Source organism: Liolophura sinensis, unplaced genomic scaffold, assembly GCF_032854445.1.
Source record: "Liolophura sinensis isolate JHLJ2023 unplaced genomic scaffold, CUHK_Ljap_v2 scaffold_15, whole genome shotgun sequence".
Taxonomy (NCBI): Eukaryota; Metazoa; Mollusca; class Polyplacophora; order Chitonida; family Chitonidae; genus Liolophura; species Liolophura sinensis.
The window spans coordinates 737,228-809,316 of NW_027017954.1; the positions used below are offsets into that span (position 1 = coordinate 737,228).

Consider the following 72,089-nt stretch of genomic DNA (forward strand, 5'->3'; position numbering starts at 1 on the left):
TAAGGCACTATCAGGGAGTGAGAAAAGCGGTACAGATAGCCTCCTACAGAAACAGGCCCGAATAAGATTTCTCGTCAAGACTTTCTGTTCCTTTCTTTAGATCCAACGACAATGTTGAGTAATAAACATAGTAACAGACAGACATCCCACAGATATATACGTACTGCATTTTATACCTAATTCTGCTTAAGTCATGGTGCTAAGGTCTGTTTAAATTGCTACTATTTATGCATTTACACGAACAGTCAGAATAAAAGCCCTGACTGAGACAAATTGACAAGACGCTGTTTTTCATTAGTTACGTGTAAGCATTTGCCAACTATCACACTGTCGTCGGTGCTGTGATTTTACTCTCTATTCAACACGTCTTAATTATATAATTATAGTTATGTTCTTACATGTTAAATATATCAACAAAAGTGAAGTAGCATGTTGAAATCCAATTACTTTTTTACAGGACAGTAATTTTCTTCAAGCGCTGCTTGGTTTGGTTTGTCCCAACGTCAATAAGTCATTGTTATTGTGTAATATTTCAAACTGTTCCGTCTGGGTAAAACAGCTGCACGTCATTCTATGACTTTCGCAGAATGTGTGGATGGTCGATGGGAAGAACATTGTCAAAAGAGCTGAGGCTATTGTTGGGCCGATAAACGGGATAAAGTCACTAGGGATGTCCTCTAACTGACGGAAACCCAAGATGCGATGCTGGCTTCATGCGCAACAAGTGTTGGACAGGTAAGTGCGTAGAATTCAGTATGACAGAAAGGAATCCAAGATGTGATGCTGGCTGCGTGTGTAGCATGTACAGGATATGTAAGTGTGTAGGATTTGTACAATAGAGATAAAACACAAGAAGCTGCATGGGTAACATGTAAGGGATAGGCAGGTATGTAAGATTCAGTACAAGAGAGAGGCAAGCCAATATGTGATACTAGCTACATGTGTAACAGGTGCAGGACAGGTAAGTGTGTAGGATTTGGTACAATATAAAGGGATACATTATCCTGAAATACAGGACCTCCAAATGCGTTAATTAATGTGAAAGACAGCACATGACTAAATGTATTTGGGAGATGCATTAGGTTTTTGGCTGAGACAGTTAGCACATCCTTTAAGTGATTGGATGTTGAGTTTACAGCTTTACGCTCCAATATGTCTCAAGGGGTATACTTACCAAGTGGTGAAGTCCAAATCTTTTTTGCCTTGTACATGCTCTTGTGTCAAAGTACAACATATAAATGTCACTTTTTGTTTGTTAACAGATCGCCTATTCTTTGACACAGGAGACAACTTATAATAATGTTTCTTTTTCCCTTCTGTTTGCATCAAGCCTATGAAGCAGGTACTTACGGCCCAGACTGTAACGAGACCTGTGGATCGTGTGCACGTGGACCAAACAGCTGTAACACTACATCCGGGCACTGTCCTGGTAATCCCAGATACACACCAGGATTTTCTGGTTTGAACTGTCAATGGGAGTCAAAAATATTTTACATGCTTCTTTCTTGCATGTAACCAGATTTATTTATCGTTTATATGTATTATTGTTTAAAAATTCTTAAGGAGACTGGTGTTTTTGTTTTTTTCGAAATGGATCTTCATTGTTTACACTTCATTCTTTACGTGGGGTAAGTATGGACTGTGCGTTATATGGCGCGCGGAGTGATGTACAAGTAGTTCCGGTTGAGTCTTATTATACCAACACCTCTGTGAGAGTGACTGGCCATATGTACACAAGGAATATCAGTGTATCTCATTACTGTCGTGATAATACACACTTCTGCGTACCTGTGTATCCAGCGGCCGGTTGTTTAAAAGTGCAGTAAAAGTTAAACCAGGCATAAATGTTAATACTGATCTTGGCCCAATACAAAACTAAATGCACAGTAACCCTGACTAAAGTTAACACCGGGCTTAACTGCTATTATATACTTTTGAACAACTGGGCCCAGAACTTATGTGTGGTCCCCGTCTTACCAACATGTGTCCTAGACTTACACGTTTCTGTCATATTGCTATTAATTAACAGCTGTATTAATATCAATCAAAGCTAATTAAGTCCAGACAAAACAGAGAGAGAATCTTTAACACCATTCTTGTGATACGTCTACTGCATGTTAGAGCAATTATGACGTAGTGTACATTATAGCTGTTACCTGTGTCAAAGGATTGGTTTCATTGATCAGTGTTTTAACAACGTGCTCAAGAATTTTCTCACGTATATGAGCGGAGGAAGCCGGAGTAACCCAGACCTTTGTCAGAAGATTTGCAAACCAGACTTAAAAAGCCGCGGTGGATGTATGTATCGTAATGACATCACCTGGCAATTAGCCATGGCCGTGTTTAACCTAGACATGTTAATTTCACTATTTCTTGTTTATATTTTATTTTGATTTTCAACGCAATCAGATAGTGTTAAAGTTTATTCACGCATGACAGAGAGTTCAATACTTGACAGCCATAAATTTCTTGAAAAGTTTACCAAAATTCTTTATTTTGGAAAGAGAAAAGCGTGTGCATGAAAAAAAAGTGGGAAGGGGACATTTTTCTCCACCGTTTGGGAGATGAAAGCTTTGTTGAAAGTATGACTACTCTAGAAACAAAACAAGTGTTAGAGAATTAGGAATAATTACGAAAATAAGGCCAAAACAAAAACTCCTGGATGTGAGTTAAAAATGTGAGTTCTCAGAGCTCATGTGTGCTGTGATTGTACATATATCTAGTGCTGCAGGGTATGTTTTTGAGAAAGTCTTTGTGATTATTGTAAAACCAAGCTCTTACATGTCATGAGTAGAGGGTTTAATGCATGTCCTATACATATAACCCTATGTAATAAATCCGCGAATTTCGATACTAAACAACTTTTTGAGCACGGTGTTAAGCAGCAACTTATGAATGAACTAATGCCTTACACAATGTATGCAGGGTCCAAGTACCTGGTGAGCCCTGTGGGGATAGGCTGTTGACATAATCACAGACCAGCAGTGTGTACCGCGTGTAATCCCAACTAAAACTACAGCTCTCCGTTTTTTTTCTGGGGAAGGGCTAATTCCCCGACGGGAGGAGCTGGTTATATCTGGCTCCCAGCCATTTGTGCTATGACTTTTGGAGATTTGATTGATATTTTCTCATTTTCAAACCATCAGGGAACTATCTAAATGTAGCCAAAGGCCTTCACAATAATTAGGGTATTATTATTGTACTGTTGTAACACACCGTGGCAAATGTTTTCAGATTTCTAGCAAATAGCTCAATAACGTCTCAAAAGTGAAAGATTTGAATAGTAAACATGGACTTAAATGAGAGCATCGAGTCTAACTTTATGTCAAAATGGGACTAAAACGTACTGAATGTATTTCATTTTTTAATATTTTCTTTATACAAGATCATACTAATATTGCAATCGCGGCACTTGAACTACCATGAGACGTATAGATGAAATAAGCTGTTGATGCGTCCGTCTCATGTTAATTCAATAGGCAACTTATACCGCTTAGTGGCTATTTGGTGCGCATGCGTTCTAGGCATGGCCCGCGATTGCTGCATATGTATTTTATTCAAATATATGTATTGAACATATTCAAGCGTCTTCGTGTTCCTTGTGTAAGACCTATCGCTTATCTCAGAGTGAAAAAAGCCATTTGTTTCTCATCTTCACTCTCCGAGCTCTGGCAGCAACCTGTGAATGGACGTGGGTTTTCACCGGGCTCTGCCCGGTTGCCACCCACCATAATGCTGGCCGCCGTCGTATAAGTGAAATATTGTTGATTACGGTGTAAAATACCAATCAAATAAATAAATAAATAAATCTCCAGTATTGGTACACGTACAAAAGTAATATACGCATATAAACAAAAACTTGCAGGGCTCCTGTATTCCTATCACTTGAGAAAAGACAACTCTGTCTAGAGAACCTCCAACATGGACCTAATATTATTAATAATATAATAATATTATTATAAACACATTTGACAGACGAAAATATAAGAGGAGAGAACATAACTACTTATGTTTGGCCTTTCAGGTTATTATGATTATGTTTGTCCTAATTATCAGTAAAAACAATTGTCGTGGTCTGCCAGACAGTTTTATATTTGTAAGGTCTGTGAACGTTCTTTTCCTAAAATGTTGTGTTATTCTGTTTTGACAGCATGTTCCCCTGGCACATGGGGACAAAACTGCAAACTTACTTGTAGTCTGAACTGTCTTAATGGTCCAACCGGATGTGACGGCAGCAGTGGGGCATGTGTTGGAGGTTGTACAGATAGACATAAAGGCAGATTTTGTACACGTAAGCATCAGTTCACATGAATTCTCTTTTAGTGTCAGTTTGGGAAACATCTGATGACCAATACATTGAAAAGATTTTCTATGAATATAAATACACTCTTTTTGTGACATTTCAACTGAAAGTAGAACGTCGCCAATAATTTTATGTCGAAAGGTAATTCCTAAGGCTTAGTGATTATACACACAAGAGTATGTTAATGTTATTAATATCTCAAAGATCAGCATTTCCTGCCGATTACGCTTCATTTATAGGCTGTTTCGGTTTTAGTCCTCCAACAGATAATTGTCTGCATGTGGAAGGCAGGATAACAACAATCCATTGCATATTTTCTTGCTTACGTGACTTACCACGCAGCTCAAAGTCAGTCCCACCTTAAATTTCTAACATATTGCGCCAAAGTTGCACCGCACTAGGGAATACCCCCACACGTCTCACTTTAATAGCATATGTCTGTCAATGTCAAAGTGTACGCATTGTCCCACATCGCCATTGTGTATCGATTTTGTTCACAAAATGGACATTTCCGTGCTGCTGAAATGTTCAACGTCAAAATAATACATTGCTCACCAAAAAACTAATTACGATGTAGGACAATAAAATCAGCAATATCAGCTTTGTTTAAATGTGTATTTTATCGTTTGTAGCCGTCAACTATAACTACACAGGAGTGGTTATAGGCTGTGTGGCTGTGGCTGTGGTGGTCGCTGTGGTAATCGTCGTTATTGTACTGATGTACACGTAAGTGATGCCAACTTAAAATAGGACCATGAATGTTTATTCCACGGTATAGGATTTAGATATACATGTAATATTTTATGTACGTGGTAATCGTCGTGGGATACAGAATAATGTGCAATTTAAATCCTAACACATTTACATGTACTCGGAAAATGTGACGAAATAAGCGAGGAAATCGATATGAGAGATAAGAATATTGCAACATGCTGCTGTAATAATTTTCAGTTTGTCTGGTTTATATTTTGTGCTAATGTAACAGGTCTAGCGTATGATTAATTCCCCCTTGGTAAGTTTTCTGTAAAAGGAGGTAGGAATTGTATACCCAGCAATCCCTGCACCGTCATCGGCATGACGATTCACTGACCAGCAGGTAAATTGAACTTTCTTTGTAATGTATATTATTTTAGAAGCTTAGTAAACTTGTATGACCGTTTTAGTTATGCAAGGATGTTTTAACGATGTTTCGAGTGCAATCGCTCGACTGTAACTGTGAACGTGCGAGTTGTAAATGCCAAAAGTTTATACGTAGCCGAGTGTCGCTATGTAACGGTAATTGAGCACTCAGTAACACAACGCCTTGGTTCTTACGGCGCAACATATTTTGTCTAGTTAGTATTTGTGAAAAACAGAAACGCCTAAGCGAGTATTTGCTTTTACTGTTAGTTATTAGTAGAGAGTTATGAGAGATTAAATAGCATTTCAGAAATGTGTTTGAATATTTTTTGTATTCTTAGATGCATACGGATGTTTTAGACAAATGCATGTTACGAGCCCTACATTCAGTAAATATGGGTATTATATGTAGATCCAAAATGAAAGGTCCGACGAAGTTAAATGTTTCACTCTTGGTAATTAATGGAGTGGTGATTACACAACTAGTCATTCGCTACTAGCTTTATTCTGTGTCTGTACACTGAAAATATTTTGTTCACTGTAAAAAAATATAAGATGCCTATCAGTTTGTTTGAGTGGGAACCGGTCTATAATTAAGTGGCAATACAGGAACAATGTATAGCACTGACAGGTTTAAATACTCGTGCTGTAATTGTTACACGTCTATATATGTCCATGGCCATAGCATATACAGTCATTATCAAGTTACCCGTGTGGTTGCGGTCATAATAACCCTTCACCATGGTACATGACTATTAAGTTAGTGTTGATATATGGTATAAGTGTATTCTAGGACAGTATATAGGTACAGGATATTTGGGTGTAAGCCTATGTTATGTATGGTAAATACATGGAAGGTTTATAGTATGTATTGTTATTGTCGTTTCAGGTCAGGGTGACCTCCCCTGGTTTTTTTCCTCTCACCGGTGTTTCTCAGAACCGAATAAACTGTTACAACTGTGTGGCGGAATTTGGCGTTTTGGTTGAAATTCTTTCTGCAACAAACATGGCCGACCTCACACTGGTGTCAGAAGTGGGATTAGGCAGAAAGAAAACAAACAAAGGCAAAGTTAAGTTCAGTAAGTCAAAAGCTGAGATACGAGAAAACCAGGGTAGAGGGAAAGACAGAACTGTCCCTATGGCCAACACGGAAACAGACGAGGTCAGGGAACTGCGCAGGGAGATGGAACAATTGCGTGTGACTTTGGCCGCTGCTGTCAAAGAGTCAGGTGCTACACAGACTGCATTGCCTGAAACTAGACTTGTCCTGCCCCCACCCGTTAAATTACCAATTTACAGTGGTAAAGAGGATCCTGCTTCCTGGATTGAGCGAGCGAAGCGAACTCTGTCAACACAACATTTAGATGGCCAGGATGGTGTCCAGTTTCTCAAAGACTATCTTCAAGAAACCGCTGAAGATGAAATTCGTCACAGAGACCCCCAGTCGCCATATGATTTGTTTGACATTCTTAAAAGTGTGTTTGGTCGCCGCGCTTCAAGGCCACAGCAGATGAGGGAGTTTTATAACAGAACTCAGTTGGCAACAGAGACAATTACTCAGTACTCTCATGCACTTGTGTCAATGATGGAAAAAATGGACCTTGACTCAACCGAAAGTGAAGAACGGCTTAAGGAACAGTTTGTGGAGGGTATCAGAAACCAGGCCGTTCAGAGATTCTTAAAGCGACGTACACGCGATAATCGTCATCTTGGGTTCTTGGAACTGAGGCAACTTGCTTTGGAGGAATGTGAAGAATCACAGACTGGTAAAGTGCATATTAAGGAAGTGTCTGCTGAACAGGACTCGGTAAAAGTTGATGAAACCCCCACATGGGGAAGAGAGTTAATTGATTTGACCAAACAAATGTTGAAAATCCATGCTAATATGTTTCAGTCGCAAACCCAAAACGGTACCAAGTGGCCATGTTAATCAACCATTGAATGCTGCTGTTAGTAATGATACACAGAATTATGCATGTTTTTACTGTCACAAAGTAGGTCACTTTAAGGCTGATTGTCGTAAACGGAAGCGTGATTTAGAAAGGCGTGCAGCTAAAAGTAATGGTAACCCTGAAAGTGGTGCAACTCAGCATTCATTGTCTGGTTCACAAAGCTTATGACGCCACATAGTAGGCACCTGTCCTGAAGTTGATGCAGTTATTGGTGGACAGCGCGTGTCTTGTTTGGTTGACACAGGTTCACAAGTAACCACAGTAACAGAAGGTTTCTATGACAAATATCTGAGTAACCAACCCATTGACCATTTGTTAAATTTAAAGCTTACAGCTGCAAACGGTATTGACTTGCCATATATAGGGTATATGGTCACAAGTGTGAAAATTTGTGAGACAGTTGTAAATGACGTTGGTGTACTGGTACTTAAAGATAAACCTGGGTCTGATTCTGTTAATGTTAAAAGACCAGGCATAATTGGTATGAATGTTTTGTGCCATGTTCCTGCATTTCAGAATATTCCAGTGCAGTCAGTCTCCGCTGAGCAGCCAAAAGTGCACAAATCTAAAATTGTTCGAACACCAGATAATCAGGAAGTATTAATCCCTGCATGTTCTATCGCGCGGATTAAATGTAATGGCGTTCCGCCAAGACAGTTCACTCTTATTGAACCGTTAAATCAAGCTCCTGCAGGAGGCAAGTTAATGGTAGCTCCTACATTATCTAATGGACATGTTGAACTCTTAAATGTGACTGATGTGGACATTTGGTTACCACCTAGAACAATGTTGGGTAGAACACAGGACTGTGAGGTGGCAGAAGTAGTCAACTTGTCAGCCGGTGTTGATGAAATTGTGGTGGAGACAGCTGTTGACTGCAGTCCCAGTGGTGTTACCCCAGACCTGTCTGACTTTGATGGAACGCCTGAAGAGCTCAGTAAGGCATACCAGTTATTTGAAGACTATAAGGATGTGTTTTCTCCAGGACTAGGCATGACGCAAACTATAAAGCACCGCATTCACACTACCGATGAAATTCCGGTAAATGTGCCTTATAGGAGAATACCACCTCATCAGGTTGCAGAGGTTAAGTCTCACTTGCAGGATCTTCTCAATCAGGGAATAATACGACATAGCACATCCAGGTATGGAGCTCCCCCGGTATTAGTCAAAAAGAAGAGTGGGAAATTGCGTCTATGTATTGATTACCGGCGGCTCAACAGCAAGACCGTTCGAGATGTTTATCCCATCCCAAGAATGGAAGAATCGTTGGATGTTATGTGTGGTGCCCGATATTTTTCGACCATGGACTTAAGATCGGCATACAACCAGATCAAGGTTGAAGAAAGTGACCGTCATAAGACAGCATTTGTCACACCATTTGGACATTACGAGTACAACCGTATGCCATTCGGGCTTGTAAATGCGCCATTTTCGTTCCAACGTTTGATGACGCATGTGTTTCATGGGGACTTAATGGAACATTTGATCGTGTATCTAGACGACATCATCATCTGGTCGAGTGATATTTCCGAACATTTCGAACGACTGGAGTCCGTTTTTCAAAAGCTTCGAAAACATGGGCTTAAGGCTGACCTTGAAAAGTGTTCGTTCTTCAAACATGAAGTTAACTTTCTGGGACATATCGTGTCTAGAAGTGGTGTCTCAACCGATCCGGACAAGATTGAGGCCGTGACAAACTGGCCTACTCCGGAAACACTACAGCAGTTAAGGTCGTTCCTTGGCTTTGCATCATATTATCGAAGGTTCGTTCAAAGGTTTGCCTCCATCGCTTCCCCGTTGTATGATGTCATCGGAAAGTGTGGCGAATCGAAACATAAACGACACCGGAAACTTCAGAAAGACTGTCTGATCAAACATCTTTGGTCAGAAGACTGTCAGAAAGCGTTTCAGCTGCTGAAGGATAAGCTCACGAGTTCGCCTGTACTCACATTTCCTGACTTCACAAGACCTTTTGTGTTGGAAACTGATGCCAGTAATCGTGGCATCGGAGCTGTGCTAAGCCAGGAACAGGATGGTGAACTGAAAGTAGTGGCATATGCATCTAGGGGCCTCCGTCGTCCTGAGAGACAGTCTGGGTATTCAAGCCAAAAAATTGAGCTGTTAGCGCTTAAGTGGGCTGTATGCGACAAATTCCGGCCTTATCTTACAGGAGGGAAGTTTGTCGTATATACGGATAACAACCCGCTTACGTATCTCCTCTCCAAACCGAAAGTGCCAGCATTAGAGCAACGCTGGGTTAATGAGTTGTCTGGATTCAATTTTGAGTTTCGTTTCCGGTCTGGAAAATCGAACATCGCAGCGGATGCTCTTTCAAGACTCCCTGGACATGCCCTAGACCCCGATAACGTAGAACACTTAGCAAGTACGATACTGAGGAATCATGTTATCCCTGATGAATTGCGGGAAGCTGCATTGGGGAGCATATGTGTACAAATCAACAGCATTGACCCTGCTGACACCGGGTTAGCATCAGATAGTGCTACTGAACTTCCAAGATGGAACAGGGAGAATATGGTTGAATATCAGTCTAACGACCCAGCGATCGGAAGGCTAAAGCACTACTTGAAGTTGGATCGTCGTCCCACCCCTTCAGAGCGGTGTAAAGAGTCGAAACAAACTCTGCTACTACTGAAGCAGTGGGAGCGCCTTGAGATTCGTGACAGTGTGTTGTATCGCCAGGTGAAGGGGAACAATGGAATTAGAAGTGCTAAGGTGCTCTTACCCATGTGCTTACAGGAAAAGGTGATGCATGACCTTCACGATGCTGCTGGACATCAGGGTGCAGATCGCCTAGAACTTCTGATTCGTGAACGTTGTTGGTTCCCAGAAATCTCTAAACGTGTTCAAGACTACATCAGAGGCTGTGAGAGATGCGTAAGAGGCAAAGGTCCTTATCTCCCACCTAAGACGTCATTGGGACGGCTGGTTGCTACTAAGCCACTGGAAGTGGTCTCCATCGACTTCACCATTTTGGAAAAGGCGAGTAATGGTATGGAGAACGTGTTAGTGGTAACTGACTGGTTCACAAAATTTACCATCGCGATTGGAACCCGCGATCAGAAGGCTTCAACCGTAGCCAAGGCTTTAGTGCGTGAGTGGTTTACACGCTATGGTGTCCCTCAACGTCTTCACTCTGATCAAGGACGGAATTTTGAAGGGCAAGTAATCTCAGAACTGTGTAAACTTTATGGAATCACAAAAAGTAGGACTACCCCTTACCACCCGGAGGGGAACGGGCAAACCGAGAGATATAATAGGACCCTCCACAATTTATTGTCGACCTTGCCAGAAAAACAGAAGAGGTTGTGGCCAAAGCACCTTCAGGAGTTGTGTTTTGCTTACAACGCAACACCACATGCAAGTACAGGGTACAGCCCCTTCTACCTGCTATTTGGGTTTGAAGCACGTTTTCCCGTCGATCAGTTGCTTGGAGTGCACGACTTGGATAGTTGCAGTAATGACAATGATTCATGGGTCTCCTTACATCAAGCCCGCTTGTGGCAAGCCCGGCAGCACGTCCAGCAACAGCTTGAGACCAAGTATTTGGCAAGAAAACAGCGACATGAAAGGAAAGGTGTGAAACCTCCCATCCAGGCTGGTACACTGGTGTACGTTCGTCAACATCTTCCAGGAAGACGGAAGATCACAGATAAATTTGGACCGGAAGTGTATAAGGTTTTAGATGAACATAACGATGTTTATACACTGGAACTGGCAGATGGCAGTGGTGACATCAAACGGACTGGCCGTAAGGAAATAACACCAGTTGAGCTTTCCAGATGTCCCGTATCATCTGAAGTGGATTCATCTAACCGACCATCAGAACTCAATGATGAGTTGGATACTCCTGAGAACTACAGTTGTGACAGGCCTAGGTACATTCTAATGCAGCCGGTGCCCCAAAAGGCGGCTCGCCCGACAGATCAGTGTAGCTCGACAGTGTCAGGTGATTCACCCAGTGAACTAAGGAGAAGTAGGCGCACCACTGCAGGAACTCACTCGAATGTTAACCATTTGCCGCGTACAGTATTAGGTCAGTAGTATTAGCTCATGGAGATGTAAATTAGTTTCCGCAGAATAGCGTCTTATATGTTGTATTACTAGTATATCATGAGGACATGATAGAGTTTCAAGGGGAGGCATGTAACAGGTCTAGCGTATGATTAATTCCCCCTTGGTAAGTTTTCTGTAAAAGGAGGTAGGAATTGTATACCCAGCAATCCCTGCACCGTCATCGGCATGACGATTCACTGACCAGCAGGTAAATTGAACTTTCTTTGTAATGTATATTATTTTAGAAGCTTAGTAAACTTGTATGACCGTTTTAGTTATGCAAGGATGTTTTAACGATGTTTCGAGTGCAATCGCTCGACTGTAACTGTGAACGTGCGAGTTGTAAATGCCAAAAGTTTATACGTAGCCGAGTGTCGCTATGTAACGGTAATTGAGCACTCAGTAACACAACGCCTTGGTTCTTACGGCGCAACATATTTTGTCTAGTTAGTATTTGTGAAAAACAGAAACGCCTAAGCGAGTATTTGCTTTTACTGTTAGTTATTAGTAGAGAGTTATGAGAGATTAAATAGCATTTCAGAAATGTGTTTGAATATTTTTTGTATTCTTAGATGCATACGGATGTTTTAGACAAATGCATGTTACGAGCCCTACATTCAGTAAATATGGGTATTATATGTAGATCCAAAATGAAAGGTCCGACGAAGTTAAATGTTTCACTCTTGGTAATTAATGGAGTGGTGATTACACAACTAGTCATTCGCTACTAGCTTTATTCTGTGTCTGTACACTGAAAATATTTTGTTCACTGTAAAAAAATATAAGATGCCTATCAGTTTGTTTGAGTGGGAACCGGTCTATAATTAAGTGGCAATACAGGAACAATGTATAGCACTGACAGGTTTAAATACTCGTGCTGTAATTGTTACACGTCTATATATGTCCATGGCCATAGCATATACAGTCATTATCAAGTTACCCGTGTGGTTGCGGTCATAATAACCCTTCACCATGGTACATGACTATTAAGTTAGTGTTGATATATGGTATAAGTGTATTCTAGGACAGTATATAGGTACAGGATATTTGGGTGTAAGCCTATGTTATGTATGGTAAATACATGGAAGGTTTATAGTATGTATTGTTATTGTCGTTTCAGGTCAGGGTGACCTCCCCTGGTTTTTTTCCTCTCACCGGTGTTTCTCAGAACCGAATAAACTGTTACAACTGTGTGGCGGAATTTGGCGTTTTGGTTGAAATTCTTTCTGCAACAAACATGGCCGACCTCACACTAAGTTAGCTTATCTTTGCTGAAAGTATTTAGGTGACCATAGACTGCATTATTTCTGCAGGAGAAGATGCCATGTTAAAACGTCAGGAAGGACCTCCGGTCCCTTCAGATCCAGTCCACGTCCAGAATCAGGAGAGTTCTAATCAAGGGAGAGAAGCGCGGATTTCAACTCTAGTGGACAGCAACCCGTATGAGAACGTTTATGAGAATGAATACGACAAAATACTATTTTCGTGTAATGACCCCGAGGACAGTCACACAGTTCTTACTCAACTGCATGGCCTTGGTTAAAAAAGACAAGTTGTGAACATATCGATAGTTCAAATCAGATAATTCACTCAAAAAAAAAAAAATTACACTTTCTTTTCACATTGCAAAGGCTCAAAGGCCCAATGTTTCTTTTAGTTTGGCGCTCAGTCAGGGCGATGTTCGTTGACACAAGCGTCGTGTTTCAGCAGCCCTTCTCATCCTCGTCCTGCAGGGGTGTAAGCATTTGGCCTAGCTGGCTGTACCGATCTCAGGGAATTTAGCTCACATAGCGGGATCTGCTGATTGATAACAGACAATTTCATTCAAATTTGGGTAGATATTTTCGAAAAAAATCTCACTTTATTCAGGAAAAATAATTCAAAGTCACAATGGCTTTTCCAACCAGTGACTGCCCCGAGGCGGTTTCCTTGCCAGCTCACCCTGACAAGACAAGTTATTGCAGTATCCTGCCCAACATGTACGCATTGTGACCGGCAGTTCTCTGGTTCCCTGCTCTTAAATGTTTGGTTCTAAATGCATCAGTTTTATACTTAAACTAACGGCAAAATCCAATGTATTGCACCGATATCTGTCTATCCACTATAAGAAGCCACTTTGACAATCTAGAGGTAATAGGTTTTTTTTAAGTGACAGCAAATTATCACGTGACGCTTTCAGGGCTAGTTCACAAGGGCTTGAACAACATGGCTACTTGGAGTGAAGTGTCCGTCAGTGCCTCATCCCCAATACTGAAATTCATGTTCTCAGCTTTCAAAACTTTACACATTTTTTTTACATATTTTTTGATGAAAAACTGTGTCCTATATATTTTTTTCTATGTATATGTAGTGGCAGACTTGGTGTTCAATTTAATTATACAGAACAACATAATGGGATTCATGTACCAAAATGTCCTAAAAGTTGACTTGATAATTATAATAACCGTATCAAATTTAAATTCCAACCTTCTGGGCAAAATTATACATACACAGAAAATATCTCACTAAAACGAAGAAGATCGCTGATCAGCGCTAGCTGGCGGAGATGCTCTGTTGCCACATAGATGGTTGCTGTGCAGTTTAAATACTTTCTAATGTCGTGACTAAATCACATTGTCCAGTTAAAAGAATCGAAGAACTTTATCTTAGCTTTTACCTTATTCCAAATGGAACGTGATGCTACTAGTATGTGAGAGTTACATAGTATGAATGAATTGATATCTGCAATCTTGTGCAGCGTTGTCAGTTTCATGACCTCCAGTGTATTGAAGAATTAATAAAGTTGGACTTCTTGTATGTGGTTTAGGGTGACTTGGAGTAGTAATTATCGAAGCATGGATTTAAACCCTTTGTATTCGTCATCTGTTCAAGTCGCTTAAGTCCCACTTACCAAGCCTTCGTAACAGAATTAAGAGATGGTGTCGGAGACTATCTGTTACATTTCCAATATTGTATGATCCTGTGCATAGAATACTTACATGTTGATATATTTCATTTGTATTTGTAACTACACTGCATGTAAGATATGCTTTTGTTTAACACAGTGGACAGATCTAAATGCGTGAGGTTACTACAGTGCATTTTCATCAGTTAACTGTTCCGTGGTATAGACCCTGATTGTCAAATCGGTCTTCGAATGGTAATTTTCCGGCTAAACCCACAACATTTCCGCAAAATATTGCAAAATTCTAACGAGTCTATAGTACCATGAGTAGGTCTAATGTTAATGTAAAAAGTTTACAGCATTAGATAGCCATATTATTTAACTAAAGTACATATTTATACAATATATGTACACACACCTCATGATTCCTCGTCGTCATATGACTAAATTATTTTTAAAGTAAGCATCTACGAAAATTTAAGAACTATAGAATACATTTTATACATATTTGTTACTTTTAAACAAAGCTGGATGCTTTTGTTGACAAAGGCTTTTTAGTACCTTCAAGTTTTCTTCAAATATTAATTTTAATACTTTTTTATTTACTTTTGTATCATGTGTTATTATTCCTGCATAAACCATGATTCTGCTGGTGGACTAAGTGTCCCCAAGGCCATGTTTTTGTTATCAGGTAAAATGTTTACCTAATTCTGCCCATTAGAGTAAAGCCATGGTGCTGGGCAGGTGAGGGGGGCATTTACATGAACAGTTAGAATAACACCCGAGCGTATTTCAACCGTTTCATGTTACTATTTGCCAATTATCACAAAGTGGCAGTCGCCATTCAGTGGCAGTCACCACCCTTCTGATAGTGACAAAATACAGTTTATTTATATATTTATTTTAATGGTGTTTTCGCCGTGCGCCAGAATCTTTTATATATAGTTAAAGGAAACTCGACACTGCACGTGGGACTAACATGCATGTATAATACAAAAGGTATTAAATATCGACTACAATGGATTTTATGTTTATTGGGGGTATAGAGGAAAAACCCGCTGTGCAAGATGTATGAGTCCGCGTAATTTAATTTGGGGAATAAAACACTATTTTCTAAGTCAGAGCAACCGCATTGGTGAAAGGTTCCCAAGTAATTATACAGCGGAAACAATAATGACTCGGCAACGCATGCCCCGCAACTCTCATCGGCTGATGTCATTTTTTTTCATCTTATGTTGCCTGGAAAATAGTTGTTTTCATGGCACCCCAAATACTTCAGAGGTCTACATCAGTCGACGAGGTCCCAGTTCTCGAAGTTTCAGGTCCCAGGCGCTCATCTAGCGTTTCACCTTGGCTGGCGTCAATGACAGTTGGATAATTCCGATGAATTATGAGCGGATGAGCGGATGTGGGTCGCACAATTATACATTTATTGATTTGTTTATTGCTTAACGCCATATTCCAGAGGTTTTCACTTATACGATGGCGTTTACTTTTGCTGGTGGAGAAATTTGATGTGCTTGCGGAAAACTGTTAACCTGTAGTAAGTTACTGAAGAAATTTTCTACGTGTAACGTACAGATCTACCGCATCACTTATTGTCACGAAAGCCTCATTGTCAACGACGATGGCGGAATGTACAAATCCAATGTCCAAATCAATTTGTGAACTCCAGCGTTGTGTGTCCTGGTGATTTAATCGCAATTTCCTTAATCTCTCTCTATCCATTGCCAACAATCTGCGGATAACAATGTGATTTTCTGTTGGGTTTCGGCTCACCATAATGCTGATCGCCGTCTTATAAGTGAAATATTCTTAAGTATGGCGTGAGACACCCATCAAATAAACCTCTCCATACACATAATCTTCACACAGAGCGTTTGACACATTCCAAGAATAGTTTACACACATGTAGTGTTTAACTTGAAAACAGTGCCAGAGAACCTGGATGCTCAGTTCATATTTCCTTACGAAAGAACTCTAGTTACCGCTGTAACAACCTGTCACGTTGATTTACTTACTGGACTGATGTTTTAAGCCTTACTCAAAAATATATTTCGCTTATACGACGGAGGCCAGCATTATGATGGTAGGAAATCGGGCTGGATCTATGAGTATAGGACGGAATCATACAAAGAGAAGCGGTCAACAGTTTTCATTGATGCAGGAAAGACTCAAGGTATGTTTTAGGTGACTGAGTGAAATCAGTATTCAAATCGCGTGCCATGTTAAAATATCAGTTGTGGATAACAAAATATTTATCTCGATTGCTCTTCGATTGCACCTGTTCATGCATCCAACATGGAGATATATTTCAACACAATGAATATATAGCCCCTGGCACAGGGTTTAGCAGAATTAGATACTGACATGAAAAACACACGAGAGATGCTGGACACTCTGTCCATATTTACTTACAAGAGAATTATACTCATTGTAAAACTTAAGACATTTGGAGTGAAGGCGTTTGCTGGAATAACCTTAACTCACAAGTTTTTGCAGTAATAACGTGTGACGTTGATTGAAATCGTCACACAACGCGCAGGATCTACTAAATGCTACAAGGCGTGATATGTACACGCCATGTGCAGGATCCTTGGGTATATTGCTGTCCAAGAAAGGATAATTTATATTGTCGAAATTGAAACTATTCTTCTTGTCGTTAAGTCTGCGAGAGAGGAAACCGTTTTGGTCTGTGTACAAACATAAGTCCAGATAAGATGTACCAAATGGAGAGCCTATGGTTTTCTTTCAATCAGTTTTATTAAACATCCAAACAATTAGGAATGAAATTCCATCAATTAAATCTGTGTGAGGAATTGTAGTAAAGAGAGTAAAGAAATCCCATGTAGAGATATCCTTATACTGTACGTGTATTTTAGCGTCTAGTTCTTCAGTCAGATTTTGGAGATTTTAAGGATCCACGTACAGTTAACAGAACTATTTTCAATTTGCACAACAGTACTTTTTTTCCAAAATGACTGTACTTCTTGTAGTGCCTTCGTTAGCAGAGTAAAATCTATCGGAAACCGACCGAAACTCACGACCAACTGCAGGCTGCTGACAGACCTTCCCATGTGGAGCCCGAGAGGAACTCTCAGCGAACGCCTTGGTGACAGGCTGCTGAGACACTGCGGCGCGCTGGCGTGATAACCACTTAGGCCACGGACCGGCCCGGATAGCACAGTTGGTAGAGCGTCCGCTTCGGGACAGGTAGATCCAGGATCAATCCTTGGTCGAGTCACACCTAAGACTTTAAAAGAGGAAGTTGTAACTTCCTCGCTTGGCGTTCAGCATGAAGGGGATAGTGCAACGACTGGTTGACCCGTATCAGTATAATGGCCCCGGCGGGGCGGCTTACTTGCCTTCGGTAAGTCGTCTCAGTGATGCAGCACTAAATAAAAGAGTGGTGGAAATCCGTCCTGCAACAAGGAGGCACATTACACGTGCATGCACCCTAATGATTCCTTCGTCGTCATATGACTGAAAAATTGTTGAGTACGACGTTAAACCCCAAGCACTCACTCACTCACTCACTTAGGCCACGGAGGCCCCAATTGTCACAGTGAGTTCCATTTAATGTAACAATGAGCTTGTCTATGGATTCATATGCCTTAACATGTACAGTGCTACTTCCTTGTTTTTAATTCAACCTCTACGTTTTTCTAGCGCTACACTTGAATATAGTATCCCTACACAGAGCAGTACATGTAACATGTCGCTTATTTCCTTCGAAGTATTGGTTCTACGCATAGCTACTCAAGCGAGAAATTATACAAACACATTTTAAGTCTCCAAAATTATGAGATATCCGACCAGTGCACAAAGTATAAATAATTCGTTCGTTGTTGAATTGAAACATGGCTACAGTGCACGTGTTAACATTTTTACTTCCTTCTTATATCGATCATTAGAAATTATTTTCCATTTGAGCGTTACTGCGTGTTAATTTGACGAGTTCACATTTTTCATGTTCATTCGCTATCCCCGCTACTTATAGAATCCGCAATCGCAGATTTATTTCATTCATCACTCAAAATAACAGTTCACTCATTTAACAGCGGTAAAATATAAAGGTAAAAGAAAGCGCAGTGTAAAACACCATTGTGTTTGTAAATGCTGTACTGTATGTGTTCTTACAATACACCATTAGTGATTAGAAGTCAGATAGAAATGGGAACGCATTTCATGTATACTTTGACTATTAGCACGCTCAAAAACCGTACTATGAATGTAGCAGTGACGGTTTCAGTGCTCTCATATGTTGGAAATCACTGGAAACTATATTCACGCCGTCTTCTTCCTCGTTGGAATATGCTGTAAGTCTATAGTATAATGGTGTTCATGTAGAACGACACAATGAATGGCGAGGTAAGTAGAAACACACCCATCACCCTTCTGCTGACACAATGATTTCTTTCAAGTCATTCTTTGCACGCCATATTTTTGGTACTTCTTATCATCGTTCCGTCTGTAAGGATAGACTACTGCTAGTACAGAAAAAACTGGTGACCCGTGGAGACCAGTGTCAGTCTGTCGCGTTAGTTCACCTCGTCTGTACCCTATATAACTAGGCACACGACTTCACACTGACCTTAAATACCTGGACGCCTAAGACTTGTCGGATGCTTAGTAGGTGTTACTGTGAAACTCCCTGGTACCAATAATGTTCTTGACCACATGTACCATCGTGTATGTGCTCATCAGTGATATCTCATCCGGTATGTACCCATTCTCTTGTTTCGTTGTTTCTGTTAGTATGCTACAGCAAATAATGGAATGTACATATGTCTATCTGATGGATATACTTAATGCGCATCAAATCACACACACGTTGTCTCCATACTGAAGAAAACGTTACTTCAGCCTGTTGTATGGTTACAAATTGGTTTACAACACCAACATTTCAGTGAAAGGGACATGCGCAGTTGTTAAGCCATTCCACAAAAGAATTTGATTTATTTATTTAATTGGTGTTTTACGCCGTCGTCAAGAATATTTCAATGAAAAAACGGATAAGTAGATAGCGCTTCTTTTTCCATTTTTCTTGAATATAGGTAGAAAGATAACAAGAGTATGATTATGTGGTAGTACGTGATAGCTATGTCGGGATCCGGGATGGTTCCATCAATGGTAAGCTGCCATGTATGTGTTTGCGAGTGCTGATTGGAAGCAAGAAAATATATGAGCTGGACTACGAAATACCTATAACATAGTGTGAGATATACTCCGAGTTCAGATGCTGATTTTTGGAATGAGAAAACAATATTTTGGTGACTTCTCTTACGGCAAACCATCTCGCACTCGGAGATGAACCCTAAGATTTTCTTTAAATATTAGAATGTTTAAAAAAGCCATGTTTCGTAATCTCTTTGCGTTTTTGTATATAAACATTTTCAGTTAGTTTTAGATCATTATTATAGTTCAGGTAGAAAGTATTACTTACATTAGATATTAGATATTATCGACAGGTTAATACACGTGTCATCCTTGGCGATGATGTAGCCGGCCGCCACTACCCCTCCGCTCCCCCACCACCACATATGTTACTTTAGCCCTTCTCTTGCCCTAACTATGGAACCTCATACCCTATCAACATTTAGGTAAGAGAAACGAAACATAAAAATAATGTTTTTATATGATCTTAACGCGGGGAATTCCTGGTTTAAAACCCAATAGATTGTCTTTACCATGTGCCAAGTAATTATTTATAAGGTATATATGTTTTGACTGGAATTGTTTAGAATCTGTGATTCGAAAGAGACATCCACATACCAGCCGTGAACCTAGGGACTGTTTAATCAGGTTTTGTATTGAACTGGACAAAGAATACAAAGATTTACTCAAAACAAATGGCGAATACTTAAATGCAGCAAATGTTGATGGTAGGCATAATACGATGACTATGGGTTTAGTATCTAACACCAGATGACATTCATTAATACAACTTGACTAGTCTTCTGTGCATTGAGAAGGCATCAGAAAACACAACATATTTTGTAGTAATATAACTTCGGGGATATTGGGAACGAAAACCCATGTATAGTGGTGTGAGGATGCTCACTCTCATAAAAGGAGGTAAACTAGGCTGATTACATTGAACATTATGTCATCCGCGACGTATAACCCAGTGCTATGCAGAGTGGATATTTACAACATTAAGTTCACAGTGTGGCATTTTATGGACAGGCTGCAGGTGAAGCTTTTTACTTCTCGCCTTCCAAATGTCCTACCCAGTGTGTGGGTTTGACAGAGTGTACAGGTTACGCCCTATTTCTCTTCGGAGGTAACCTTATTTTGCCCTAGATAAAAGATCAGGCATTCCGTATGAGCTGTGGTAATATTATCTAGTTCTTTGTAAAGACTATGTAGTTCCCCCAATGTAGGAATGAAAAGAGTTAGGCGATTGACTGGATGATTGAAAAATCTCTAACCTCATTATTTCCTCATTTTACAAATGTACACCGATATATAAACTAGTTATAATGTACAGAAGACGAAGTATAATTATACTAAAGCATTCCAAAAACCTTCTGTAATATTGTGACTTTTTCCCCGCGTGATATATCAACCATCACTATGGCAGTAGATACAATTCTGGAGTTTTGGCCGATGGTATATTACACTGTGATCTAAATATGAAGCAATATACGACTTCACTGTCAATCATACACAATCTTTAACTGGTATGTCTACAATTTGGGTTTATGTACGGAGAACAGATTTCTTCTTTCTTTATTAACAAGAGCTTCGCTTTACTGATGCTCTGAATTTATTTGCAAAATCCGCTTTCCTCATGCCGATTTCTTATTACGGTTCTAAGAATGTATTTTCAGATTAAGAAACTTGAATTATGCGTCGTTGTTGAGTTTCTTAACCTAAGTAACAATGAATTTTAGAAGACATTCAGAATAGCACTAAAACAGAAAGACATGTAAGACTTGTCGACTGGGAAAAATATATTTATCGCTGACGTTGCGGTGTTGAGCTTGATACTTCCTTAATCCTCCTTGATCCTGAAAGCCGGTATAGAATTGGTAGATTTTGCATAACAAATTGGATCTTGGTGTAAATTGTTGCTACAAGGCCTTAACTTCAAGACTGCCCGACCTCTAACCGACGGCCTTAGATCGATCAGCGTAAAATACCAAAATTTATGTATAAACATAAATATGAGAGCTAATAAAAGAATTATCGTGTGTTCGAGACAATGTGAATCATCGCCAAGCTCTTTAGTAACACCGTACTTTAAGTCTTGTTATGAGCCAAGGTGTGGTTATGTCTGTCACTGTGACTCACACGGGGCCCGTGGCACACGACAGTGTTCTTATATATAGAGCATTAGAATTATTTTCCATTTGGGTGTTACAGTGTGTTGATGTGAAGAGATTACACTTTTCAAGTTCGTTCCCTATCTCCGCTGCATATAGTACCCTTAACCACAGATTTATTTCATTCATCACTAAAAAACACTTCACTTATACAAGAGCGCTAAATTTTAGAAGAAAGCGCAGAGTAAAACACCGGAAAGTAACTAACGTACATTGTGTTTGTGAATACTGTACTGTATGTGTTTTTTGTAATAGGATCATATCTATTCATAGATATGTGATCAGAAGTCAGATAAAAATGGGAACGTATTTCATGGATACTCCATTACCTAGCCCAGAAGCCGAGTCATGGTTGTAGAACTCTTATATAGTATAATGGTGTTCATGTAGAAGGACACGGTGAAAGGCGAGGTAAGTAGAAACACCCAACACCTTTCAACTGATACAATGATTTATTTCAAGTCTTTCTTTGCACGCCATATTTGTGGCATTTGAGATAGGCTACTGCTAGTACAGAAAACTTGGTGACCCGGGGAGATCAGTGTCAAGCTGTTGCGTTACCATAGCTCGTCTTAACCGTATACAACTAGGCATACGACACAGAGCCTGAATGCGTGTAAGCTTAAGACTTGTCAGTTGTTGAGTAAGTGTTACTTATAAACTTTTCTGGTAGCAATGATCTTAATCACCCCACCTGTACAGTCCTGTATCTCCTCATCAGTGATATCTCATCCGGTATGTGCCCATTCTCTTGTTTCATTGTTTCCGTTAGTTTACTGGAGCAAATAAGGGAATGTACGTATATCTGTCTCAACCTACACTGATGGATATTCTTAATGCGCATTAAATCACACACACGTTGTATCCATACTAAAGAAAATGTTACTTCAGCCTGTCGTATGATTACCAATTAGTTTATAACATTAATACTTTACCAGTACAGCGGAACTTACCCATCAGCAAAAGGGACGTGCACAATTTTTAAGCCATTCCACCGAAGAAATGTGTTTGATTGGTGTTTTACGCCGTACTGAAGAATATTTCACATATACAAAGACGGCCAGCATTACGGTGGCAGGGGGAGCTGGGGTGGGGGGTTTTTGGGGTTGGGGAGGAGGAGGTTGCGGTTGGAGTAAAAAATTACTTCGAGAATTCCAGTGCCAGTCTGACTTAAAATGACTTCGTTATCAGGAAGTAGTTTCGATTCACTCCATTTTAACTACAAATATATCGCCGTCCGACATACCATAGACAACTGACACGATTGATAGCGTTTTGTTTTTCATTTTTCTTGAATATACCTGAAAGATAACACGAGTATAATTATGTGGTAGCACGTAATAACTATGTCATCTGGGATGGTTCCATCAATGGCAAGCTGCCGTGTATCAGTATGGGACTGCTGACTGAAAGCATGACGATATATTCAGAGATTTGATGCTGATCTTTGGAATGAGAAAACAATATTTTGGTTATTTCTTTGACGGCAAACCATCCCACACATGGAGATAAAACCTAAATTTTTCTTTAAATTTAGAATGTTAAAGAAAGCCTTGTTGCGTATTCTCTTTGCGTCTCCGTAAAGAAACATTCTTAGTTTGTTTTGGTTCGTTATTATCCTTCAGTAACAATATTTGAACATTATTGACGTCAATAACAGCGATACTTTGTGCTAGGGGATCCTCTCATCGATGTTAGGCTGTCATTAGTTATATTAGGTATTAGATATTATTGACAGGTTAATTCACGTGTCATCCTTGGCGATGATGTAGTCGGCCGCCACTACCCCTCCGCTCCCCCACCACCACATATGTTACTTTGGCCCTTCTCTTGCCCAAACTGTGGAACCTCACACCCTATCAACATTTAGGTAAGAGAAACCAAACATAAAAATAAAATATTTTTATGATCTTAACCCGGGTACTTCCTGGTTTACTATAGGTTGTGCCAAAAGTAGTTATTTATCAGGTATATACGTTCTGACTGGAGTTATGTAGAATCTATTATTCGAAAAAGGCATTCGTATGCCAGCCGTCAACCAATAGGGACCTTCCAGGTCAATACTCGCAAGGCCGGTTTCCCAAAACGACGTATAACACAAACCACCACAGAACTAAGTACTTTCCCCCTCAGGGCCAGGCGGAACCAAACACAATCATGAAACAGAGCGCCAGAAATCCCGGACGCTCTGTCCGTATTTACTTACAAGAGAATTGCACTCACTGCTAAGAAACCTGGAGCGAAGGCGTTTAATGGAACAACCTTGACACACTAGTTTTTGCAGTATTATCTTGTAACGTTGATTGAGGGCAAATAGAGGGCATTATTTTAAAAAAGGATAACCAAAAAGAACACAATACAAAAGAAGTAAACTACATTGGCGACAAGACAGGTGACACTGCCTTAGTGTGCTTTTGGGTTCTCTACGCCCGAGGTGAATAGCTGGCCAGCGTGGTGCAGTCACCCAAGAGCCTCTCACTAATGCAGCCCTTTTTTCCGACCATACGTGGGAAGGTCTCTCAGCAAACTGTAAAACACTGATCAAGTAAATAAATGAAATAAATCAGTGTGATCTCCACGTATGCACTTGTCCGGGATATACGTTATCTAGGCAAAGATCCGATTGACTGTGTGAAGGGGAGTCTTCTCAATTTGAGTGCTAAGTTTACACAGCGCTACTTTAACTGTTGTTGACGTTCCCGCAGAACAATTTCTCTCTCCATGCTGTGAATTGTTTGCTATTAGAAGACACACTAGGGAAACCGCAACATATTTGAGTTGTTAACAGCATAAGTATTTCATAAAGTATAACGTGAAATTATTATAACTGACGGCTTTGTGGTGTTGCAGAAAATGCCATTTCGACAAATTGGATAGACAATAGATATTTCACCGAGAGCAGTTTAATCAGGTTTTACGTTGAACTGGACAAAGAATACAAAGTTTTACTCCAAACAAATGGCGAATATTTAAATGTAGCAAATGTTAATGGTAGGCATAAAACAATGACACTGGGTATAGTATCTATTCGTCAAAACACCAGATGACATTCATTAATACAACTTGACTAGTCTTCTGTGCATTGAGAGGGCATCAGAAAACACAACATAATTTGTAGTAAGATAACTTCGGGGATATTGGGAACAAAAACCTATTCATAGAGGTGTCAGGATGGCCACTCTCACATAGAAGGATGGGAAGCTAGGCTGATTACATTGAGTATTATATCATCAGCGATGTATAACCCATGCTATGCTATTTACAGCATTCAGTTCAAATTGTACCACTTTATGGACAGACTGCTGGTGAATCTATTTACCTGTTCTTATCCAAATATCCTACCCAGTGTGTGGGTTTGACATGTTATGCTCTGTTTCTCTTCGGAGGGAATCTTAGCTTGCCCAAGATAAAAGGTCGGGCGTTCACTATAAGCTGTGGTAATATCATCTGGTTCTTTGCAAAAACCAAGTAATTCCACCATTGTTGGAGTCAAAAGAGTTAGGCTTGACTGGACGATTGAAGGGCCTCTAGTCTGTTCGAGTTATTATCTCATTTGAGAAATGTACACCAATATATAAACAAGTTATAATGTACACTGATGGGGAAGTATAAATGTCTACTACAGTTGTTCTATAATATTGTGTCTTTTCACAGCGTGACATATCACTATCAAACACATACAGTCTTTAACTGGTATGTTTACAGAGTGGGTTTACGTACGAAAGAAATACACAGATCCACTTTATACATGTGGTTATTGTAACATAATCCATTGAAGATAAGGTCTGCTAACGAACTACTATCCATTTGTCGCACACACTGTCATAAACCTTTAGAGAGGCTCACCTAAGCGCGGATCACATCTAAACCTTGCGTGATATGGCTTAAACGTGGTCAACGAACGTCTCTACTATTTAGTACTACAAATTCCCGTTCCTTAAGCTGTTAACTTCAGAATTGTCCAAAGTTGGCCTTATCGGTCAACAAAACTCTCAAAAAGACTTGTAGTCGCTGCTCTGGTTTTACTCTCTATGCTGTACGTCTACATTGTACGTTTTCTTTTTATTACATTGTATTCCTGCATAAACCAGAATTCTGCTGATGGACTAAGCATCCCCGAGGACTGGCCCCTTTGCACGGTTTTAATGTGATTGTATGTTAAATGTGATGACAACACAATAGTTTGAGTAATTCTAGACCACTGACGTCTAATAAATGGCAATTAATATCACTGCGGAATCCACTTTGTCCATTGCGATTTCTTACTATGGTTCTGTGAATGTTATTATTTTATTAAGAAACTTCAGTCGACTTTCAGAAACAACCTTAATAACAATGAAGGTTATAAGACGTCCAGGTTAGCACTAAAACAGAAAAAAATGTAAAACTGGTCGACTGGAAAAATTGTATATTTATCACGGATGTTGCGGCTGGCGCTTGATACTTCCTTGATCCTCCTTGATAGGTATGCAGTTGGTATATTGCGCATAAGAGAGGTTGTGTCGTGGAAATTGTTGTTATTATTGGTGTAAGACCCTAACTTCAAGACTGATTGTCGGACAAACCACTGATCACTTACCATACATCAGCGTAAAACAGCAGTTCTGATTGAAATATGTAAAGAAAAGCAGATATACAAACGGTAAATTGAGCTGGTAACATCCAAAGGAGTGTCAGTCATCATTTTCTTGATTTCCCATGTGAAGTTGTCGAGATTTTAAACAGTAACATTTTGAACGTAACCGTTATCAAAGCCCGCAATAATCGTTACCCCAACCCACAGTAATAGTTACCAAACCCACAATAATCGCCATCACAACCCACGGCAATCGTTACTCCAAGTCGCATTAATCGTTACCCCAACCCAAAGTAACAGTTACCCAACCCGTAATAATCGTTATCACAACCTGTAATAATCGTTATCACAACCCACAGTAATAATTACCTAACTCGCAATAGTCGTTATCACATCCCGCAATAATCGTCACCCCAACTCGCAATAATCCTTACCCCAACCCACGTTAATACTTACCCAACCAACATTAATAGTTACCCAACCCACAGTAATAGTTACACAGCCCACAGTAATAGTTACCCCAACACACAGTAGTAGTTATCACAATCTGCAATAATCGTTACCCCAACCCACAGTAATAGTTACCCAACCCGTATTAATCGTTATCACAACCCGTAATAATCGTTATCACAACCCACAGTAATAATTACCCAACCCGTAGTAGTGGTTATCACAGCCCGCAATAGTCGTCACCCCAACTCGCAATAATCCTTACCCCAACCCTCGTTAATACTTACCCAACCAACAGTAATAGTTACCCAACCCACAGTAATAGTTACACAGCCCACAGTAATAGTTACCCCAACACACAGTAGTAGTTATCACAATCTGCAATAATCGTTACCCCAACCCACAGTAATAGTTACCCAACCCGTATTAATCGTTATCACAACCCGTAATAATCGTTATCACAACCCACAGTAATAATTACCCAACCCGTAGTAGTGGTTATCACAGCCCGCAATAGTCGTCACCCCAACTCGCAATAATCCTTACCCCAACCCTCGTTAATACTTACCCAACCAACAGTAATAGTTACCCTTCCCACAGTAATAGTTACACAACAAACAGTAATATTTACCAGTAATCGTTATTACGACATATAGTAATAGTTACCCCAACTCCCAATAATCGTTATCACAATCTGCAATAATCGTTACCCCAACCCACAGTAATAGTTACCCAACCAGCAGTAATCGTTATCACAACCCGTAGGAATACTTACCCAACTCACAGTAATCGTTATTACAACCCGCAATAATCGTTACCCCAACCCACAGTAATAGTTACCCAACCAGCAGTAATCGTTATCACAACCCGTAGGAATACTTACCCAACTCACAGTAATCGTTATTACAACCCGCAATAATCGTTACCCCAACCCACGGTAATCGTCACCCATCAGGCGGTAATCGTTACCCCAACCCACAGTAATAATTTCCCCAACTCGCAGTAATTATTATCACCGCCCCCAACAGTCGCTACCCCAACCCACAGTAATAGTCACCCAACCCACAGCAATAGTTACCCAAACCCACAGTAATTCTTACCCAACTCACAGTAATATTTACCGGCCCGGATAGCACAGTTGGTAAAGCGTCAGCTTCGGGACAGGTAGATCCAGGATCAATCCTTCATCCAGTCACACCTAAGAGTTTAAAAGAGGAAATTGTAACTTCCTCACTTGGCGTTCAGCATAAAGGGGATAGTGCAACGACTGATTAACCGGTATCAGTATAATGGCTCGGGCTGGGCAGCTTACCCGTCTCAGTGAAGCAGCTCTAAATAAAAGAGCGGTGGAAATCCGTCCTGCAACAAGGAGGCACATTACACGTACATGCAGCCTAAGGATTCCTTCGTCGTCATATGACTGAAAAATTGTTGAGTACGACGTTAAGCCCCCAAGCACTCACCCACAGTAATATTTACTCCAACCCACAGTAATAGTTATCCACAGTAATCGTTGTCACAGCAATGGTTAACAGTTATAGTTACAACCTACAGTAATAGTTACCCCAACTATTAATAATCGTTATCACATCCCGCAATAATAGTTATCCCAACCAACAGTAATCGCTACCGCAACTCAAAAGAACTCAAACTGTGTCCTAATTGCACACGTATGTATAGGCCTATAGTGCTGACGAATACGTTTTTGTAAAATTTGATGTGATTGTTACCAAAACTTCTTGATTACCATTTAAAATCAAACGGCGCTAAACAGCAAATTAAAACAGGTTCTATATAGGGGGTCCAGGTTTATTCCCGTCTCGCCTAATTTTGAACTGGCCTAACTGGGGGATGGGACCTTCTTCGCACCACCGCGCGTTACTCAACAGATCTACACCTTGCATGCTTTTGTGGAGGGCTGAACGATGTTTGAATTGATACTATGGCAGAAGCAAACGTCACTGAAGCAGCATTAAACCTGGCCGATTGCGTCACTCAAACTTGATTTGAAGGCCACTTTCTCCCCACTGTCAGGAAACAACACAGAAACGATGGACCTTGCACAACATATCATTTGGAGGGATGGCACAGAAAACTGAACGGTGGTGATGAAGGCCCATCCAAACGTCTTTGAGACTACACTGACTCTGAGAAAAGAACAGGCTTTAAACGAGATAAGGATACTACAGCTCGAGAGTGGCGCCCTTATCTCCTTGATAAAGAGAAAACATCGAAATATTGATGATCCTCCTTGACCAGAGCTCTGACCAGTGATCTGAAAACGCCCATCCAGTTTGCAGATGCAGAGTCATACTTGAATAAAGCCTTATAATTCGTCACTGTATACGTATATAAGAATAATTTATCAAAAACTTGTTCTGTGTCTTTATGATGTATGTGACTTGTAAATAAACGTGTAAATAATAGACATACCTTTCATAATGGTGTTCTGCTATTTGTGTTCTGCTAATTGTGTTCTGCTAAATAGCACATGTGTGTCATATGTGTAACCCTTATGTTTATTTGACTGATACCTGGTATTCGCCAAATCGATTTTAGGTAGGCGAATTACAAAGTAGGCAAAACTATTAAAGGGTCAACAATGTGTATCGCTTATGATCCGCTCTATCAACAACGGATTCCATTTGTGCTGCTGGAGGGTGAATCCCAAGGTGGGGTGTCCTGGGTCTGTCTCGCTGCTATCTGCCATTTTTGTTAGGACCGGTTGACATTTTGTCTCATTTTTAACGCACCAGGGAACTAAAGGTATTCAAAATCATCCAAAAACCCTCTCGTATTACATAAGGGCAGACGCATCATTCTCGCCATTAGCTGTGTGATGCCTTAAATATTGTAACAAAGTTAAATGACACACATTTAACATGGTCTTAAATGAGATCCTGTGGTCTAATTTTAAGTCAGTGCGGAACTTACTAAACATGTTGGATTGATTTGATTTTTTATTTATTTGATTTTTTGATTTATTTATTTATTTGTTTGATGGGTGCTTTACACCGTACTAAAGAATATTTCACTTAAACGACGGCGGCCAGCAGTATGCTGAGAGGAAACCGGGCAGAGCCCTAGGAAACACCCATACAATCCGCAGGTTGACGGCAGACTTTCCCACGCACAGTCGAATAGGAAGCCAGCATGAGTTGGACTTGGACCCAAAGCAATTGGATTGGTGGATTTGATTTTTTGAGATCTTGCAATATGAAGGTTTATACTGTATATACAATCGCGCCAGTTGAACTGTGAAGAGGCGTATATCTGAAATAAGATGTAGATAGTCCCGTACTATGTTAACTAAATGGGCAACTTACACGGCTTACGGCTATTTGGTACCCATTCGCATTAGGCTGGACTCGCAATTGTTGCATCAGTAACTATGATGTAGGTACTGAACGTTCTGTTCATATTTACCCTCAGTCGGAGTATTATAATCTCTGTAAAATTGATAAGAAATGATATTAAGTTACATGACTTGCATGTATGTTTAGAAGAGAAACCTTAGGGATGGGAACAGGAGTTTTGTTTAGAGAGGAGTACTATTTTGAAGACCAGAAAGCGCATATTTGGTTAGTGAGTGAACATGGTGTCCACTTCGGTTCATTGCGCAAATACCTTTAGCTTGAATGGAAGCAGAACACTGCTTTATTCTTTCAGAAATATATATGTTTGCCGACGGTTTCAAATAAATTGCCACTGAAATGAGCATGTACAATAAAAGAGACCATTGCCCTGTTACTGAATTACACGATAGCTGAGTATTCTGAAAACAGGCCATATTTCACCGGTTACATGGGCCCATTTGCCAACTATCACACTGTCATCGGTGCTCTGGTTTCACTCTCTATGTTATAATCAGCTATATTTAGTTGAGTTTGGTGGCTAAGATGATAATTTTGTATCTAAGCATTGCTTTTACACAAATGTTTATTGAAATTGTGAGGACAGAGCGTTTAGTGCCTTTTTAGACCAGAGGATAATAAGTTTCATTTAACATCTTTTGTGAAAGTTGCTACTTTCAAGCATTTACATGAAGAATTAGAATAGAACTGTATTTGTCATAGTTTGACAAGAGACTGGTTAGGTAAAACAATTAACCATCACACGGTTGTTGCTGATTAGTTTTACTTTCCATACTAATGTCCTTTGTATGGCACAAACCAGGGTTCTGTTAATCGCAATTCTTGACTTCTTGGCATTGTTCATATGTAAATGTCTATAACATGTGACGACTGAGCACATCAAGTAATTATTGCTCAGTGATCTTCAGGACATTGCATTTAACATCACGCACTGCATTTTTAGACCCAGTTCTGCATAAATCATTTTGTTACTACATTTTGGGAGTTTTTTGTTGCTTAAAGACTTACCTGAACCAATAAGAATGATTTCCTTTGTATCCAATACCTGCAAAAACCTCCAACGTTCTATTGGTAGGTTTATTGCCAACGTGGCTTGGTCCATCTGTCTTGTTTTCATGTAGATGTGTATTACGTGTGGACATCATTTTGAGTAACTCGAGACCAGTGAAGGGTAAATAATAATAATTAGCAATTTTCCATGTCCCACAAATTACCTGTATGAAAACATATCATTATATAATTGAATTTAATGTAAGCAAAGAAAAGGATTTGCACCTGCCCATCGGATGTGTTTTACAACAGTACTAATTTCCTATTTCCAGTCGTACGTGAAATGACTTGCAGAAACTTGCAGATAGTCGTGGGTTTTCCACAGACCCCATCATAATACCGCCTGCCGTCGCATAAGTAAAATATTCTTGAGTGCGGTGTAAAACGCCAATCAAATAAATATAAACTACAATATTACAGTTTTATGCACTGTTAACCATATCAAACAATCTGAACCAAGCAGCATCGTGGGCAATGCCGGCCTTCAGTTTTACACATTTACTTCCAAGGACTGTGTTCGTTTTACAAGCGCACATCAAAGTTTGTCAGAATCAGAATAAAGAGGATTAATTAGCAGGTGGAAGAATATAAAATGTGAGTCCTTTTGTCTGTGAATCTTCGGACTTTTACTTACTGTCCATGTAAAATAACGTCGTTGGAAACCTTATTATTGCAACATGGTCAAAAGTCTGCTTTTGAGGGTACGAAACACAGATAGCCGAGAAGCATAAATATAAGAGCTAATAAAAACTACTATCCTGTGTTCGAGACAATGTGAATTATCGCCAAATTCATGTAGTAACACCGTACTGTAGGTATGTCTGTCACTGTGACCCGCGTGTTACCCGGCCAAACAACAGTGTAATTATGGCAGTGTGACTGACGCTTATTGTAATTGTACTATGTATGTTATAGTTTCAGCTGTGTGCTCCAACGGTACATACGGACCAGACTGTAAATACGACTGTCACTGTAATACTAGTGTGACCTGTGACCCTCAGAATGGCTGTGTAGGGAACTGCGCTGCAGGTTGGGACGGACCCACATGTCAAAGGCGTAAGTAGTCAATAGGCTTTAACTGCATTGTTTGGCAGTATTATAAACAGTCACCAGCAAACACTCAGCAGCGAAGGTACATTCTACTCCTGCCTCATCTCACTAAATATGCACAAGACGGTAGGATCCACTGTCACCAGTGTTAGCTTCATGTGGTGCATGTCTGCCGGAAAGCTTTGTGGTTTTTATCAGAAAGAACTATCAGAAAAGGAACCATGATTAAGAACATTCCATCTTTCATATAAATAATAACGTATTTATTTATTTGATTGGAGTTTTATTTTACTTATACGACGGCAACCAGCTTTGTTTACTTGTTTGGCAGCTGTATATATCCCCATCCACGACAACATTATCATGAATAGCTTGATGCTTATAGGAAATGTCGCTCTGGGAAAACCAACATATCAATCGTCAAACTTCTCCAGACACACATCTGAGCTGGCTGTTGACGGTACACTGGGACATTCTTACTCGGATACACCTTGTACGCACACAAGGCAGACACCAAGTCCAGCTTCCTGGAGAGTAACACTGGGCGCCGTGTACTGGATTAACAACTTCACCATATACAACAGAAAAGAAAACTGTAAGTAACCATGTTTAGTCTGATTATTTTCTGTTTCTCTGTTTTCTCTGTTTAATTGCACAGCCATAGGCATTTTGTTTTTCTTCTGCTTTATGCTATTTTCAAAGCTTTTAATAATGGGACTGGCGCGACACTTCGTAAGGAAAGTGAAACAAGTTACCTCTGCAGTGTAGAGATTTCTGTTAAATACCGTATTCGCTTTAGTCTTCTTCTCTTTTTTCTACGGGAAAAACATCATGTAAATCAGTTTAAAGTTATAAGGAGTGACACTGCCACGGTATGATTGTCAGACCCTTTACGTTTGCCTCGTTTTCGAATACATAGACATTATCGTCGTCATATAAGTCAGTAAGGTACTTAACACTTACAATGTAAATGAATAAACGCCTTTGCCTGTCAGTCACTAGAACACAAGATGTGTGGGTTCAAACCTACCCTTGGGCAGACAATTTGTATGTTCCTCTGTTCTGGCAATTCGTTTGATCTCGGTGAAAATAAGCGCTTGACGACTTTCGTGTCCACAATTTAACGTTCGTTGAAGATCACTTGTCTAACATGTTCGTCAGTAACTTGCCCAAGGTTGATGGTTTCTCCCGTGCAATCCGTTTTCTTCCACGCAAGACCTGATCTCCATTGTGCGAGTGTAATATTCTTGAGCATAGGCTTACGCAACAATCAGATAAATGACTAAACGTTTATATATAAAAAGCAGAAGCTGCTAATCAGTATTTAATTTGAGAGATAAACGTTTAAAATTATTTACTGGTCAAATTATGTTGTGTTACTAGAATTTAGCTGAGCAGAATAATTAGAGGAATTCCTTTTATTACAACACATGAGTCTATAGCTTTATGTTCTTTACAGTGGGACGTCGACTCAGCGGCTTCATTTTGTCTGTGGGAAACTCCTCCCAGGCTTACAAAACCTGTTATAAAGACACCACACCCATTACCACGACTCCCGGGCCCATCGTAACCGGACACTGTACGGGAGGTCCGGTGTCAGGAGACACCGTCATGATAACATCACGTCCAGACGAATATCTAACACTTTGTGAAGTTCTCATCTTCGGTACGTTTATGGATTATGTCTTAATTTGCATACTTTTCTCATTTTCATGATCGTATACGTTGAGAGGGGCATAATTTCTTTCCTTAATTTAATTATCGCACACTGCATATATGGGGTTGATGTCATTCCAATTCACGGTTAAAAATTTATTTGTATAATCTGCTTGTCGATAGCAAGGTATATCACTTGATGAAGTGGAGAAGCTCCCTCCAGAGCCTTGTCAGGAGACCACGTCAGAATAGCATCATTATCAGGTGTACCGCTAACATTTTGTTAAGTGTTTGTATCTATGTATGCTTGGGGTTTTAAGTCGGTCTTAACAAATTTTTAGTCATGTTTTGGACGAGGAATCATTAGCCGTGTACACATACTCGTACTGCGTCTTCTTATGGCAGGGTGGTGCTCAGTATGAAGGGAATAATTGACCCGTATCAGTATAATGGCTCTGGCGGGGCGGCTTACTTACCTTCTGTATGGCGTCTCAGTGAAGCAGCGTGAATATCATCGTCGTCATATGACTGAAAAATTGTTTAGTACGACGTTAAACCCCAAACACTCACTCACTCACTCTTATGGCAGGGCGTCCATGCTGCCACTGCCGCCACTGAAGTACCATGCCAAATACAATACACATGGTACCGCCACCAAGTCACAACATACTGACACCGGACAGACCAGTAATATTTCCTTGCTAGAACACCTCTCAGTGTTGAGCGCCAAGAGAGGCAGCAACAAGTATCATTTTTAACGTCTTTGGTATGACCAGGGCCAGGTTTGCCTCGTGAAGTGCTTATCTACGGTACATTGATGTGTCTGTGATAACAGCGTGTCAGCATCTATCTTAATATGTCATAATAGTACACAGACAAGACAATCACATCGAGGTTGTTTCTTTACAACGGCTTCAAAATTCCGTCGAAATCTCTATATGAACAAAAAGAAAACTATATTAAGTATAAAACAGAAAAATATGTATATCATGCAGGCGATATTGATGTTATCTGAGATTAAATATGTATAGCTAATACATAGTTGAACTGTTTAAAACAAAGGATGAGATTGTTAACAATTTAGGTTCACGTGGTTATTTTCATCATTCATAAAGCAAATAGTCCGCTTCGGGAGCGGTAGAGTTAAACCTAAAAGAGGAAGCTGTAACTTCCTCGCTTGGTGTTCACTATGAAGGGGATAGTGCAACGACTGGTTGACCCGTATCAGTATAATGGCTCGGGCGGGGCGCTTTACTTGCCTTCGGTGAAAAGAGCGGTGGAAATCCGTCCTGCAACAAGGAGGCACATTATATGCACTGTAAGGATTTCTTTGTAGTCATATGACTGAAAAATTGTTAAGTACGACGTTAAACCCCAAGCACTCACTCACTTACTCATAAAGCAAATAATTAAAACATTAGATTTGAGGCAACTAGGATAAACGTTTCATATTAATTATACCCCTGACAGTGTGTTCCGCTGGATGGTATGGTGAAATGTGTGGACGACAATGTAATACAACGACAGCATGTTCCAAATGTGACGTCACAAGGACACGGTGTACAGGTAAAGTGGCTTTAACATAAATAATAGGCTCATGCTGACTAGGAGAAGAAATATAAATGCGGTAATACACGAAAGCGATGACCAATCTGGAAAACTGTCAGATGGAGTTATTTTCTGTCTTGCAAGAGAGAAAAAATTCCATTTATCACCAATACCTAGATGGTAATTTTTTACATCAAAAGGTGTTGAACATATTTGTTTGTATAAAATCACTTCGAATTTTATATATTTGACTGCTCTTTAACCAAGAGTACTGAAGAGTATTTTATTGTATGACTACTGTCAGCTGGGTGCAGAGTGCCTGTTGTCAGCCAATCACATTTGCTACGTACCAGACAAATCTATACACTTAAATCCACCTTGGAAATAGCGACAGCTGGATTCAAACAGAAAGCCTCCCTGACCAGCAGTCAATCACTTCTCAGTTTGCCTTCAAGTTAAATCCAGTATAATACCACTTTTCTTAATTTTTATATAAAATTAAATTATATATAATGTGTATAATGTAAACTGCCATATCTACCGCTTCATTGTCGGATATTTTTCTGGTATATATAATTGCTGAACGTGATGGGCACCTAACTCATACACCGACAGTCAGGTTTGTATAGCTTGCTACCGCACCCTGCAGGCAAGCCAGACAAGCATATTGATGAAGTCTATTCAGCGCGAATGGGTTTGGATACACTTTACTGTCCCCCATTTAACAACTTCAGCAGTGTATAATATCTGTATCCTATCGTGTCAGTTTGTGTTCAATAAGCCCTTGTGAAAAGTATGAGCGATTTCCGCACTTGTACAATTCAAATATGTACGAACGCTATGTGGCCACACTCCCCTATTTATTTTCCATTTGTTTTATACACGTTAACGGTTGGCCACACAGCACTGTGCGTATATATATGACAGCACTGATCGCACGAGGCCTGATAATCTTCGTCCACTGAGGCACACTGTACTAGAATTCTTGAAAATTTTATCAGTAAAAGTTTTCCTGAGGGATTTAGTGGGCAAAACCGCTCGGTCAAACGCCAGTGGACTCGAAATATGCTTCGAAAGCAATTCACAGTTTGGCCTCTTTTGAAAGTGGGAATTGATAATTGATGACCAAACAATTGAATTGTCTTGAGTCATGTACATGTATACCCAACACCTGTGGATGGTCATGGGTTTCTCCTGGGCTCTGCCCAGTTACCTCCCACTATAAACGCTGGTCGCTGTCGTATAAGTAAGGTATTCTTGAGTACAGCGTGAAATACCGATCAGATGAATAAATCAACGTATCCTTGGGAAGTACAGCACTTTGACAACCGGAAGTTGAAAACTGATATTTAAGAATGTAACGTAAGCCCATCAGGAAGGGATTGCTTGTTCATGTAAAGCAATGTCCACAAGTATCACATGAAGGTTGAAATCGAATGACAAAGCGACCTATTCAAAGCAAACCTTAACAGGAATTGTCGACAACACTTGTGGATGAGAAGTATCCACGGTTTTATTTGAGAAATCTCCATTTGTTTGTCATCTTCATTTTTTTTTTCAAGTAAATGTCACTAGTTTTTTTGTCTTGATTTGGCGTCTTTGAAAGCTGATCTTTTGACAATGTTGAGTAATACACATTGTAACAGACGGACATCTCACAGACTTTTACTAATTTTGTTTAAGCCATGATGTTAGAGGGTGTATAAATTGCTACTATTCATTCATTTACATGAACTGTCACAATAAAAGCCCTGACTAGGGTAAATTGACATGACGCCGTATTTCATTAGTTACGTGTGACCTCGTGTGACAATTTACCAACTATCACACTGTCCCTGCTTTGGTTTTACTCTCCATTCTGTACGTCTTCATTATATAATTATATTATATTCTAACACGTTAAATGTATCAACAAAAGCGAAGTAGCATGTTGAAATCCAGTTACTTTTTTGCAGGCCAGTAATTTACTTCAAGCCCTGCTTAGTTTCCTTCTTCCCATCGTCAATAAGTCATTGTTATTGCGCAATATTTCAAACTTTTCCTTCTGAGTGAAACAGCTACATGCCATTCTATTACTTTCGCAGAATGTGTTGACGGTCGATGGGAAAAACATTGTCAAAAGGACTGTGGCCATTGTTGGGCCGACAAATGTGATAAAGATACTGGGGAATGTCCTCTAACTGATGGAAAGCCAAGATGCGATGCTGGCTTCATGCTTGAGAATTGTTCGACAGGTAAGTGTGTAGAATTCAGTATGACAGAAAGGAAAGCCAAGATGCGATGCTGGCTTCATGGGTGAGAATTGCTCGACAGGGAAGTGCGTAGAATTAAGTACGACAGCAAGGAAATCCAAGATGTGATGCTGGCTACATGTGTAGCATGTACAGGGCACATAAGTGTGTATGATTTACTATAGTAGAGACGAAACACAAGAAGCTACATGGATAGGCAGATATGTAAGATTCAGTATAACAGAGAAGAAAGTCAGTATGTAATACTGGCTACATGTGTAACAGGCGCAGTGCAGTTAAGTGTGTAGGATTTAGTACAGCAGAGACGATACACAAGAAGTTACATGGGTAACATGTAAGGGATAGGCAGGTATGTAAGGTTCAGTACAACAGAGAGGAAAGCCAAGATGTGATGCTGGCTACATGTGTAGCATGTACAGAACATGTAAGTATGTAGGATTTAGTACAACAGAGATAAAACACAAGAAGTCACATGGATAGGCAGGTATGTAAGATTCAGTATAACAGAGAAGAAAGTCAGTATGTGATACTGGCTACATGTGTAACGGACGCAGGACAGTTAAGTGTGTAGGATTCTGTACAATGTAAATGGCTACATTATCCTCAAACACATGACCTCCAAATTAAAGTGAAAGACAGCACCACACTAATGTTTATGTCCACTGAAAGGCCATCATTGAAAGTGTCTTAAACCGACATTACATATTTTTTTAGCTCTTTTTTAATCTAGTCAAAGTTTAATGAAACTTTGTCTTGATATATCTTAAGCACGTCTCTCGAGAGTAAGGTGACATCACACTACCTCTAGGTCTGTAACGCAGCAGGTATTTTCCGTACAAAAGTCTAAGCAGTAGCCTATGACATATAAAAGTTGTGGACTTGGCGATAAAGGCCCAAGTTATCAAAAAAGTTTTCTCATAAATTGGACATACTGGAAGAATACTTCTTCCACTGCTTGAACTGTTGATATAGTAGACCTAGAGAGTTTGTATAAATAGGCAGCTGTAGACGCACAACCGGGGTATTCCTGGTTCAGGTTGTAGCCTCTGGAGGGATTGTGCTGCTGATTTTGACCCCAGTTAAATGTTTACAAAATTTACAAAATTACAATAAGATTGTTGTTAGAATTATGCTCAAAAACAAACGGAAACATGTTCTGAAACAAAATGGAAATAAATGTAAGCACCACTGACGTTGATCTAAGCATTCCACTCTAGCAGTGGCTTCAAGGAAGAAAGCCGTGCTGACCCAGTTATCGCAAATATGGCGTTTCAATAATTTTACTGTATTTTAAAATGGAAAACAGAAAAAAATATCCCTTGTATGCGACAAACGGAGCAAAAAAAAATGCATTTGGGGAGAGGAATGAGGTTTTGGCCGGGACGGTATGCTACTGTCGGACATAATTTGTGACACCGCCGTTGAGTATTACACGGCTTGAAAATCATCTGCTTTACATCTGTGGTAATCCACAAATGATACAGACCTGTCCCACAACACTTTGTGAAATGGCCCTTCACCTAGACGGAACTAAATTGTTGTACACAATCTCAAAATAATGTCTTATGCAGTAGTTCTGTGTTTTCATATGTCGCTTGATGAAGTGAATGGGTAAACGCTACGTCACAGCTTAGGCCGCGCAAACTTATAGCAACGTGTTTGACTGGAAAAATTCTCAAGATGACTGACTCGTCTCACACCAGCAATTTTGTGCAATAATGTTATTTTGTTTTACATATTATTCCGTAAAATCTCATTAAAACAATAAAGTATGATCCTTTTTAGACCGCTTGAGAATCCTGCTTTCAACTGAAATATGTTTGGCAAGGTGCTGTCCTGTCCTTTAATTGAATGGATGTTGAGATTTAAGCTTTAATATGTCTCAAGGGGAATACTGACCAAGTGGTGCACTCCAAACTTTTGCTCTCTTATATATAGAAAAGAACAACATATAAATGTCACTTATTGTTTTTAACAGATCGCCTATTCTTTGACACAGAAAGATATAACCACCAAATTATGATGATGTTCGTTTTTTACTTCTTTTTGCGACAAGCCTGTGGGGCAGGTACTTATGGCCACGACTGTAAAGAGACCTGTGGATCGTGTGCAAGTGGACCAAGCAGTTGTAACACTACATCCGGCCACTGTCGGGGTAATCCCAGATGCATGCCGGGATATTCTGGTTTGAAATGTAAAACAGGTCAGTCGGGAATAATGTTTTACATGCTTCTCTCTTATATGTCACCAGGTTTTTTGATCATTAATATGTATTAATTTTTACAAATTATTTAATGAAATGGTGATCATGTTTTCTGGCAATGGATCACAGCTTCATTGTTTACGTGGGGTAAGTATGGATTGTGTGTTATATGGCACGTGGAGTGATGTACAAGTAGTTCCTGTTGAGTCTTTTTATACCAACACCTCTGTGAGAGTGACTGCCCGTATGTACACGGGGAATATCAGTGTATCTCATCACTGTTACGATCATACACACTTTTGCGTACTTGTGTATCCAGTGGCCGGTTGTTTAATAGTGTACTAAAAGTTAAACCAGGCTTAATTGTTAATACTGGTCTGGACCTAATACAAAACTAAATGCACTGTAGCCCTGACGAAAGTTAATACCGGGCTTAACTGCTATTATATACTTTTAAGCAACTGGGCCCAAAACTTCTGGAACTTCTGTCTGGCCCCGGTCTTACCAACATGTGTCCTAGACTTACGCGTTTTTATAATATTGCGCTGATTCAAAGCTAGTTAAGTCCAAACAAAACAGAGGCAGAATCTTTTACACATTCTTGTGATACGTCTACTGTATGTTAGAGCATTATGTCGTAGTGTACATTACAGCTATTACCTTTGCCCAATTAGTTTTCTCAAGTCACCCAGACCTTTGACAGAAAATTTGCAAACCGCTGTGTAAACAGCCTGAGCTGATATTGAACACGCAACTTAAATGGCCAAGAGCTTAGTGCTCACAGGGCGTCCTCTCCGACCGTACCTGGGAAGATCTGTCATCAACCTGCGGATGGTCGTGGGTTTCTCAAGGGCTCTGCCCGATTTCTCCCACCATAATGTTGTCCGCCGTCGTATAAATGAAATATTCTTGAGTATGGCGTAAAACACCAATGAAATAAATACATAAATATAAATGTCAGGTACATCCAGTACAACAACTTTTACTTCCTGATTAAGTGTATAGCTTGTGTATCTTGATACATTACAACATCACTGATATGACTTGTAAATCGAGCTTTATTTTCTCGTTTTACTTGAATTAAGACTGTGAAGCGGGTAAATATGGCCACGACTGTAACGAGACCTGTGGATCGTGTGCAAGTGGATCAGAGAGCTGTAACACGACATCCGGGCACTGTCAGGGTGAATCCAGATGTATGCCGGGATATTCTGGTCTGAAATGTAACACAGGTGAGACTGGAATATCTTGTTTTTTACATGTTTGTCCCTTACGTGTCCCTAGATATACTGATCATTTATATCTATTATTTTGTACACATGTATATTCTTTTGGGAATTTGTGTTAGAGGTTTTTGGTGTAAATGATCTCGTGATATCTACTCGGGATAATACTTTATGGTTTACGAGTGGTATGCATATGTCGGACTTGACGCCTAGATTGTTGACACGTGTATGGCACGTGGGATAATACAAAAGTGGTCCCAGTTGACGATTGTTTTTATACCAACATCTCTATGGGCATGGTTGGCCATATGTGCGCTGGAAATATCAACGTATCGCATTACTTCTACGATAATGTACTAAAGCCGACTCAAAACCCATGCTGAACGTTACCTGACCAGGTTTATCATACCTAACAGCTAAAACGCATTCTTGGCTTACGTGTTAGAGTTTGTACTTAGCACTTACCAATCAATAAAACGCATTTTACGCTTATTAATGTGCATGTTCCCTGTACTTTCACTTCCCTTACTGTTTTTTTCCACCCATGTGTATGCTAGAGGAAAACCAAACGCCGTGGACTTTTTTTGTTAGAATTCTGTGGGATTAAAACAGTATGATTTGAATATTAAAGGCTACAACATACAAACAAACTCTCGATAATTTATGGGCATTTGACTTCCCCCGATATAATGTGGATTTTATGCTAGTACCCGTTATCTATACGGGTCATTAAGTCATATTTTAACGCATCGTTTTTCTAATGCTGGAATCTGTGGTCATCATATATCCAAATCAATGCGTTCAAAGGATACGTCTTGATATTTACAACTGCTGTAAAATCGGATTTCAACTTGTAGAATATTCCTGCATATTTTGAGGTGATCTGATCTAGAATACTATAAAGCATTCTTATCAACTTTTTTTATTTATTTTTTTTTTATGTCGCAGTCTCTTCTATTGGCCATATGTCTATCTAATATTTTCATCTTCAGCTTGTGATAATGGTACATATGGATTAAATTGTTCGGAAACTTCCGGGTCCTGTGCTGAGGGCCCCAGTGCCTGTAACACGTCATCCGGGCTCTGTCCGCGCACAGAAAATCAAACTGTATGCATGCCGGGATACATCAAAGAAAACTGCGATACTTTTTTATTGTATAATGTAAAACCACAATATGTTACATGGGACAATGGCTGTGGTGCTGACGTCTGGAAGCATACGTTATCTTTGTAACATGATCTTCCTGAAGTATTTACTTGCTTATTTATTTGGTTGGTTTCTTTTACGCTGTAATCAAGAATATTTGACTCATACGACGGTGGCCAGCATTATGGCGGGGGGAAACCAGGCAGAGCTTGGAGCAAGCCCACTACTATCTGCAAGATGCTGGAAGATCTTCCCACGTAGGGCCGCAGGGAAAGCCAACATGAGCTGGACTTGAACTCACCACCACAGCATTGGCGTTAGGGTTTCTGAATATTACTGTATGTGGTCAGTTACTGAAAGAAGTTCATCAATATATATTCGAATGACTGTGTTATTGCGCATGTGATTGGCTTCGTACCGATTATAGCGGTTTAATAGATATCAATCCAATTAAACTTTTCTGGCGATCAATCAGTGTGCTAATGTCTACATAGACATTATAGTTTGGAGATATAATTCTTTATAGGAGTTTTTATTGTCGCGACTTGCCAATGTGTAACCAAACTCACTAGTTTGGTGTCAAGCTATCTCCCTTCACCTGTAATACCGACAGCCTTTTTCGTTTAGCTCGTTTAGCTCGTTTTGTTCTGTGCACATACTGAGCAAGCCATTTCACTTGAAAGGAAAAAAGCGGATGAAAATAATGAAGTGAACATCAAAAGAAAGCCAACTGAAAATTATTTCACTAAATTTTACCTATTTATTTTAACTTTTTTTTCTCGGAATTAAATGCTGCCAGTGTTAAATGCTTGACTGTGTGAACAATACTGCCAGTGGTAATGCACTCTAGGGTCTCATAACATTTCTTCATTAATTTCACCTTGTAGGACCATACTGATAAAAAAAGAACATTACATAAGTAATGTTTTACTTGTGGGTAATAAGAAATATTCTAACACTGAAAGTTGTGTTCAGTATGGGGGGGAACTTCAGAGTACCTAAACATTGTTATTGTTACTAAAGTCTACCATCCGAATGTATTTAATTCCTCTTAAAATGTTAAAATTTAATTAAAAATTTTTTGGACAGTTTTCAGCTGACTGTGATGAACTGTGTGCCTTATTTTTATTTCAGCTTTCTTTCACTTTAAGACTCAGTTCCATAGTTATTGTTATTTGCCTTAGATGCGTGGTATAGAATGTAGTTTTCAATGGAAAACACCCTGATAAGCACGACTTTCGCTGCTTCCCCTGTTGTCAATTGTTGTCTGTAAATTATAACTAAGCACGGTGTTAAAGAGTTCGAAATTTACAAATTAGTTACCCGAAATATTATCAAATCTGTTCCTAGCTGCTACAAACCGCTGTTTCAGTCACTCTTGTCGAATTTGTGACATCCTATCCTGAAGAGACATATTGCTGGCGGCGAAAAAAATGCGCTGTTATTTTAGATGCCATCTGCATAATCTTGATGGCTACTGACATTTGTCTGACTGAGTTAATAATCGAATGTTCAGTTTTGTTCGGGTTTCCCTTCCACCATAAATTCTCTGAAGTCGCTATATTTAGATGACGGACGATGACGGACTGTTTTGACTGGGTTACCTCCCCTTGTTGTCTAAACGACGGGAGATATTCGGCGAACTTCAAATGTTAGAGACCTACCATGAATTTCAGTTCTGTATTACAGTTCGTTGGCAGTTACGAATTATTTATAATGCATTATCGATAAAAAGGAAGGTTCTATTTGGTCTGCTAGACTTTAGCATAAATCGCTTCCAATGTATAGCATTGTTTACATGTGCGATCCACAAGCAAAGGTTGTATCGTGGGAATCTTTGTGCTGCCTGATTTGCATGTTATCTCGCTTGACACCAGTGACGGATTTCCCCTTTTCAGTTCTCTTAATTGTCATTTTTCGCAAATTATAGGCCGAGGGGGTCTAGTTAGGAGTCAAATGCAACTCATTTTTATATTTAGTTTAAAGGTACAGACCGCATGAAATCGGCGTGGGCATCACTAAATACATCACTTAAACCTAGACATAAATATACTTTTTTTAAATTGTTTTTACATTTTTGTGAAAAGAATTAAAAGCACTCAAACACTTGAATTCTAAGGGCGGCTCTGTGGACCAAACTATCAGACTTTAGGGACTCTGACGTCACAGGAAATTTTTTCAACTCTAATAACGACACTGAATGTTAGAATAACTCTCTGCCCATGAGTGAAAGATTACTGAAATAATGTTCGCAACAATTCGTTTCTTCTTCTGAACATCAGGAAAAACGTGATGTGACGTCAGAGTTCCTAGATACCGTCAGTATGACACATAGCGACCATCAGAGCTTAAAAACATTTGAATGCCTTCTAACACTCTTAAAACATCTGAAAAAATGAAAGAAGTATTTTACGCATATTTTTCAGTTGTCTGTATGATGAAACTTACTTCATATTTTAGCCTTGTTTCAATTGAACCAACTCAAATATTCTGATTTCGGCAGTATGTCTCTTCATCATAGACCATTGACGTAAGGTGGGTCCTGGGTGCAACTCGACATCAAGTGTTGTCATTGTTGTCATTCGCACACTGAGGATTTATCGGTATGGCTGATTTCAAAGCAAAAGTTGAATAGTTTGTTCATACTCAGAACACTTGTCTAAACACTTGGCAAAACACTTGGCATTTTCCTATCCGCATTTGGAACCTCAGGATCTGTTGCTACCGACTATTTGCTCAATCTGAAACCCAATGCCTAGAGGATCCCATATTTGCTCAAAAATCGGCTTCTGTTCTGCTCAATTAATTAATTTTCAGAAAAGCGATTGTCTTTTCATTTTTTTACGAAAACGTAACCTTAAACACGTTACGTGGAGGGATTTGCGTTGCGTTGCGAGATTTAAGCTTTAATATGTCTCAAGGAGGATACTGAACAAGTGGTGAAGTCCAAATGTTTGCTCTCTTATAAATATAAAAGAACAACATATAAATGTCAATTTTTGTTTTTAACAGATCGCCTATTCTTTGACACAGAAAGCTATAACCACCAAATTATGATGATGTTTCTTTTTGCATCAAGCCTGTGAGGCAGGTACTTATGGCCACGACTGTAACAAGACCTGTGGATCGTGTGCAAGTGGACCAAGCAGTTGTAACACTACATCCGGCCACTGTCGGGGTAATCCCAGATGCATGCCGGGATATTCTGGTTTGAAATGTAAAACAGGTCAGTCGGGAATAATGTTTTACATGCTTCTCTCTTATATGTCACCAGGTTTTTTGATCATTTATATGTATTAATTTTTCCAAATTATTTAAGGAAATAGTGATCATGTTTTTTTGGAAATGGATCTCCGCTTCATTGTTTACGTGGGGTAAGTATAGATTGTGTGTTATATGGCACGCGGAGTGATATACAAGTAGTTCCGGTTGAGTATTTTTATACCAACACCTCTGTGAGAGTGACTGCCCGTATGTACACAGGGAATATCCATGTATCTCATCACTGTTACGATCATATACAGTTTACGTACTTGTGTATCCAGTGGCCGGTTGTTTAAAAGTGTAATAAAAGTTAAACCAGGCTTAAATGTTAATACTGATCTTGGCCTAATACAAAACTGAATGCACTGTAACCCTGAATAAAGTTAATACCGGGCATAACTTCTATTATATACTTTTGAACAACTGGGCCCAGAAATTCTGGAACTTTTGTCTGGTCCTGGTCTTACTAACATGTGTCGTAGACTTACGCGTTTTTGTAATATTGTATGGAATCAAAGCTAATTAAGTGCAGACAAAACAGAGGCAGAATCTTTAATACCATTCTTGTGATACGTACTAGTACTCACTCAGCCAGCGAGGTCCCGCGCACGGCAAAGGAGGCTCCATGTATTTGCCGGCGCCCAAAGCGAGCACGTTTGTTCCAGTTATATTTTATATATATTATAAACGTTGGGTACATCCAGTACAACAATTACCACTTCCTGCTTGCGTGTATAGCCTGTGTATCTGGATACATTACAACAGCACTGAAATGACTTGTATATCGAGTTTTATTTTCTCTTTTTACTTAAATTAAGCCTGTGAAGCAGGTAAATATGGCCACGACCGTAACGAGACCTGTGGATCGTGTGCAAGTGGACCGGACAGTTGTAACACGGCATCCGGGTACTGTCGTGGTAATCCCAGATGCATGCCGGGATATTCTAGTTTGAAGTGTAAAACAGGTGACTCGAGAAGAGCTTGTGACTCATATGCTTTCTTCTTACATGTCACCAGATTTATTGACCATTTATATGTTTTACATATTCTTTTGGGAACTGGTTTTATTGAGTTTTTGTTTAAATGATCCCGTGATATCTACTTTTGATCCAGTCAAAACAGAGGCAAAATTTAACACCATAATTGTGATACTAGTCCAGGGATAACTGTTATGGTCTAATTCTCTGTAAGTTGTGAAATTCTCAAATAAATCTCCGAACATAAGATGCCAGAGGAAGAACTGACAGTAGAGTTTAAGGTACTCTAATAACCTATGGGGTTCCCGGGTGTTATAATAAATGTAAGACAGTATAATGATCTAAAGAAATAAGACTCATAGAAAGCAGAAATTAGGAATTCAGTTGTAGATGAACATTTTGTTACAATAAAATTAACCAGCAAATAATTGACGCGACTTGAATAAACGAATCGCAAAATGTTAAATTATCCTCGAGTAGTTCTATCGTCTTTCAGGTAGCAGATAGGCAGGTAAGATTCTATCATCTTCCAGGTCCCAATATAGTGAAAAGGAGACAATGTATAACAAACTAGATTTTGAAACTAATATCACCATAATTCGTAATGTGTTCATTTCAGATTAAATAATATGCATAACTATTTATAGCTGAATTCCAAGGTCGTAAATAGGCCTTTGTAGTTATATGAGCTTGAGACATTTAATACTAGGGCAGAAACAGAATACACCGAAAATGGTGGAATTTTCAGCCAATGTTACATATATAACACATCTCATCAGTATTATCTTGTCTTCTATCGTCACGATCTCGATGGACACTGGCATGAAACGAGGTGACACTTTAACAAGTCGTCAACAGTTAGAGTCTCCCCCAAACGTCAGTCCATAAACAGCTACATTAGTAAGGAATCACCAAGGAACAGTCCATCAACATCCATAGCCGGATTTGATGGGGGTAGTAGTAGATTGGGACTCCGACTTCACACCTTCACGTACTGTTAGAGGTAAACTAATCATGAAAGTGTCCCAAGACTGATGGTGAGCAGTAGGTTACTAACTTCCACCTGTATAGATTCGTAGTATAAATATTAGGTTATTAAGCCAGTGTATGATCGCTGTCTATATGGTGGACAGTGAAATGCAACATACAGATTCAACATGGGATGGACATCACCCGCACAAACCTGTGCCATCTCAGGTCGGATTGGTTTTAATGAACTGTTTTTGGTATTTTTTTTTCGAAATACCTACCGTGAAGTTTCGTGGGATCCACATTTATATTAAAGGGTTAGGAGCCATGACCTCGTATTGAACTATCAAAATCCTTTGGACTATGAGGGATTTCCACCTTATGTCATTCCCTGTGACAACATTTCTGCTGCACGTGAGCAGGATCTAGACAAGATGGCGGTCAACATTTTAGTCGGTTTTCTCCATGTAATTCACAATATTTTTCTTCAAACAATGACTCTCCTGAGGTGTTTTTCTTGCCCTGGCAAGTTACTGCCGTCTCCTGCCCAACACGTACGCTATGACAGCTGTTCTCAGTTCCCTACTCATAAATGTGTGGTTCAGATGAATCAATTTAACATTTAAACTAACCGCAAAATCAAATTTAGTGCATCCATATCTGCCTATCCACTTTAAGAAACCACACTGACAGTAGAGAGCTTAGAGTGAGCCTTTCAGCGCTAGTGATTGGCTAAGTTCATAAGGGCTTATGAATTGGTTATTAGTGATCAGGTTGTCACGAGGAATGCATAAAATAAGTTTCAACCTCATAATATTGTGATCGATATTTTGTCTTATGCTAATTTAGCCCAAATACTGACCTTTGACCCGTTCTCAAATAGTTTTAAGCATGGAGGTGGAACTACCATTACCATTTCATAATTAGCATATCTCAAGGTATTTTTTGATGAAAAAACTTTCTTTGTGACCGACAAAGGTCATAATTAGCGCTAATATGGCGGTTGGCTTGGCTTGGTGCATAGGCTGAGAGCTAAAGAAGTGATCTGGTTACCATGACGAATGTAATAAACGAGTTTCATCCTCGTATTCAATCGTGACCGATAAACTGTATTTTTTAAAATAATTGTGCCGTCACCTGAGGCATTGAATTCTTTCCACCCAAACAGAGAGCTGAATAAAGGCGGCTCTCTAAAAGAGATAGGCTACAGTACGTAGGGCACTGCGTGGCTGGCTATCTCACCCCACGTAAAAAATTCCACCAATCTTTACAACGTGAACCTATCCTTACATTTGATACACACGGATTCCCTAAGTCATCCAAGTGTATATATGTCAAAGGAAGCATTGATAAAGCATTCTTAAGCAGTGATCCAGTCATTCAAGCATTTGAATTAACGTCCGTCATGTTTTGATTTAGAACTGCCTCCAAGTTCAGGTAAAGCATGTGCTGCCTGTTCGAAATTTCTTCCAACGGTGTTTTCCTTGAATGTAATCTGGTTTTCTTTTTTTATATCTAGAATGAAAGTTTGTCATTGGGTTTTGCACTTCGCCATTGAAAATACTTAACAGCTGGATTTTCATTAAAGAGGGTTTACTGCTACACGCTTTAACATCTTTCAAACTCGGATAACTAATGAATTCAAAGTATGCCTAAGGATGGACTCAAGATACAACTATCTACTATCTCCAAACCGTCGACTCCAAGCGGCGTACTCTTTTGTTACTTTTTGCAATGCATCACTGTTCCTGTACGGTTGTATTCGTAAAGCAATGTAGGTGTTTAGAACCGGGTTGTTAAACTATGATTTCAGTGTAATAATTGACCTGGAATAAAATGGAAGACAGTGTTCTTCTGCTTATTCATTATAATGGGAGAAAAGCGGGTGAAGCCACGACCATTGGCAGATTGTTGGCGTATCTTCTCACGTAGGACCCACAGGAAGCCAGCATGAGCTGGACTTAAACTGACAACGACCGCTTTGGTGACGCCCTTGTGTCGTTGCGCTGCGTTATCATACTAACCATTTGCCACTAAATATTTTTTGAACTTTTGACTTTTTTGGCAGGATGTGATGCTGGGTTTTGGGGAGCCGGCTGTGAGGAAAAGTGTGGCGAATGTTATAACAACGTCACGTGTGACAGAGCATCTGGGGGCTGTCCAATCACAGACGAGAATCCCCGCTGTAAGGCCGGTTTCTTGGGATCTAACTGTCGACAAAGTTAGTATGCCAGTCCCTTGTATTAAATCAAAATGTCTGCTGTTACTAACTAAAAACCTTCCCCTTCTAAAAGGATCTTATTCTATATCCCTCCTCCTTACACATACCCTACCAAAGTCTTTACATATTTACGCTCAAACCATCCGGAATTTCTTTACGTTAGTCTATATATAAGGCCGACGGAATTGTGAAGCAGGCAGTCATTTACTAAAGTCCACAACAGTCGCTTAGAAAGTCCACTTGACCTTGCGTAAGGTTTGTCGCTTATCTGAGAGGTAAACAAACCAGTTGTTTCTCATCTTTGCTCTCCGATAGTGGTACCATTACATATTTGGGACTTGTCCGGGAACTAAAATCTGCTTGTGCTAGATTGTAGCACGTTAATTGTCAGCGGTGTTAGCGGTGCTTAGAGGTGTTTTGGTTCCTATTTTGGATCAAACAGAGATTGACATTTTGTAAAACTACTTATGTAATTTCTTTGTATACTATATTGTGTCATTATGGCTGAGGAATTTAATGCACCTTCAGTCCTTGATTGCGAGGATTTGTCGGTTGTTGAGTTGTCTACGAAGGCAGATTTAAAGAAAATATCTGACATGTTTCAATTAGACTTAAGCCAGAAGCCCTAAGAGTCTTAGAAAGTTGAAAGTTAGAAAGGGAAAGAGAGTTTGAGTTAGAGACGGTGATATTAAAAAAGGAAGAAAGAGAGAAACAGAGTTAAAACAGGAGTTCAAACTGAAGGAACCCCGGGTTAAAAGTAGTGAAAAAGAAGCTGTTAGTCGTAGTCAGCAATGGATTGGTTTGGCTCAAAGCCTTCGATTAGTGCCCAAATACGATGATAAGGCTGTGGAAAGTTTTTTTTCTGTCCCAAAATATGAGAAAGTGACTGTTAACTTGGAGTGGCCTGAAAGTATTGGACAATGTTACTGCAGAGTACATTGGAAGGTTAAGCTGCAGAGGTCTATTCCACTTTGTCGGTAGATCAGTCTTCAGATTACAACACAGTCAAGGCACTGGTCTTGTCTGCTTTTGAGCGCTTTTGCCGAAGGCCTGTAGACAGAAGTTCAGACAGTTAAGGAAACAGTCGATGAAACTTACGTGGAGTTTGCCAGGGGTAAAGAAACGCTGTTTAATAGCTTGTATAGGGCTCTGACGTTAGGTCATTCTTTTCAGAATTTAAGAGAGGCTATTCTCTTGGAGAAATTTAAGAACAATGTTGGAAATGAGGTCAAGGCTCATTTAGGTGAACAGAAGGTCAAGGACATTAAGACCGCGGCAAGTTTGGCTGATGAATATGAGTTAAATCATAAGAGTAATGAACAAAATTTTCCGACAAAAAGACTTCAAATTTTAGTACTGACAAGCAGATAACAAAAGTCAAATGTGTGTTTTTCTTCTGATACGTTCCCCGTCAACATACGCAGTTTTTATCCTATGGCCAAATTATACGTTAAAGAGGTAGGGCAGACACCTGTCTGCTGGTGTGGTTACTGGTAATGGAGTTACCTCCCCTGTTAGCATACTTAGGAATCCTGGGGCAAACCAGTCTAATATTAGCAGATGTTGTTCCGATAAGGCTGCCAGTCATGTTCTGATCCAGGGTTTTAATGGAAATTTTATGTCTGTTCCCTTACTAGAGGTGACCGTAAATTCTGATTTGGTTATTGTAGGAGTTGTTAATAGTTTGCCTGAGTAAGTATTTTCTTTTATGCTCGGTAATGATTTAGCATGAAATTAAGTTAAGGTTTGTCCTCATGTCTGCAGTGTACAGGTTTTTGTACGAAAATACAAAAGACCTACGGCAAGTTCCCAGGTATATTTCCTTCTTGTGTGGTTATCATGTCACAGAAAAGAGCTAGGGAGAAGGAAGACAACTCTTCTGTAACCATCGGGGATTCAGCGGGTAATATTAATTTGGCTAAAACGTTCTTTCATGATATTGATAGTGTAGAGAATGTAAGGGAATTAAGTAAGTCTGCTTTATTTTTCGAGGGAATACCTGGAGGATGGGCTGTTGAGAAGAAAGTATTGACTGCCTCATGCATTAGCTAATGATTAAGCAAATTTAAATCAAGTTTTCTCACCTCCAACTGTAGACAGGAACTACTTAAGATGGGTCATGAGATTCCAGTAGGTGGACATTTAGGCATTAGAAAATAAAATCGCTCGCTATATTTATTGGCCTAAGATTCACAGGGATGTGGTTAATTTCTGTAAGACAGGTCACACCTGTTAGCTTGTAGGAAAACCACAGCATAGTATAAGGAATCCTTAATTCCAAATCCGGGTTTTAGTGTGCCTTTTAGTAAGGTACTTATTGGCTATTATGGATACAGCTAACAGATACAGCTAACCACACCTCGGATAGTTAATAGTCTGTTAATCTTTTCACCAGATATGGTTTACCTAAGGAAATACAAACTGACCAGGGCTCCATCGTTATGTCTGGTTTATATCAGGAATTCATGTGGGATTAAGCAGCTTTAATCCACACCTTATCACTGTCGATCCCAAGGGGCTTTGGAAATATACCACCAAATCATGAAGAGCGCTCTACGAGCATACTGTATGGAAAATTCTGAAACTTGGGACAGAGCGATAAAATTTGTATTGTTTGCCTCTAGAGATACTCCTAATGAGTACACTGGGATTAGTCCATTTGAGTTGGCGTATGGTCTTAAGGTTAGATGTCCTCAGGAAACAGAAGTAACCTTATTAGATTATGTTTGCCCCTACCTCACGAACCGCTTAAGGCCAAGTTTAGTGGACCATATCGGTTAGCAAAAAGCTAACGCTGTTAACTACATTATTAGCACACCTGGTCATCGGGAAACTGTCACATGTCGCATTAATATGTTGAGCATTTTAGGTAAAGTGTTAAGTCACCTTTCTAAATGTCGGAGACAGGATTGGCTCTGTTGGTTAGCGCGCTAACGCAACGTAATGACCCGGAAGCCTTCACCAATGAGGTTGCTGTGAGTTCAAGTCATGCTCATGCTGGCTTCCTTTCCGACCGTACGTGGGAAGGTCTTCCATCAACCTGCGGATGGTCGTGGGTTTCCCCCAGGCTCTGCCTGGTTTCCTGCCACCATAATGCTGGCGGCTGTCGGAGAAGTGAAATATTCTTGAGTAGGGCGTAAAACATCAATCAAAAAAATAAATAAAATATGTTTGGATGTACCTGGTTGTACTAATGCTGCAGGACATGATGTAGATGTAGGAGGGGCTGTACCCATCAAACATCACCCTTTCAGGATTAACCCTGCAATGCTAAAGCTTGTTAACTAGGAAATACGGTACATGTTAGACAGCGGGGTTATAGGGCATAGCCGGAGTGGCTGTTGTTCACCAACTGTAGTTATTTCTAAGTTCGATGGTTCTATACGCCTATATGTGGATTACAGAAAGATCAATGCTGTAAACAAGACGGATTCTTATCCTATTCCTCGTAGTGAAGATTGTATTGATAGGGTAGGAAATGCCAAGTTTATTACTAAGATTGCTCTTAGTAAGAACCTGGTAAACATCTCGAAAAGATATTCTCTTGATTGTCTTCATTGGGTTTAGTGACTGATCTCAAGAAGAATTTGCCAAAGAACAAGCGGCATACCTTGGTCCCTCATTCAGCCAAAGTCCAGGCCATACTATCTTTACCAGTGCATACTTGTAGGAAAGACCTCCTTAGAGTGCTTGAGGTATGTAGTTTACCGTAGGTTTGTGCCCAATTTCAGCGTTCTTGCTGTTCCATTGACTCTGTTGCGCAAAAAGAATTTCAAGTGTATGGTCAGATAGTTGTTAGTCAGCTTTAATGGGTTAAAGGACATTCTATCTAAACGTCCTATTTTCAAAGCTCCAACTCTAAGCCGTCCCTTTCAGATGCCTAGTGACATCGAAGTAGGATCTGTTTTTACTCCAGGAAGGAGAAGATGGAATGAATGAATGATTATGGCTTAACGCCACATGGGCAATATTTCAGCCATATCGTGGCGATTACAGAAGATAGGATAGAACAGCCTGTGAGCTATTTCTCTAGGAACTTAAATAGACATCAAAGGAATTAGTCCACCATAGAAAAGGAGGCGTCTGGCCTGGTGCTGGCTGTACAGCATTTCGAATTGTAATTGACCAGTTGCTCTGGTAATATCACTATGTATACTGATCACGACCCTTTGGTGTTCTTAGAAAAGTTTTAAGAACAAGAATTAAAGATTATTACGATGGTATTTGACCTTACAGCCTTATGCTGTGGAATTATACATATTGCTTGTAAGAACAACAGTGTGGCTGAAATGCTATCGAGAGCTTGTATCGCTCTTTGTCTCCTTGTGCGATTACGTACATCCCAGTTTACCCTAAAAGTGACTTTGTGTATATTTCGGAGGGGTGAAACATACATCGCCAGCTCGGCATCACGGACGCTACTGTCAATCTGTCCGCCCTGAGAAGTTACACCTTCACAGGCAGTAGGGGAATAAACCATCGTCAGCGTGCCGTTCCCACTACAGCTTGTCATCCTGTCATCTGTAAATTGAGGAATTTCTGCTGGCTGTGGATTGTATATATACGTGGACTGACTCGCCTTTGGAAATCAGAAGAGAAACCCTAAAGCATTTTTTTACATATAACGAGTCTTCCGTGCTGTTAACACCACGCAGTGTTAAATGTTGATAAATAATACCGTGGAGCTACAGGGTCACAACACCTTACTGTACTACAACCCAAACTTATTTCCATTTGCACTTCAATACTGAAGAATATACTTCTTTTACGGAATATGACTTGTGCTATATAACCAAATACATCAAATACAGAGATAACATTATTTTGTTTCAGTCGACTGCTAATATTTCTTTTAGGAGCTTGTTTTTTTTTTCTCTTTAAACATTATAAAAGCAACGAATTAAGTAAAATATTCAGCTTGTACACGGGAACATATCCACGAGTGTCTCTGCCGTAATCTGAACTAAAAACTATATTAATATTTGATATCAACGTGAATATAATTGGATAGTATGACTTCGAATGAAACTGGTGATTACTTTGGCAACTACACGGGTTAATTTCACCATTTTGTACTGGCCTGTTTGATACAAATACACATATTAGTTGTTAGCCGTGGAGCATGTAAATATTTGTTTAAGTGACAAGTATGTGTGCTGTGTGGATAAGTATATTTGGGATATGCATTTGCAGTGGTGATGAAGACAGCACACCTCTGTGATAAATAATTTTAGTCTCATAATCCGACCATTGTATTTCACCTTCATACGTCGTGTTGTCAATGTGTCTCTTGCATGGGACCTATTCTAAACCAGGCTAATAAGTAAAAAATATGACTAACGTACCTAAAATAATCGCCCGAGCAGTTCCTAAAAGGCACAGATTATTTTCTTCTATTCAAGAGGCGAAAACATCACAACAGGCAGTCCTAGTCTGGCACATTCATAGAGGGCAACTATTTCCCATAATTTTCCATACACACTCTATTCTGCAACAATGTCTGATCAAAGATCTACACGACTAGCAGCAAAAGAAAGACTGGATTACAAGTCCCATAGCGATGGAATTCGCGAACACCTCAAAATTGATGAGATGAGGGAAAATGTGTTGTCTGGGAGCTTTTACATTGACAGAATAATTTTGAAGAAAACTGAGATAAAGGTAAGCTTGTTTTTTTTGTGGGGGGAGGGGATAGTTTTATCCTTTCAGAGGCATGTCTCGCATCGACCATGCATTTTCACTATACATATCTTTGTTAACATATCTGTAGCTTTGCAGAATTCTTTAAAAAGCATAACTTCAACAAGCAGAACTCCTCACGGGATTTTTTCCATATAAACAATTAAATAGTATCAAAACTCCATCGACCTCGGTGCATAAAATCTTTATGTACATATTACGAATATTTTCAAAAAGACTTCAGTGAACAGTCACACGTGATTTAATTAAGTTAAAGAGACTTTAGTTTCAATAGGTAAGTTCAGGTAGTTGCTTGTACTAAATTAATTTGTGTGGTTATTACTCAGAAGAGAAACCCTAAAGCTTCTGTTTCCCTCTACATGCCACTGACATCTACAGAAATTTACTTGATGAATTCCTCCACTCTGCAGCTGGTGGACTGACTTCTTCAGAAATCTGATTTTGCCAGTCTGAGTTTCCCTGCACCGTAAGGAGACAATGATAATTCATAGCGAGGTCACAAGCGATTTTGATTATGTATGCAACAAAGAACTTGAACTCAAAATATGATTACTCTAAAAATGAAACAAGGTGTTAGAGAATTAGTAATATTTACGAAAATAAGACCAAGGCAAAAACTTCAGGATGTGTTCAAGACAAAATGTGAGTTCTCAGAGCTCATAATGTGTGATTGTACATATATTTAGTGCTGCAGTGTATGTTCTTGAGAAACTCTTTGTGATAATCTCAAAAACAAGCTGATATAATAAAGTCTTGGTTATTTAATTAGATGGTGTGTTCTTTATTTTTTACATGTCATGAGTACAGGGTTTAATGCATATAACCCTATATAATACATACGCAAATTTCGATACTATACCCACCAGGATATTGTTAAGCCATAACCATTCATTCATTTGATACTACACAACTTCTTGAGCACGGTGTTAAGCAGCAACTTATCAATGAACTAATACCTTACACGATGTAGTCAGGGTCCTAGTACCTGGTAAGCCCTGTGGGGATTGGCTGTTGACATAATCACAGGCTAGCAGTGTAATCCACACTAAAAAAATAATTCTCAATTTTTTCTTGGGAAGAGCGAATTCCCCGACGGAAGGAAACTATCTAAATGTATTTAAGGGCCTTCACAATTTGGGGAGCACAGTGTATTATTATTGTACTATTGTAATACATCGTGGCATATGTTTTAGATGACTAACAATTAGCCCAATAAGGCTTCAGATGTGAAACATATAATATTAAAAAGAGTTAAGATGGACTTAAATGGGAGAGTCGAGTCTGAATTTTAAATCAAAATGGAACTAACTAAAACGTATTAGTTCATACTAAATATTGCAATCACGGCACCTGAACTAACATAAGGGGTATAGATGAAACAAGCATGTTAATGCGTCCGTCTCATGTCAATTCAATGGGCAACTTTGGTACTATTTGGTGGGCATGCGTACTAGGCAGGACCCGTGATTGTTGCATATGTACTTTGTTCAGATGTATGTATTGAGTTAATTCAAACGTCTTCGTATTTCTTGTGTAAGGCCAATCGCTTATCTGAGAGTTAAAGAAACCATTTGCTTCTCATCTTCTCTCTCGGATATTGGTAGCATTATAGAAGTAATATGCGCATATAACCTAAAACTTCCGGGATTCCTTTATTCCTATCACTTGACTGAGAGAAAATACAACTCTGTCTAGAGTCACCCCCCCCCCCCCCCCCCCCCCCATCACTGACCCCTGGCCGCTCACTCTTTGCCGCCATTGCTTATTTCAAGCACGCTTACAGCATTCCTCGCTCTGCATTAGCTGATGTCAGGCTTCCTTTGCCTTCCAGGGATGGTCTATTCGTTCCACATTATGTAATATCCCAGTTTTAGTGTCCACGATATAATGGCATTGGTGCCAGCTTATGTTGTGAAATTCAATCTAGCTTGCCTTTAATATATCCGTCCAAAGGTACGATTGCGATTGCAATGCAGACAAAAAACAAAAAAAAACAAAAAAAGTTAACAATGCAAGCTATAGAACGGTAACATTGAAACATCGACAAATGAGACAGAAGTCTGAAGATAACCGAAATATAAAGTATTTTATCAGATGTACAGACCTGCTCTGAAAATACTCAAGAAACGTAAATAGATAATATAAACACATTTGACAGATGATTATATAAGAGGAGAGAGCATAATTACTTGTGTTTGGCCTTTCAGGTTACCGTGATCATGTTTGTCCTAATTATCAGTAAAACAATTGTCGTGGTGTGCCAGACAGTTTTATATTTGTAAGGTCTGTGAACGTTATTTTCCTAAACTGTGTTCTTCTATTTTGACAGCATGCTCCCCTGGCACATGGGGACAAAACTGCAAACTTACTTGTAGTCAGAACTGTCTTAATGGTCCAACCGGATGTGATGTCAGCAGTGGGGCATGTATTGGAGGCTGTACAGATGGACATGAAGGCAGATTTTGTACACGTAAGCACCAGTTCACATGAATTCTCTTTTAGTGTCAGTTTGGGAAACATCTGATGACCAATACCTGAAAAAGATTTTCTTTGAATATAAATACACTCTTTTGATGACATTTCAACTGAAAGTAGAACGTCGCCAATAATTTTATGTCTAAAGGTAATTCCTAAGGCTTAGTGATTATACACACAAGAGTATGTTAATGTTATTAATATCTCAAAGATCAGCATTTCCTGCCGATTACGCTTCATTTATAGGCTGTTTCGGTTTTAGTCCTCCAACAGATAATTGTCTGCATGTGGAAGGCAGGATAACAACAATCCATTGCATATTTTCTTGCTTACGTGACTCACCATGCAGCTCAAAGTCAGTCCCACCTCAAATTTCTAACATATTCCGCCAAAGTTGCACTGCAATAGATTTCCCATACGCCCACCCCTCGCACTTTAATAGCGTATGTCTGTCAATGTCAGAGTGTAGGCTTTGTCCCACAGCGCCATAGTGTAACGATTTTGTTCAGAAAATAAACATTCCTGTGCTGCTGAAATGTTCACCGTCATAAAATACATTGCTCGCCAAAAACTGAATACAATGTAGCACAATAAAATCTGCAAATTCAGCTCTGTGTAAATGTGTATTTTATCGTTTATAGCCGTCAACTATAACTACACAGGAGTGGTTATAGGCTGTGTGGCTGTGGTGGTCGCTGTCGTAATCGTCGTTATTGTACTGATGTACACGTAAGTGATACCAGCTTAAAATAGGACCATGAATGTTTATTCCACAGTATAGATATACGTGTAATATTTTATGTATTTATTATATTTTTATAATATTTTGTTTATACACTAAAGGTTGTGATACACCTAAAGCTGCACCCATCGTTCCCTCTCTGTGATACAGAATAATGTGCAATTTAAATCCTAATACCTTTACATGTGCTCAGAAAATGTGCCAAAATAACCCGAATAAATCAATATTAGAGATAAGTAGGCCTATAGTGTAATATGCTGCTGTAATAATTTTCGCTTTGTTGGGTTTATATTTTGTGTTAAGATAGTATATCTTTCTTGAAATTATTTAGGTGACCATAGACTGTGTTATTTCTACAGGAGAAGATGTCACGGTAATAAGTCAGGAGGAACCTCTGAGCGTTCGGATCCGGTCCACGTCCAGAATCGGGAGAGTTCTAATCAAGGGAGAGAAGCGCGGATTTCAACTCCAGTGGACAGCAACCCGTATGAGAGTGTTTATGAGAATGAATACGACAAAATCCGATTTTCTTGCAATGACCCCGAGGCCAGTTACACAGTTGTTACTTAATTTCATGGCTTTGGACGCGAAACGCTTCCTGGAAAGAACTGGAGATAGTGAACCGTTAAAAAGGACAAGTTTTGAACATATATATATATAGTTTGAATTAGATAATTCGCTCCTAAAAACAGCACACTTTGTTTTCAATTTGAAAAGGTTCAAAGGGCTAATGCTTCTTTTAGTTTGGGGCTCGGTGAGGGCGATGTTGGTGGACACAACTGTCGTGTTTTAGCGGTCCTGCTCGCCCTCGTCCTACAGGAGTGTAAGCATTTGGCCTAGCTGGATGTACCGACTGCAGGGAATTTACCGAACACTGCAGGACCTTCTGATTAATAACAGACCCTTTTATTTAGATTTTGGAAAAATATTTTTGTATTAACTCTGACTTTGCTAAGGAAAAATAATGGAAAGTCACAATATTTTTTTTCAAGCAATGACTCTCCCGGACGGTTTTCTGCCAGCTTACCGTGACAAGTTACTGCAGTATCCTGCCCATAATGTACGCATTGTGACAAGGGCAGCCGTTCTCGGTTCCCTGCTTATAAACGTGTGATTCAAAATACATCAGTTTTACACTTAAGCCGCAAAATCCAATTTATTGCACCGATACCTGTATCCACTATAAGAAACCACACTGACAATCGAGAGGTAATATTTTTTCACGTGACAGCCAATTATCACGTGACGCTTTCATGGCTATGGATTGGCCAAGTTCAAAAGGGCTTCTACAACATGGCTTCTTGGAGTGAATTGTCCGTCATTGCCATATCCCCAATAATCAACTCCATGTTCTCGGCTTTCAGAATATTTTAGAATTTTTTGAACATATTTTTCGATGACAACTTTGTCGTTTATCATGGTTCCTATGTATGTATAGTGGCAGACTTTATGTCACTTTAATTACACAGGAAAACATTATGGGTTTTATGGACCTAGAAAGTCCTAAATTTAACTTGAAAATTATAATAACCCTATCAAATTTAAATTTCAAAGTTCTGAGCATATATTTAGTGGATATATAACAACAGTATACTAATATTGTATCTCAAAACAATTAAGCAGTGTAGTTTATAAGCCTAAAGACCTAATAGTGGTCACATAGAGTGTAAATAAACAAGCGCTTACAGCCCAAGTTTCAAGTCAGCGTTTGTGTGACTTGAGCACTTTTCCTTCCAAAATTGTCATGGTCTAGACAGTTTTGCGCCAGTTAGGATATTCCAATAAACTTTTGGACTACGGATTTCAGCTAGACGTATGAACTGTATAAACATTTATTCGTTTTGCCATTGCCGGGGAAGTAACAACATACTTGTATATGGATCTGGGAGGTTCAACGTGTTTGTGACAGGTTATATTTTGGCAAACCAACAGGAAGACACATCTCCAGGTGCCTACAAAGATAATGGTCAGGCAATCTAGATGCTTTTTCAAAGAAACCATTCGTGGATTGAACCACAGGAGGTCAGATTATATCCTGATTTGATCACTGTAACTTTATTGCTTTCACACCTCAGGCGACCTCTACATAGGGCTAATCCTACTGGCTGCCAGTGGCTGTCTTGACAATAGCCAGCTGGGCTTTATAGCAAAGAAGCGTTACTGCCATTGACAAGTAAACCACAGACTTCACTGGTCAAGACAAAGATGCATATTACAATATTGCAAATTTTCAATCACTATCAAAGCTGCCGAAGTTTGTGGCCACCATTTTGAAATTTTTGTTATTAATTTTGAAAGTCTTGGGCGCGTAGGGCATGTTGATATTGGTCTTTGCTACAATATATAGCGGTTGTTGGCCGCGTTGGACAGGTGTCCGCGTAGTACAGGTCGTTAAACATGGGAAATCGCTCGGTCCCGGCAGAGAGTGGCCGCTTAGGACAGTTAGACGTTAAACACAGGTGCCCGTAAGTACAGATTTGACTGGATAGATCTTTTGTTACTAAAACGAACATGATCGCTGTTCAGAGCTAGTGGGCGGACATGCTCTGTTGGCACACAGATGATTCCTGACTAAATCACATTGTCCAGTTAAAATAATCGAAGTCCGCTACCTTAACATTTGCCTCATTCCGAATGGAACGTGATGCTATTTGAGAGTTTCATAGTATAAATGAATTGATATCTTCAATCTTGTACAGGGTTGTCAGCCTCATGATCTTCAGTGTGTTTTGAAGAGTTAATAAATTTGACATACAGGGACACGTTCTTCTTTTTTGTATATTGTTTAAGGTGAAGGGATTGGTAATTATCGAAGCATGAATTTAAACCCTTGTATTCGTCATCTGTTCAGGGGCCTCCGTGGCTCAGTAGGTTAGCGCGTTAGCGCAGCATAATGACCCAGGAGTCTCTCACAAAGAGTCCAACTCATGCTGGCTTTCTCTCCGGCGGTACGTGGGAAGGTCTGCAGCAACCTGCGGATGGTCGTGGGTTCCCCCCGGCTCTGCTCGGTTTCCACCCTCCACAGAGAAAGAGAGGAAGTTGTCATCTGTTGAAGTCCCACTTGTCAAGCCTTCGTAATAGAATTAAGAGATGGTGTCGAAGACTATTGTTCCATCTCCAGTATTGCATGATCCTGTGCCTAGAATACTTGCATGTAGATATAATTCATTTTCATTTGTAACAACACTGCAGTTAAGATATGCTTTTATTTAACACTCTAGACAGATCTAAATACGTGAGGTTACTACAGGAGTATTTTCATCAGTAACATTCACCATGTTAACTGTCCTGTGGTACAGATTATTCGTAGATCTAATGTTAATTTAAAAAATTAACACCATTAGACGACCATATTATTTAACTAGAATACATATTTATACAATATATGTACACAGACCTAATGACTCCTCTTAATTATGTGACTAAACTATTTTTAAAGTAAGCATCTACGAAAATTTAAGAACTAGAGAATACGAGGACATACCTACATACATTTTATACATATTTGTTACTTCCAAGCGAAGTTGGATGCTTTTGTTGACAAATGCTCTTTAGGCTTTCAAGCTTTCTTATAATATTAATTTTGATACCTTTTAATTTACTGTTGTATTATCTGGTATTATTCCTGCATAAACATGATTCTGCTGGTGGACTAAGTGTTCCCAAGGCCATGCTGTTGACATCAGTGTATAAAATGTTTACCTAATTGTGACTATTAAAATAAAGCCATGGTGCTGGGCGGGTGAGGGGGGCATTCACATGAACAGTTTAGAATCACACCCTAGGGTATTTCACCCGTTTCGTGTCACCATTTGCCAATTATCACAAAGTGGCAGTCGTCAATCAGTGGCAGTGGCCTTTGTTAATTAGTTGGACAGTCTTCAATTGATGTTTACGCAATTTTCATTTTGGATATTTTTAAATTTTATTTGTTTTGATAACACTTTTTGTATCGATTGACAGAGGCATTACTTATGGATAACAATAAGTAAGTAAAAACTTTTTGTATCAGTAATTAAACTTATTACTTTGATCTCCATTGCGTCTTTACTGTGCTGTGTTTGTTTGTGAGTTAGCTGCTCTGGTTTTAAAAAGTGTTGGATTTTACATTTTTCCCATTGTATATACGTGTGATTGTGGTTTTGTGTGCTCTCCGACGTCCGCTTGTTTGTAAAGTAAGCAAACGGACGATGGCTGGATTGTTTAGCGTAGTTTCAGTAACTGAGCAGGTATACTTTTTGCACTATAATAAAACATACGGGGTATTCTTTGAACACTACTTATCTCGATCTGTGACAATTCCTGATATCCTATCCCACAGATTTAAACTATCTCTATAAAGGCAAATTACACAGCCAAAATTTCGTGTAAAGCTTGCACTAAACTGTAGTGTAGCTGGCCTTGTAGAGAGGGGATGTATCGTACCCAGATATATAGTGTAAGCAGCAGTCTTTGTCTACGCTCTAATGCAGTATTAGCGACAGTCATACCACGCTGGAGCGTAGAAAAGTGACTACACTGGGCAATGATGTAGACATTAGGTCAAATGCCCTGCACCGTGAAATGGGGTGGTCTAATACTGTCAAAGGCACCAAAGTATTCCAGATACAAGCTCTCAATATATTTCACCCTGTACTCTTCATGGAAATCAATCTTCTATCTCTCGGGTATCGCCATTTCCTGATAGCTACGAAATACAATTCATTTATATATCTATTTTATTGGTGTTTTTCGCCGTTGCCAGAATCTTTTAGTTATGGTGAGAGGAAACGGGACATTGCACGTGGGACTAACATGCATGCACGATGCAACGGATATTGAGGATTTACTGCAATGTTTTATAAGTTTATTGGGATATAAAGGAAAACTCGGCACTGGTCCCTCGCAGCTTCCGTCGGCTGATGTCATGTTTTTCCACCTTTTGTTGACTGGAAAAGAGTTGTTGTCATGGCACCCCATATACTTCAAAGGTCTTCAACGGTCCCACTTCTCGTAGTGTCAGGTCCCAGGCGTTGATCTCGCGTTTCGCTTTGGCTGGCGTCAAGTGACAGTTGGATAATTCAGATGAGGACTGTTCATATACAATGTTGAAGAGAACACTCTTGGTGCGAGCTGTATTTGTGCAGGCCACATAACTTGTGTGTAAATATATAACATATCGTATTTCACTGGTTCTATGTGACCATTGACAACCATTATAGAGTCGTCAATGTTGTTGCACTTAATATTGCTGTAGTCTTATATACTGTATTTTTGCAGGCTGTGGGAGCTCACCTTGGTCGCGACATTTATACATTCATTGATTTGGTTATTGTTTAACGCCATATTCAAGAGGTTTTCACTTATACCATGGCGAGTAAACCCTCAATCTTTAACATTTTACTGAAAAATTTTCTGCTTGCAACGTAGAGATACGCACACCATATTGGTGGAAGGCAAGCGACCCTCAAGGAACTTCAGACTGCACAACCAGTCTAACAAGTCGTCTGCCGCAAAGCGCCATCGTCAACGACAAATCCAATGCCCATGTTTGAACTCCAGCGTTGTGTGTCCTTGTGATTAAATGGCAATGGCCTTAACCTCTCTCTATCCATTGCCAACAATCTGAGGATGATCGTGGGCTTTGCTGATCGGTTTCGTCTCAACATAATGCTGATCGCCGTTGTATAAGTAAAATATTCTAAGTACGGTGTAAAACACCAATCAAATCATGAAGTAAAAAAATGTGACATGTTGTTACTGTAGTATGTCGAGCTGATTCAATATGTCGACACAGACCATATACAAGCCGTCAACTGGTCAATAAGCGCAAGGCCATTTCACAACAGTTTCCTCTGGGCATGCCCAGAAGGCAGTAATATGCAGCGACTCGCTGTCTTGCCTTTTGGCAATTTAGAATAATAAATTTAAAAATCCATTGATACTTGAGATAATAGCCAAATACCGAAAACTAATTAAAAGAGGTAAAGATATTATATTCTGCTGAATACCAAGTCACACTGGTATCCATGGAAACACAGTCGTGGACAGGGAAGCGAAAGCTGCCCTATATAAACCCGTATCTCGGGTTAAAATCCCTTATTCTGACGTGAAGTCTAATATTCTTAAATATATTCGTCGCCTTTGGCAGGGTGAATGGGACCTGCAGATCCACAATAAACTGCATGCCATTCATCTCATTGGCTACAATGCCTATACTTGTCAAATGTCTCGTGGAGACCAAGTAGTTTTAACGAGGTGTCGTACTGGGGCATTCTCATCTGACACACAATTTCATCTTAGATGAGAGCAGTGCTCCCGAGTGTGTTCGATGTGATGCACAATATGACATCAAACATGTCTTAGTTGACTGTGTAGACTTTGCCCATGTTAAGCAAAGTCTCTACACGGTCAACTCTATGTATGATTTATTTGACAGCATCGTTGGCGATGTTGTCATAAATTATTTGAAGGTCATTGGCCTATATCATAAAATATAAATTTTAATTGTCATAAATACCCATAGATAAACATGTATATACATATAGATTTATACATGTACTATAATCCTGGTTTTCGAGTTTCAACTCTTATTTTTCTTTTATACGATTTTAAACATGTCTGTGCTTTTTGTTTTGCTTTTGATGTTCATATTGTCATATCGAAAACCTTAACAGTCTCGCGTTTTCACCTTGTTCTCGCCACGATATGGCTAAAATATTGCCGATGTGGCGTTAAGCAATAATCATTCATTCCATTTCACAACATGACGTTTAATACAAATTATCATGAAACTAAGGAAGTATATAAAGTACAAAAATAAAACAAAATCATAAAAGAGAAGCGGTCAACAGTTTCAATGATGTAGGGAAGACGGAAGATATGTTCTAGGCGACTGAGTGAAATCAGTATTCAAATCGTGTAACATGCTGCAATATCAATTGTTGATAGCAAAATATGTATCTCAGTTGCGCTTTGGTTTGTACTGTTCATGTATTCAACGTGGCGATCTAATTTATCACAATAAACATACGGTCCTTAGGCCCCGATTAAGCGGAACAAAACACAATCATGAAGTCGGGGCGCAGAGATTCTCAACCCTCTGACCATAATTACTTATAAGAGAATACTATTCATGGTAAAACTTAAGAAATTTGGAGTGAAGGTGTTTGATAAAATAACCTTAACTCATTAGTTTTTGCAGTAAAAGCTTGTGACATTGATTGAAATCGTCTCACAACACGCAGGGTATACCTAATAGGCGAGATATGTACACGTCATATGCAGGACCCTTCGGTATACTGCTGTCAATTACTCTTGCTGGTTTCTTCATATAGTCGTATTCATATGAGAACAGGTATGGCCACAATTTGTACCCATGGGAATACCTATAGACTCTTGATATATGGTTTCCCAGAATTTCACACAGATGTTATTAATGAGAAATTCAAGCAGCTCAATGAACACGGAAACATCCCATGAATGGTAACCTATGTATGTAGTGGGACTGAAGAAGGCTTCGTTGCCTTTGACGTTAATGTAGCAGTAACCCAGTTTGATTAAAAATCCATACAATTAGTGATGAAATTCTACCAATTAAATCCGACTGAGAAATTGTCTTATACAGGGTGGGGAAATCCCAAGTACTCAATACTGTACGTGTATTTGAGGGTCTAAGTACCTCAGTGAGGACGTTTTGAGTTTTTAACGAACCACCTACAGTTAACGCCTTAATTTTTTCACACTAAATTCCACTACAGTACTTTTTCAAAAATGACCACTTCTCGTAGTACCTTCGTGATTAGAGTAGATTCCCGCGGAGCCCGAGCGAAACCCTCGACCAACATAGTCTGGTTTTAACTCTTAGCGACCGCATTGGTAACAGACTCCTGGGTCATTGCGGCGCGCTGGCGTGCTAACCACCTCGGGTACGGAGGCCTCACTTGTCACACTGAGTTCATTAATGGAACAGTGTTCTTGTCTATGGACTCTACATGCCGTAACATGCATAAGGCTACTTCCTGTTTTTTTTAATTCAACCTCTACGTTTTTCTAGCGCTTGAATGCACTTGACTACAGTAGCCCTACATAGAGCAGTGCATGTGAAATGTCGCTCATTTTCTTCGAAATGTTGCTTCTCTGCATAGCTACTCAGGCGAGTACTTATACAAAGACGTTTTAAGCCACAAAATTATGAGATATCCGACCAGTGTGGCCTTAGATCGATCCGCGTAAACTACCAAAATTTATGTAGAAACATAAATATGAGAGCTAATGAAATCTGTTGAAAATTTCCATGGCTGGAAACCTTAATATTGCGGAATGAGTCTGCTTTTGAGGATACGAAACACAGATAGCCAAGAAACATAAATATAAAAGCTAATAAGAACTATTATCCTGTGTTCGAGACAATGTGAATCATCGCCAAGCTCATGTAGTAACACCGTACTTTAGGTCTTATTATGAGCCAGTCTGTGGTTATGTCTGTCACTGTAACCCACGTGTAACCGTGACACATAACAGTGATATAGAGTGTTAGAATTATTTTCCCATTTGTGTGTTACAGTGTGTTTCTGTGAAGAGAGATTACACATTTTAAGTTTGTTCCCTATCTCCGCTACAAAGAGTAACCCCAACAGCAGATTTATTTCATTTAGCATTCAAAACATCGGTTCACTTATACAACAGCGCTAAATTTTAAAGGTAGAAGAGTAAAACACCGGCGTTGGTAAGTATTTTATATACGTTGTGTTTGTAAAAGCTGTACTTTATGAGTATGTATGATATTGTATGTGCAACATCCGTGATCAGAAGTCAGATAGAAATGGGAACGTATTTCATGGATACTCTTCTACCAAGCTCAGAACCCGCATTATAAATGTGGCATGTTTGTGGAACTCTTATATGTTGGAAACCATTGGAAAATGTACTGACGCAGTCTTCTTCCTAGATGGACTATGATGTAAGTCTATAGTATAATGGTGTTCATGTAGAATGACAGTGAGTGGCGAGGTAGGTAAAACACTGATCACCCTTCTGCTGACACAATGATTTCTTTCACGTCATTCTTTGCACGCTATATTTTTGGTACTTCATATCCGTGTCCTGTTTGTAAAGACGGGTGACCCATGGAGACCACAGTCAAACTGTCGTGTTACCTCATCTCGTCTGTACCCTATATAACTAGGCACACGACTTCACACAGATCTTAAATGCCTGGACGCCTAAGACCTGTCAGATGCTTAGTAGGTGTTACTGTGAAACTCTTTGGTAGCAATAATGTTCTTCACCACATGTACCATCGTGTATGTGCTCATCAGTGGTATCTCATCTGGTAAGTACCCATTCTCTTGTTTCGTTGCTTTTGTTAGTATGTTACAGCAAATAAAGCAATGTACGTATGTCTGCTGATGGATATACTTAATGCGAATCAAGTCACACACACGTTGTCTCCATACTGAAGAAAATGTTACTTCAGCCTGTTGTTTGATTGGTTTTCAGTGAAAGGGACATGCGCAATTTTTAAACCATTCCACAAAAGAATTTTATTTATTTTATTTGGTTGGTGTTCTACGCCGAACTCAAGAATATTTCACTGATACAATGGCGACCAGCATTAGGGTGGGAGGGGGGTAGGGCGGAGACAGTCGAGGGAAAGAAAACACGACTATGATTATGTGGTAGTACGTTATAGCTATGTCGGGATTTTGGGATGGTTCCATCACTGGTAAGCTGCCCAGTATCAGTTTGGGAGTGATGACTGGAAGCAGGACAATATATGATCTTGAACGCAAAATGCCTATAATATAGTGTGAGATAAATTCCAAGCTCAGATGCTGATTTTTGGAATGAGAAAACAATATTTTGTTTACTTCTCCTACGGGCAAACCTCCCGCACTTGGAGATAAAACCTATGTTTTTCTTAAAATTTTAGAATGTTTAAAAAGAGCCGTGTTACGTATTCTTTTTGTGTCTCCGTATAAAACATTCTTAGTTTGTTTTGGTTCATTGTTATCGGTCAGTAAGAACAGTTAAGCATTATGGACGTCAATGACGGCGATACTTTGTGCTCGGGGATTCTCTCATCGATGTTAGGTTGTCATTAGTTATATTAGGTATTACATATTATTGACGGGTTAATGCGCGTGTTATCCTTGGCGGCCACTACCCCCTAAACTCCCCAACCGCCATATATATTACTTCAGCCCTCCTCTTACCCAAACTATGGAGTCTCATACCCTATCAACATTTAGGTAAGAGAAACCAAACATAAAAATAATGTTTTTTTATATGATCTGAAAACGGGTACTTCCTGGTTTAAAACCACAATAGCTTGTCTTTACTATGTGCCAAAAGTATTTATTCGAAAGGTATATATGTTTTGACTGGAATTGTTTAGAATCTATGATTCGAAAGAGTCATTCATCTACCAGCAATCAATACTCGGAAGGCCAGTTCCCTAAAAACGACGTATAACACCAACCATCACAGAAGTAAGTACTGCCCCTCCGGGCCAGGCAGAACTAGACACATTCATAAACAGAGCCGCAAGAGACCCCCGGACGGATAAAGGAGAAACAAAAAGAACCAATCAAAAGTACACTTTATAGGACGACAGTGCACATGACGCTGCTTCAGTGTGCTTTTCTCCAAATTTCTCTCTCCATGTTGTAATTGTTTGCTGTTGTGTGTCATATCATTTTTGAGTTGTTAATAACATTCAAAAAAAATGGAGCGTGAAATTATTATATCTTACTGCTTTGTGGTGTTGCAGAAAATGCCATTTCGACGACTTGGGTAGATATACATATTTCACGAGGGGCAGAATAATCAGGTTTTGTGTTGAACTGGACTTAAATGTAGCAAATGTTGATGGTAGGCATAATACGATGACACTGGATATACTATCAATGTGTCAAAACACCAGATGACATTTATTAATATAACTTGACTAGTCTTCTGTGCATTGAGAAGGCATCAGAAAACACAACATATTTTGTAGTCAGATAACTTCAGGGGATTTATAGTGGTGTGAGGATGGTCACTCTCACATAAAAGGATGGAAAGCTAGGCTGATTACATCGAATATTATGTCATCAGCGATGTATAACCCAGTGCTATGCAGAGTGGATATTTACAGCATTTAGTTCACATTGTAGCGCTTTATGGACAGACTGCAGGTGAAGCTATTTACTTGTCGTCTTCCAAGTGTCCTACCCAGTGTGTGGGTTTGACAGGGTGTACAGATTACGCCCTATTTCTCTTGGAGGTAATCTTATCTTGCCCTAGATAAAAGGTCGGGCATTTCCGTATGAGCTGTGGTAATATCATCTGGTTCTTTGCAAAGACCATGTAGTTCCCCCAATGTAGGAATGAAAAGAGTTAGGCGATTAACTGGATGATTAAAAGATCTCTAACCTCACTATCTGCTCATTTGACAAAACATACACAGATATATAACTAGTTATAATGTACAGAAGGGGGGATATAAGTGTCAACTATAGCATTCCAAAACGTTCTGTAATATTTCTTATTTCTTTATAACCAAGAGCTTCGCTTTACTGATGCTTTGAATTTATTTGCGGAATCCGCTTTCCTCATGCCGATTTCTTATTACGGTTCTAACAATGCTATTTCAGATTAAGAAAGTTGAATTATGCGTCGTTGTTGACTTTCTAACCTAAGTAACAATGAATTTAGAAGACATTTAGGTTAGCACTAAAACAGAAAGGACATGTAAGACTGGTCGACTGGGAAAAAATATATTTATCGATGACGTTTGCGGTGTTCAGCTTGATACTTTCTTAATCCTTCTTGACCCTGAGCCGGTATAGAATTGGTAGATTGTGCATATAAAATTGGATCGTGGTGTAAATTGTTTGCTACAAGACCTTAACTTCAAGACTGCCCGACTGACCGACCTCTAACCGACGGCCTTAGATCGATCAGCCTAAAATACCAATTTATGTAGAAACATAAACGTAGAGAGCTGATAAAAGAATTATCATGTGTTTGAGACCAATGTGATTTATCGACAAGTTCATGTGGTTACACCGTAATATAAGTCTTGATATGAGCAAAGCTGTGGTTATGTCTGTCAGTGTGTCTCACATGGTACCCGTGACACATGACAGTGTTCTTATATAGAGAGCATTAGAATTAATTTCCATTTGGGTGTACAGTGTGTTACTGTGAAGAGAGATTACACATTTCAAGTTCGTTCCATATCTGCGCTGCATATAGTACCCTTAACCGCAGATTTATTTTATTTATTGCTCAAAATAATTGCTAAAATTTAAAGTAGAAGAAAGCGCAAAGTATAACAGTGGCGTTTTGTTAAGTAACTTGCGTACATTGTGTTTGTGAATACTGTAATGTATGTGTTTTTTATGATATAATCATACCTGTTTAAAGATATGTGATCAGAAGTCAGATAAAAATGGGAACGTATTTCATGGATACTCTATTACCTAACTCAGAAGCCGAGTGATGGTTGTAGAACTCTTATATAGTATAATGGTGTTCATGTAGAAGGACACAGTGACTGCCGAGGTAAGTAGAAACACCGATCACTTTTCAACTGATACTATGATTTCTTTCAAGTCTTTCTTTGCACGCCGCATTTGTGGCAATTTGAGATTGAGATTCACAAAGAACTTGTTGACCCGTGGAGACCAGTGTCAAGCTGTTGCGTTACCCTACCTCGTCTGTACCCTATACAACTAGACATACGACACAAAACCTGAATGCCTGTAAGCTTAAGACATGACAGTTGTTCAGTAAGTGTTACTTTAAATTTTCTCGTAGCAATGATCTTAATCACCATCTGTACCGTCCTGTATCTCCTCATCAGTGATATCTCATCTGGTATGTACCCATTCTCTTGTTTCATTGTTTCTTTAAGCATACTGGAGCAAATAATGGAATGTACGTATATCTGTCTCAACCTACACTGACAGATATACTTAATGCGCATCAAATCACAGACGTTGTCTCCATACTGAAGAAAATGTTACTTCTGCCTCTCGTATGATAACTAATTGGTTTATAACATTAATAGTTTACCAACGCAGCGGAACTTACCCATCAGCGAAAGGGACATGCAAAATTTTTAAGCCATTCAACAAAAGAAGTTAATTTATTTTTTTGGTTGTTGATTTTCGCGAACTCAAGAATATTTCACTTTTGCAATTGCTGTCAGCATTACGGGTGGGAGGGGGCGGGGAGGGAAATAGTGGGGGAAATAACAAATTGGTTCGAGAATCCCAGTGCCTGTGTTACTTAAATAACTTTGCTTATCAGAAAGTAGTTTAGATTCGCTCCGTTAAGTACAAGTATCTCCCAGTCCGACATACCATAAACATTTGGCACCATAGATAGGCGTCTTGTTTTCCATTTTTCTTGAATATAGCTAGCAAGATAACACGAGTATGATTATGTGGTAGTACGTGATAAGCTATGTTGGATTCGGGATGGTTCCATCAGTGGCAAGATGCCATGCATCTGTTTTGGAGTACTGAACGGAAGCAAGCCCATTTAGCCATTGGCTGACGATATATAAGTT

The 72,089-nt window shown here is 39.5% G+C and overlaps 2 protein-coding genes across 2 annotated transcripts; both read left to right on the top strand.

Moving 5' to 3' along the window:
* The first annotated feature begins 5,287 nt into the window (after window positions 1-5,287).
* On the top strand, window positions 5,288-7,352 carry LOC135481303 (uncharacterized). Its single transcript, XM_064761149.1, has one exon. The coding sequence runs from the start codon at window positions 6,429-6,431 to the stop codon at window positions 7,350-7,352; it is 924 nt and encodes a 307-aa protein (XP_064617219.1). The 5' UTR covers window positions 5,288-6,428.
* A 25,189-nt stretch (window positions 7,353-32,541) lies between these two features.
* On the top strand, window positions 32,542-59,176 carry LOC135481304 (multiple epidermal growth factor-like domains protein 11). The gene is made up of 11 exons (XM_064761150.1): window positions 32,542-32,761; window positions 33,626-33,832; window positions 35,293-35,388; window positions 37,455-37,604; window positions 39,679-39,825; window positions 40,911-41,057; window positions 45,278-45,424; window positions 49,477-49,629; window positions 57,659-57,799; window positions 58,446-58,533; window positions 58,906-59,176. Exons 1-11 carry the CDS (start codon window positions 32,542-32,544, stop codon window positions 59,114-59,116), a joined length of 1,707 nt encoding a protein of 568 aa, XP_064617220.1. The 3' UTR covers window positions 59,117-59,176.
* The last annotated feature ends 12,913 nt before the right edge of the window (window positions 59,177-72,089 follow it).

What these genes read in the sequence shown, in the direction of transcription:
- LOC135481303 (XM_064761149.1), top strand. Translation starts at nt 6,429, where the DNA reads ATGGCCGACCTCACACTGGTGTCAGAAGTGGGATTAGGCAGAAAGAAA.
- LOC135481304 (XM_064761150.1), top strand. Translation starts at nt 32,542, where the DNA reads ATGCTTATAGGAAATGTCGCTCTGGGAAAACCAACATATCAATCGTCA. An exon ending in ATACAACAGAAAAGAAAACT is followed by an intron (nt 32,762 to 33,625) that starts GTAAGTAACCAT and finishes TGTTCTTTACAG; the next exon opens with TGGGACGTCGACTCAGCGGC. An exon ending in GGGATCTAACTGTCGACAAA is followed by an intron (nt 49,630 to 57,658) that starts GTTAGTATGCCA and finishes CTATTTTGACAG; the next exon opens with CATGCTCCCCTGGCACATGG.